This window comes from Narcine bancroftii, unplaced genomic scaffold (genome assembly GCF_036971445.1).
Source record: "Narcine bancroftii isolate sNarBan1 unplaced genomic scaffold, sNarBan1.hap1 Scaffold_111, whole genome shotgun sequence".
Taxonomy (NCBI): Eukaryota; Metazoa; Chordata; class Chondrichthyes; order Torpediniformes; family Narcinidae; genus Narcine; species Narcine bancroftii.
In genome coordinates, this window is record NW_027211844.1 from 766,654 (window position 1) to 838,742 (window position 72,089).

Consider the following 72,089-nt stretch of genomic DNA (forward strand, 5'->3'; position numbering starts at 1 on the left):
AGATCAAATGATCCAGGGGAGTTGTATTAATTCACTTCAACGCAGCATTTTGGATCTATTGACCAGAGTTCCACACTGCAGCAGTGAAGAAGGAATTCACAACTAGTTTATTTTCTACATTTACTTCTTACACCAGTGAAATTGAATAGAATAAAATCAGAATTATCAGATCAATGTTTTAGGTGTGGTTAAGATGTCACAACTTTCTTGCATTCATCTTATCTTTGTCCTAATGCAAGATGTTTTTGGGGAGAATTACAATATTTATGGAACAAGTTATAGGACATGTTTTTCCACAGAATCTGACCTTATTTTTCATATGAAATATTGAAGGAACAAGGCCCAAATTAAATCTATTAATATATCAATTGAAATTTGTTAAATTAACGTTAGTGGTGATGAGGACATGTATTGCACTTACTTGGAAATCAGATATATATATATTTTTAGGGATGCCAAGATGACATGCAAAAATTCAACGATATATTCCTTTGGAAAAAATTACATATAGCTTGAGAAACATCTACTCTTTACTTTTGCAAATTTGGCACCTGAATATACAAATATCAGGCTTCAATTTGTAATAATGCCCCTTCCATCCCTCTAGACATGTGAGATTCTCCTCTTAGTTAATTTTTTAAAATTTAGATTTGTTAGGTTTCCTCGCCACCGTGAATTCTGCGGAAGCGGTCGACTAGTGCAGGGCACCAGAAAACAGAAAGACCACACTCCACCAACATCTCAGAAGCAGAGGATTCAATCCACGGGTCAGTGACCAAGGAAGCCGACCAGTGAGGGGATCTGCAGCTGAAACACCCACATAGGTGGCAGGCTGTTGGTGACTTGAGGAGAGAAACCCACGCACGCTGCAGGCTTCTGGACAAAGCAGTCAAGGAACCCACACCAGGCTGTGGATTGCTAGAGACTGGGTCAAAACTGGCTAAAAGGGTGTCAGGTATCAGACCTGGGATACGAGTGAGTGCTAAATGGTTCCTAATTATGTCAGAGGTTCAAAACTGGAGCTCACATTGCCAATGACTTGGATTGGTCTGTGAGCATTGAAAGAGAATCCACAGACCCTCAGTGACTTAGCCCAGGGTTTGGGGTGGTGGGGGTGGGGGGGAGCACTCAGTCTTTCTCTGACTGCAAGAGGCATTTCAGGCAATATCTGCCAGAGTGGGGAGAGTCTGTTTGTCTTACAGCAGAAAAAAAACAATTTTGTGTGATATGACACTTTTTAATTACATGACAGTAAATTGTCTCCTGAAATAGAGATAGAGGTTCAAGTTTCAAACTATTACAAACTCCACTCAACAGATTATACCTCTTCCCACTTTTTTTTCGCAAGGACACCATTGATTTGATCACAACTCCTCTGCTGCATCTGTCCTGTGACAGATTATTTATTTTACATTGTACATAGACATGTTTTTGAAAGAGATGGATTATAGGAGTTGTGTAGGTTACAAACAAACATATACACTTCACAAACAGCTCTTATTTAAAATGCAAGAGCTTTGCTGAGAGTGAGTCATTCAGGCGCCGAGAGCCTTTGCAAAGACGAAACAAGGAGACTGTTTTGCTAAAGAATTTCAAAAGCAGGTGTAAATGGATTATTGTTTTTAAAGCAACAGATGAATGGACTCAGAAGTTTGGGTCTGGTGGAGTAATCTGGCTGGTTCCAGTTTGCTTTTCTAAGAAGGTCATGTGGTTTTTCAAGCAGAGAGGAGAGACCAAATAGGCTTTTTCTAACACAGAGAGAGAGAGAGAGAGAGAGAGAGAGAGAGAGAGAGAGAGAGAGAGAGAGAGAGAGAGAGAGAGAGAGAGAGAGAGAGAGAGAGAGAGAGAGGGCAAGCTGGCATCTTGTTTTGAAGACGAGTTGCGAGTTCTCAGTTCAGCCTGTTGAAGAACTTTGTTGTCCATACAAGAGGAAATGGCTTGCGAGAAATTATGTTTTACCTGAAATAAGGGAAACAAAAGGAAATCAATGGTGACCTGCAGAAGAGGTTATCATTTGGAAAACCCTGATGGGTCAAGTTTCTTTGGCAAGACCCCAAGGTGGCTGATCAGAGGGAATCAGTTTATGTGTGTCCAATGAGCAGGAAATCCCTCTCTGAAACCAACAAGAATCTTCCTGGAGGGTAAACATTTACTTTTAATCACCAGAGCTTATCATTCATATTCAAATTCATAAATGTTGAATTCTATGCACAGTATAAGAATTGATAGACACCGGTGAACTTGGAGTTGTGTCAAAGAACTTTATGCACATTAAATACACCAGCACTTTGAATTAGAAGGGGGTAATGGAAGGCTGTTAATAGTGATAATTTAAAGTTTGATCCCGCTTTTTTTTTAAAAAGGAAATTAAAAACAATGTTTGTTTAAGAATGAATGGTGTTATTGTTTAAAATCTGCCTGTGATGGAAAGTATTCTTGGACTGAATAGACATCTGGGCCAAATGGCTATTTAAGGACAATCTGTACATGATTGTACATCCTAAAGTACAATGACTACTTCTATCCACTAAAGATTGTTAAAGAGCAAGAATAGACAATACAATCACATAAAATTCCCATCCATACAGCACACGTATTAATACACAGAACGATCACACCTCCTTATCGGTCAGGAAGGGCCTACACTTCCCAAGGAGCCTGAGAAAGTCAAGGCTAATGGCTCTCATCATGAGATTTTACAGGAGCGCAGTTGAGTCTCGACCTTTGGATGGTCTAGTTGCTGTATAGCATCAGACAGGAATGATGCAGAGTAGTGAGGATCACTGGGGTCTCCCTTTTTCTGTAGATGACATTTACTGGGAGTGTTGTTCAAATTGGGCTCAAGGAATAGTACAAAGGCCATTTTGATCTAGTGAACAGCATCTTTAACCACGTCCATCATCAAAATCAGGACTTACATGCTGGGGAATAGCATCTTCCCACAGGCTGTGAGATGGATGAAAAGAATCCTGTAAGTGTGATCATCCTCCCAAATATTTATATATGTAGCGTCTACTTCGATAGAGCTACTAAAGCAACACACACACACACACACACACACACACACACACACACACACACACACACACACACACACACACATATACACACACACACACACACACACACATACCAGGTTAGTCAACAGAAGATTGCTTTATTCATTATTTACAAGCTTCTTCTATTTACAGCGTGTCCCGGGCTCCATGGGTCAAGGTGTGACATCATTTGTGAGTTTGCTGCAGATCCACGGGACCACAGGTTTAAATTAAGCCCTGTGAGTGTCCTGTACCTTCCGGCAGGGGAAATCACAGATCAACGTGCCATTCTTCGACACGCAGGACCACGTCCATGCGGTCAATTAAATGGATGAGTTTCCATCTGTCTGCCTAATGATTTTATGTGCCCGCCAAAGAATCTTGCCCTCTCGGCCCGCTACACAGCTGATACACCCCCCCCCAGAACCGTCGCCAGAAAGTAAAACACCAGCTGCATGCAGCTTAGGTGGACACCCTCATCGTCTGGGCTGGGGGCACTGAATGGGTGAAGCGGGATCCACATGGGCAGGCTTTTGTCTGTTCCAACTAAACAGCTGTGAATGTCCCCCAATGTGCAAAGTATACTCAAACCCATCCTTCTTCACCATGCGGAAAAGGCCCTCATGCGGTCGTTGTAACAGCACTCCTGGGTCCTGTCTGCGCACAAATATAAAATCAGTGTCCAGGAGTGGTGGGACACATTCTGTTAAGGGGATCCAAGCCAATGGGTAGGAAAAGCTTTGCTAATTACGATACCATGTCGAAGCTGTGGAAGGATGTTCAGATCATAGTTGGTTGTGAAATGAATGTCCTATGAAACTGTAAGGACTGTACCATAAACCATCTCTGCAGACAATGCAGACATATCTTACTTTGGAGCTGTGCGCACTCCCAAAAGAACGCATGGTAACTCATCAATCTAATTGAGGATGGAGCAGAGACAACGCTGGTGGAAGCATTCTAGGAGATAAAACACAGTTACATAATTCCAAGAAAGTGGTGTCACATGACGGCAAGGTTCTAAAGACAGCTTTTGTCATCTTGGCCTTCATTAATTAACATACTGAAAATAGGATTTGAGAAGTTATGGTGAGGTTGTATCAGATGTTGGTGAGCCCACATTTGGAGTATTGTGTGCAGTTCTGGTCGCCTAGCTACAGGAAGGGTATTAGTAAGATTGAAAGAGTGCAGAGAAGATTTACTAGGAAGCTGCCAGGTCTTCAGGAGTTGAGCTACAGGGAAAGGTTGAACAGGTTGGGACTTTATTCCTTGGAGTGTTGAAAAATGAGTAAGAGATTGCTTAAAGTGGCATATGAATGGGAAAAAAGGCTGAGAAAGACTGCAGTCGACCCAATTGTGAAGGAAAATTTTGCTTGAGAAAAATTGTCATTGGCCCATTTCCTCTGGAGTTATGAAACCACTCACAGAACAAGTCAATGACGTACGATTAAAACAGAGGTTTTCAAACTTTTTCTTTCCAATCTTAAGTAATCCCTTACTAATAGAGCACTTCTGACACAAGGATTAAGTGGAAAATGATCCGGGGGGTGGGGGTGGGGGTGTGGAGGAGGAGTTTGAAAATCACTGCTCCAGATGAAAAGGTTTCTCCATCTCCTTTTTAAGCAGACATCCTTTTATTCTGAGGTTGTGCCAGCTGGTCATAAACTCTCCCAGTACTGGCAAAATCCTCTCTATCCAGCCCTTTCACTATTCATCAGATTTCAATGAGGTCCTGCCTCATCCTTCTAAACTCAGGCGAGTCCAGGCCCAGAACCATCAAATGCTCCTCAAACATTATTCCTCTCATCCCCAGGATCATTCTTGTAAACCACCTCTGGGCCATCACATCCTCTCTTAGAAATGGGGCCTAAAATTGCTTACAACACTAACAAGATCAGGACAACCAGAAGGTGGTAATGTGAGGGGAAGCCAGCTGCAGGACTGCCTCGAGTCCCTGGATTGGATGGGGTTCAAGGATTCAGCTGAGGGGAGGTGGAGGGGGGGGGGGTCGTGGAAAGATGGCATCGGAAAATGACGTGAGAAGACACCTCTCCCTGACTGAACTGTTCAATACTCGAACTGTAGTGACTTTTTTGACTTTATCAATGTTTTGAACAGTAATTTACTACAGTAGGATTCTGGAAATGAAGAAAGGAAAAAAGCAGTGTTGGGCATGACCAGTTGGCCCAATAATCACAGAGACAAAGACTGAGGTGAACGATAGGCTTTATTACACACAAGACTGGAGGCCCGCGCCCAAGCTAGGTAACTGAAGGGATGGAAGAGGTGGCTCAACCTTTATGGCCCAGGTTCAAGTGAGGGAAGTGAAGGCCAGGGTCACAGGGGAGGAGTCCAGGGAGGTGTCTCGGAGAGGATGTCATCAGGAGGGTGGGCCAGCCCATGCCTGTACTGGTCAGTTCATACAATACCATTTCATTACCAGCAACTTAGAAAAAACCTAGGTTTTCAACCTGTGAAAAGTGCAGAAGAAGCAAGGCCGACCTTCCAGAAGGAACCTCAGGAGCAGTTATAGATAGATCCAAATCCTCAACGTGGAACTCAAGAGAAGATGGAAGAAACGTCCGCATTCTCTGCGCCTCCAGGGATGCAAGATGTCACCAAGGTCTTTGGTCTGGCGGCGGGCCAGGAGGACCGCGAGCATGGAATCCGACCCAAGCCTGGCTTGACTAAGGAGAGCGGGGTGTGGGTGCCCGAATGTGAGCGCGAGTTCGCAGGAAGGCGAATGACTGTATGCAGCGGCCCATCTGGAGATGCTCCTCTGGTGCTACTGAGCTTCTCAGCATGGATGGATGTTCTCACACGCAGGAAATCTATAATAGGGCTGCCAGGTATGAGGTGGAGGAGGACAACTCAGAAATTCGAGAAGAAGAGCAAGAATGACTATTTGCTGCAGTTGGACTCACTGAAGGAAGCCCTTAAGCTTTAAGAACATCTCCTTCTCCAATGAAAGCTGTTGTTTAACCACAGACACCTTCCCCAGTCTTCAAGGCCCCTGTAACAGGGATGGAAGTCAACTTCATGTCTACAGAACTGATCCAACCAAATGAAAAGATGATGTCTTCTATGACCTAAAATTTTGAAACTTTAAATGATCAATTTGCTGGTATGAAGGAAATAATGGCTGGTATGTGTGAAGAAATTACATTTATTCAAGTTGATATTAATAAGAGTTTAACAGCAGTGGACACTGGACAAGATCAATTTAAGAAGATAGAAGATGTTTTTATTGACTCTAAGGACAGTGAGGACCATTATGCAGAGAGGATGGATCATTATTGAGGATTTGTTTACAGGCTGGGATGTCCAGAAGAGAGATTTGTTAAAAAACATTGATTCGTTAGAAAATCAAAGTTGTCGTAATAATATTAAGATAGTTGGTCTGCCGGAAGATATTGATGGTTCAGATCCTGTAAATTTATTTCTGGAAATGGATTCCAGAGATGTTGGGAGTTGAGTCTTTTTAGATTGGCCTTATAGGGCGTTAAGGAGAAAACTTTTTCCGGGTCAAATGCCAAGAGCGGTTCTTTTAAGATGCTTGTGATATCAGGATAGAGAAATTATATTGTGGCTTGCGGATCAGAAAGCTCGCCTTGATCAAAGCCCTACGATGGTTCAAGGCAATAGGGTTTTATTTTATGCTGATTTAAGTCAGGAGATTATTAAGTGACAGAAAGAGTTTAATCTGCTCAAAGCAGTGCTGTGGAAGAAAGGGTATAAGTTTACTTTTCGACATCTTACGATATTTAAGGTGAATTATGGACTAGATCAGTCTCAATGTTTTGAGAGTCCTTATGGTGCATTATCTTTTGCAAATTCCTTCCCAGATTTTAAGGAATTGATAGGGAAAATGCCCGAGATTAAAATTGAGAAGGGAACAGGGAAAAGAATTGGAATCAGAATTGGTGAGTGATGTTGAAGTTGAAGCTCAAGCTCAATGTGGGTGTTATCACTGGGATGACTGATGGGTTTTAATGTTCGGTTGGGGGGTGGTGGTTGACTATACTACTTCTAAAGTCATCTGTCAAATGTGGTATTAACTGCAGCTGGACCACAGAGGGGGGTCCTAGGCTCTTAGGTTTTTACATTTTTTACAGAGGTTTCTTATTGTTTGAAAGGGGGGTTTGGGTGTTATAAAATATGTAATTGCTGTGTGAAGTGTCAATCTCAAGAGGAAATTAAGTTATGGCTCATTTAAATTTTGTGACCTTCAATGTTAAAGGACTTAATAATCTGATGAAAAGGAAAGGGAATATTGGCATATATAAAGAAAATGAAGGTTGATGTTGCCTTTTTGCAAGAAACTCATTTGTCTGAGAAAGAACATATGAAATTGATGATAGATTGTGTAGGACATGTTTTTGCATCTGCATTTAATTTGAAAGCTAGAGGTGAGTTGCAACTTTGGTTCATAAGAAGATACCGTTTCAGTTGGAATCATTCTCTGCCACATCGGGTCGAGAGCTGTCGGTGAATTGTAAAATTTTTGCTGAAGCATGGACTTTGATGAATGTTTATCCACCCAATGAAAATAATGAAGATATTATTTCTGAAACTTTTTTGAATCTGGGTCAAGCTAATGAAAATATTTTGGTTGGTGGGGATTTTAATTATGTGTTGGATAAATTTCCAAAAACTGTACAAAGAACCAAAATGGCAAAATGGATTTTAGACTCAATGAAAGATTTGAATTTGGTGGAAATGTGGAGGATGTTAATTCTGACAGAAAAAGACTTTTCTTTTTATTCACCCAGACATGATCCTTTTTTGAGTATCGACTTTTGCTTCACATCAGCACAATTACAGGGTAGATTTATACATGCAGAGTATAAGAGTAGGATTTTATCGGATCATTCCTCATTGTTAAGTAGAAGTACACAATGCTTTTTCGAGACATCTAAAATCCGGAAAGCTCCCAACATCAGCAATTGGGGAGAGAGATGGCAGCGCGAGTCAGGCAGGTGAGATGTGGGGTGGGGGGGGGAATGGCAGTGTGACTGGAAGGGAGTAGGGGTGGATACAGCAGCATAATTTGTGTGGGCTTAAATCTGGCTTTCCGAAATCCAGAAAAATCTGAAATTTGGAACACAGTGACCCACCCCCAAGGGTTCTGGATAAAGGATTGTGCACCTGCACATGTTCTGGTTTGCATAATGTAGAGACCCCTTATCGGTGAAGATTTAATGGGATGTTATTGAAGCAACCAAAGTTTCTAAGTTATATCAAAGTCCATATTCAGTCTTATTTGCCAATTAATACATATTCAGTACAAAGTAAATTTGTTTTGTGGGATGCTTGAAAAGCTTATTTAAGAGGTCTGATAATCAATTATTCTGCAAGAATTAAGACACAGCATTTGGCAGAGAGGCAAAATTTGGAGAAGGAAATAACAATGTTAGAAAAGAAATTCCAATGAAATTCGACTGTGGATAAAAGACTTTTTTGATTCAGTTGAAACTGTTATAATATAATGCAAACATATTAATATGAAAAATTAATACAATGATCCAAATAGCATTACTATGAGTAAGGAGAAAGAGCGCATAAGGTTTTAGCTCAGCAATTAAAGACTGAACAGGCATCAGGGACAATAAATGCGATAAGAAATAATTCAGGAATCACTTTTAAACCTCAGGAAATGAATGATGAATTTCACTCATTTTACCAGAATTTATATTCTTTTGAAGTAAGTCAGGATGAGGAACGTGTTAAGTCTTTTTTAGGTCGTTTGGACTTATCGGTTTTGGACGATAAAGATAGGGCAGAAATTCCTTTCAGTGATTTAGAAATTGAAGAAGCTATATTGAATATCACCTGGAGAAGATGGGTTTACAGGAGGGTTTTAGAAAGAATTTTATGAAGTCTTGTCTCCTGTTTTGATGGATGTTCTTAAACAAGCTACAGAAGAGCAAAACCATTTCCAGAAACCTTTTCTAGACCTAGACTTAGTTATTGCAAAAAAGAAAGAGCCCCAATGAAAGTTGCCTCATATCGACCAATATCTTTATAAGATGTAGTTTATAAGATAGTAGCTAAGGTATTGGCCAATAGACTTGCGAAGTATTTATCATGTTTAATACATGTTTATCAAGCAGGTTTTATTAAGAATAGATTTTCTTCTGAAAATATTGTTCGACTGTGACGTTGATTAATGGATCAAGATATTGTTTGAATCAATCAATGATAGCGGCATTAGATGCGGGAAAAGCCTTTGATCGAGTTGAAAGGTACTTTTTATTTAAATACTTGAAAGATTTAGTTTGGACCTTTTTTACCTGGTTGGGTTAAAGACTTGTATAAAATTCCCTTGGCGAGGATGGTGATGAATGGACAAATTTCAGATACGTTTAATTTAACACGCTCCACAAGGCAAGGTTGTCCTTTGTCACCATTGGTGATAGAACCGCTGGCCCAAGCTATAAGACAAAATGATAAAATTAGTGGGATTAAAATAAATGAAAAGAATATAAAATTCATTTGTTTGCAGATGACGTACTAGTATATTTAACAAATCCTCAGTAATTGTTATGACATCTGCAAACCTGTTTGGATCAATATGGAGAAATGTCTGGTTATCAGGTTAATCGGGATAAGAGGAACATATTACCAATTACACAGGAAGATTATACTGCTTGTAAACAGATCACACAGCTTAGATGGACGAAGAATATTAAATATTTAGAGGTCATGGTTGATGCGGATTATCAACATTTGTGTAAGTTGAACTATGTTTCTCTATTGATAAAATTAAAGCTGATTTAATTAAATGGAAAAATCTTCCTTTGACATAAATGGCACATGTAAATTGTGTTGAAATGAATATTTTTCCTTGTATTCAATATCTTTTTCAATCAATTCCATGTTCGCTTCCAAAGATATTTTTTAAAGAGATATGCAGCCATCAGAATATTTTTATAAAAAGGTATTTTGGCTAGAGTATTGTTGCAAACATTGACATGGAAATATGCATTAGCATCTACAATGTCCTTATTTTCAGAATTATTCATTAAATTATTAGTTAATTATCAGTTAAAATTTATGAATATGATGTTCAAAATTAATCAACCTCCTCACTTGTCTAAAGTGGAATTAGCACAGATTTCTCATTCTATTATACATCAATGTATATTTTGATGGATTCCTCATCTTTTGCATTATTATAATTTGCCAGTATTATGACATTTATGTGATATTTGGTATAAAAGAAATCAGGCAATAGGAACTGGAGATAAGGTTTCATTTCAAATTCCATTATATCAGGATAAGTTCATATCCTTCTTGATGAATGATCTCAGTATTTAAAGATTTGCCAAATGAAAGGTATTCAAGTGTTAGCAGATTGTTTTAAAATGGGATAACTCTTTCTTTTGATAGGCTTGGGGAAAAAAATTGAGGTACCGTTAAATTCTTTGCTTGCATATTTTCAAGTACGTGCTCCAGTAGTGAAGAATTTTGGGTGGCAATTTAAGATACCTAAGTTAACTAAATTTAAAAATGTAATTGAAAATGGGGCAGAAAGGGATTTATTTCAGAAATGTATTCTTTGTTGCAAGAGAAAATGGCCAAACTGGATTTAGATAAATCAAATATTAAATGGGAGAAAGATTTATCCTTAGAATTATCCCAAGAAGAATGGACTACTATGTGTGAAGATAGTATGACTAAATTTAGTGAACTATAATTTTATACATCAGTTGTATTAAACACCAGAAAAGTTAAAAAGATATGGATTTACTCATTTGGATTTATGCTTCCTGAGATTTTACAGGAGCACAGTTGAGTCTCCTGTCTGGCTACGTCATTGGACGCTCCAGTAGCTGTAAAGCATCAGACAGGAATGATGCAGAGTTGTGAGGATCACTGGGGTCTCACTTTCTTCTGCAGATGACATTTACTGGGAATGTTCAAATAGGGCTCAAGGAACTGTAAAAAGACCATTTCCATCCAGTGCACAGCATCTTTCACCACATCCATCATCAAAATCAGGACTGCCAGGCTGGGGAATAGCTTCTTCCCACAGGCTGTGAGATGGATGAAAAGTATCCTTTAAATGGGATAGTTACCCTAAATATTTATATATGTCGTCAACACAAGACTGCTTTATTCAGCCTTTGCAGGCTTCTTTTATTTACCGTGTGTCCTGGGCTCCATGGGAGAAGGTGGGACATCATTATGAGTTTGCTACTGATCCACAGAACCACAGGTTTAAATTAAGCCCTGTGAGTGTCCTGCGCCTTGTCAGGAGAATCCACAGATCAACGTGTCGATCCTTGACACGCAGAACCACGCGCGTGTGGTCTATTAAATGGACAGCTGTCTGAGTTATGCTTTCATGCACCCGCCAAAGAACTGTGCCCATTCAGCCCACTACACAGCTGTTACCCTCCCCCCCCCCACCAAGAACTGTCACCAGAAACTAAAGCACCAGCTGCATCGACCTTAGGTGGACCACCTCATCATCTGTGCTGGGGGCACTGAAAGTGTGAAGCGGGATCCACATGGGCAGGCTTGCATCTGTCCACACTAAACAGCTGTGAATGCCCCCCAATGTCCAAAGTATACACAACCCCATCCTTCTTCATCACGCGGAAAGGGCCCTTATACGGTCATTGTAATGGTGCTCCTGGGACCTGTCTGTGCACAAAAACATAATCAGTGTCCAGGGGTTTTGGGGGCACATTCTGTTTAGAGGAACCATGCCAGTGGGTAGGAAAAGATTTGCTGATCACAACACCATGTCGAAGCTGCTGAAGGACGTTCAGATCAGAGTTGGTGTGAAATGAATGTCCCATGAAACTGTAAGGACTGTACCATAAACCATCTCTGCGGACAATGCAGACATCTTCCTTTGGAGCCGTGCACACTCCCAATAGAACCCATGGCAATTCATCGACTAAATTGAGACCGGTGAGTAGGGCCTTCATTTGCCGATGGAAACATTCCACAAGGCCGTTGGACTGTGGGTGAATTGTGGTGCGTGGTCTGATGCAATGTGGGTCGGGAAACCAAATCTAGCCATCCAATTAATGATGAATGCTATGGCCCTTGTTTCAGTGTCACTAGATGGAAACGAGATGGCCCCTGACCAGAGTGTGAAACGTTCTACGACTGTTAGAATGTATCTCATGTTTTGAGATTTTGGCAATGGTCCGAGCAGATCCACATGCACATGTTCCAACCGTGTGTGTACCATCGGGAAAGGTTGAATAAGTGCCTTAGTGTGCCGTTGAATTTTGGCAGTCTGGCATGAGGTACATGTGCAGACCAATTGCGCGACGTCTCGTGTACTGGTTTTCTGCCAGGGGATTAGCAACAAATTCTCTTCTTCGACATGCTTTAGCAGCATCCAATGCACCTACTATGTACCAGAATTTCATGTCCTCTGCCATTATGACACAAGACAAAACTAAGTTTCAGCCTTGGTTGATGGGTCTGGAAAGGAGGCAAGTGAAGTCCTAACATCGATTGGGAAACACAGTCAGTGAGAGGTCAGGATGGCTTAGAGTTTAGACAACGTGTTCAGGACTGTTTTTTGCAGCAGTATGTGGAGATGCCCATGAGATGGAGGGCAGTGTTTGATCTGTGGTTAGGGAATGAAATGGGGCAGGTGGCGGAGGTGAGCATTGGGAAGAACTTCAGATCCAGTGATCATGGGTTAATTAGATTTAGCTTAATTATGGAAAGGGATAGGTCAGGTCTGAAGTCGAAGGTCTTCGAGTGGGGGAAGGCCAGATTTGCAGAGAGTTGTGTGGGCTGATCTTTTAGCCGGAAATGATGAAGAGGAAAATTGGAGGGTATTTAAAGGTGAGATTTTGAGAGTATAGGATCATTATGTTCCAGATCGGCAGAAATGCAAGACTAGAAGTTCAAGGGAGCTGTGGATTTCTAGAAAAATTATGAATGACTCAGGATAAGAGGGAGGCCCATGCTCAATATAAGAAACAAAAGATTGATGAGATATATGATCCTTACTTATATTGAAGAAAGAACCTAAAAAGGGAAATTAGAAAGGCAAAAAGAAGATATGAAGTATCCATAGCTAATAAGGTGAAAGTGAGTCCTTCGGGTTTTTACAGATACGTGAACAGTCAAAGAGGGTTAAGGATAGAGTACGTCCACTGGAAAATGGGAACGTGTAAGTGAGAAGCTGTATGAGATGGGGGAGATATTGAACAATTTTTTTTCTTTTCTGTATTCACGAGCGAAAGGGACACTGGACTATGTGAGAAAAATGAGGTGAATAGCTTAGTTACGGAAAGGATAGGGATTAGTAAAGAGAGGGATTTGGAGCTTCTAGGATCAATAGAGTTGGATGTCTCCTGGTCCTGATGGGATTTTCCCAAGGACATTAAGGGAGGTCAGGGAGCAAATAGCCGGGGCTCTGACAATGGTGTTTCAAACATCACTGGAGGAGGGTGTGGTGTCGCGGGATTGGAGGGTTGCAAATGTTATTCCACTGTTTAAAAAAAGCAGAAGGTGCAGGCCAAGTAATTATCGGTCAGTAAGTTTTATTTTGGTGGTGGCAAAAGTTATGGAGGGTATTCTTAGAGATAGTATGTACAAATATCTGGATAGGCAGGGAATGATCAGGGGCACCCAGAATGGGTTTATGAAGAGAAAATCATTTTAATGAATCTTGTTGAATGTTTTGAAGATGTGACAAGGAAAGTGGCTGAAGGTAGGGCGGCTGACGATATCTATTTGAATTTTTGTAAGGCTTTTGATAAAGTTCCGCATGTAAAGTTAGTTAGGAAGGTTCAGTCACTAGGGATTAATAGATAGTGAGATGGGTTCAGAGGTGGCTGTAAAACAGACAGCAGAGACTCATGGTGGACAACTGTCTGTGAGGATAGAAGCCTGTGACGAGCGGTGTGACTCAGGGATTGGTGCTGGGTCCCCTGATGTTTATCATTTATTTTCATGATTTCCATGAGGCAGTGGTTAACTGGGTAATCAAATATGCAGACGATACAAAAATAGGGGGACTGGTGGAATGTGAGGAAGGTTTTCTTGGATTACAGGATTTGGTTTGTTTGGAAAAGTGGACTGAAAGATGGCAGATGTAATTTAATGTTGACAAGTGTGAGGTGCTGCATTCTGGAAAAAATAATCTTAATATTTACATATGCAGTCAGGGATGGGCATTGAGGAAGGCAGAGGAACAGAGGGACCTTGAGTTATGGTACAGATTTCCTTGAAGGTGGTTTCCCATGTAGACAGGGTAGTTAAGAAGGCATGTGACATGCTGGCCTTCATAAATCATAGCATAGACTTTCTTTGGCTTGGCTTCGCGGACGAAGATTTATGGAGGGGGTAAATGTCCACGTCAGCTGCAGGCTCGTTTGTGGCTGACAAGTCCGATGTGGGACAGGCAGACACGGTTGCAGCGGTTGCGGGGGAAAATTGGTTGGTTGGGGTTGGGTGTTGGGTTTTTCCTCCTTTGTCTTTTGTCAGTGAGGTGGGGCATAGACTAGAGTATAGCTGTTTAAGGCATTGGTGAGGCCATGTGCAGAGAAGATTTACAAAAATGTTGCCTGACTTACAACATCTAGAGTGCAGAAGAAGATGAAGGAGACAGCGACTTTATTCATTGGAACGTAGACGGTTGAAGGGGGTTATGATAGAGGTATTTAAAATTAGGAAGGGAATAGATAGGCAAGACATGAGTAGACTCTTTCCACTGAGGGCAGGGGAGGCTGGAACAAGAGGACATGAGTTAGGGGTAAGGGGGAAAAACTTCAGGAGAAATGTTAGAGGATACTTCTTCACTCAGAGAGTGGTGGCAGAATGGAATGATCTTCCAGAAGAGATAGTTGCGGCAGGGTCCTTTCTGTCATTGAAGAGAATGTTGGATGTGTACATGGATATGAGGGGGTTGGAGGATATGGGCAGAGTGTGGAAAAGGGCTGGGGAATGGTTAGGGAGTGGAGTGGTTCATGTGAAATGGCATGCACTCGAAAGGCTGATATGGCCTGTTTCCATGCTGTAAATTGTCATATGGTTATATGTGCCGGGCTCCACGAGACAAGGTGGGACATATTGAAGTGTTTGCTGCCGGCAGGTTTAAATTAAGTCCCGTGAGTATCCCACACTTTCTGGCAGGAGTCTCCACAGATCAACGTGCCATTCCTCGGCCCGCTGCACCATGTGCGGTCCATTAAATGGGTGAGAACACAGCTGTCTGTCTTATGTTTTCGTGCACCCACTGAACAACTCTTATTCTGCCTTGTCTCAGTGACGAGCATCCAGTCCAGAGACCTCCATTCCCCTCATATCCCTGAACTTGTCCAAATTCTTCAATGCTAATATTGAGCTCATATTTCCTCATGCAGCTGGCAGCTTGTTCCACTCTCCCACCACCTTGTGTGGAGAAGCTCCCCCTCATGTTTCATCTAAACTTTTCCTCCTTCATCCCTGGCCCATGTATTAAGGACTTTTCCAAGAGGCGGAGTCTGAAGAAAACAACCTCTATCCTCAAGGACCCTCACCACCCAGGCCAGGCTTTCTTCACCCTGCTATCACCAGGGAAACAGGTCCAGGAGCCTGAAGACGAACACCCAATGGTACAAACACAGCTTCTCCCCCTCTGCCATCAGATTTCTCAATGGACAAGGAACCACAGTCACTCTCTCACTTACTCTTCATTTTGCACAAATAGATTTCTTTTTTAAAAATGTAATTTCTAGCAATATTTGCACCTGTATTGTTGCCACAAAATGACAAATATTGTGACATGTTCATCATAATAAATTTTTAATTCTGAACACTGCGTGTACATCAGAAAACGGTCATAGCTCAGAAATCAATTTGAAAAGATGAATTAACTATTTCCATGCACCCTTCCCTTTTACGTCTATTTTTCTAAATCCACTCCATAATCGAGACATCTCCACTTAACCCAACCGACATTTCTTCAACTATTTAAAGCACTCAGTAATACAGCAAGGCAGTAAAATAAAAATTCAACGCTGGAAATACTCGGCAGGCCATCTACTGGAAAAATAATCGGCCTTAAAACCCTCAGGTTGATAACCTTTCACTGGGATTCAAAAAGATGATCAAACAAACCTGATTCTCTTTGCTGAGAAAAAGAGGAGAGATAACAAACTGAACAAGTGGAATGAAAAGCCCGAGCAGCAGAATTGGCTGCTGGATGAGTGAAGTCGACTCATTGATCAACACATCTGTCTGGATGGAGGGGTAAAGGATAAACAAGACAACATGATGCCGTCACTGTGAGGTACAATACGACAGCTGAAGGAATGGTGAAAATACTTGTTTTTGGATCAATGTGACAAAATTTGACCTGACAAAAGAAAACAAAATTCCTTTGCTCTGCCAGATCAAGGGACACAATAAAATAATCCAAAAGCCAACGATATGAAATTGAACAGCCAATTTATAGAAATTGGTAGCAAGAGATAAAACACAGTTACATAATTCCATGAAAGTGGTGTCACAGGAAGAGAGGGTTCTAAAGACAGCTTTTGTCATCTTGGCCTTCATTAATTAAAATGTTAAAAATAGGAGTTGGGAAGTTATGGTGAGGTTGTATAAGATGTTGGTGAGGCCAAATTTGGAGTATTGTGTGCAGTTCTGGTCACCTAGCTACAGGAAGGGTATTAGTAAGATTGATAGAGTGCAGAGAAGATTTACTTGCACGCTGCCAGGTCTTCCTGAGTTAAGCTCCAGGGAAAGGTTGAACAGGATTGGACTTTATTCCTTGGAGTCTCGAAAAATAAGTAAGAGATTGCTTAAAGTGGCACTTGAATGGGAAAATAGGGTGAGAAAGACTGCCGAAGACCCAATTGTGAAAGAAAGATTTTGCTTGAGATAAATTGTCATTGGCCCATTTCCTCTGGAGTTATGAAACCACGCACAGAACAAGTCAATGTCATACGATTAAAACAGTGGTTTTCAAACTTTTTTTCCCCAATCACATAGCTCATTAAGTAATTCCTTACTAACAGAGCACTTCTGGCAAAGAGATTAAGTGGAATATGATCCAGGCGGTGGGGGTGTGGAGGAGGAGTTTGAAAATCACTGCTCTAGATGAAAAGATTTCTCCATCTCCGTTTTAAGCAGACATCCTTTTATTCTGAGGTTGTGCCCACTGGTCCTAAACTCTCCCAGTACTGGCAAAATCCTCTCTATCCAGCCCTTTCACTATTCATCAGATTTCAATGAGGTCCTGCCTCATCCTTATCAACTCGGGCGAGTCCAGGCCCAGAACCATCAAATGCTCCTCAAACATTATTCCTCTCATCCCCAGGGTCATTCTTGTAAAACAAGTCTGGGCCATCACATCCTCTCTTAGAAATGGGGCCTAAAATTGCTCACAACCCTTACGAGATCAGGACAACCAGAAGGTGGTCACGTGAGGGGGAAGACAGCTGCGGGTCTGCCTAGAGTCCATGGATTGGATGGTGTTCAAGGAGTCAGCTGAGGTGGGGTGGGGGTCTCGTGGCAAGATGGCGTAGGAAAAAGAAGTTCGAAGACACCTCTCCCTGACTGAACTGTTCAATACTCGAACTGTAATGTCTTGTTTGACTTTATCAATGTTTTGAACAATAATTTTCTACTGTAGAATTCTGGAAATGAAGAAAGGAAAAAGAAACAGTGTTGGGCATGATCAGTTGCCCCAATTATCACAGAGACAATGACTGAGGGGAACGATAGGCTTTATTACACACAAGACTGCAGGCCCGGGTCCAAGTGAGGGAAGTGAAGGCCTGGATCACAGGGGAGGAGTCCAGGGAGGAGTCCAGGAGAGGATGTCATCAGGAGGAGGCGGGGTGCCAGCCCGTGCCTGTACTGGTCAGTACATACAATATCATTTCATTACAAGCAACTTAGAAAAAACCTAGGTTGTCAACCTGTGAAAAGTGCAGAAGAAGCAAGGACGACCTTCCAGAAGGAACCTCAGGACAAGTTAGACATGGATCTGAATCCTCAACGTGCAAGTCGGGAGCAGCTGGAAGAAATGTCTGAAACCTCCGCACATCCGGCGATGAAAGATGGCGCCAAGATTTTTGGCCGGGCCAGGAAGAGCGCAAGTAAGGAATTCGACACGAGCCGGGCTTGACTAAGGAGAGTGGGGGGTGAATGCCCGAATGTGAGCTCTAGATACCGGGAAGGGGACTGCCTGTATGCAGCGGAGCATCTGGAGATGTTCTCACTTGCAGGAAATTCTGGATCCGATCTACAGTCCGGCTGCCAGGTATGATGTGGAAGAGAAGAGGTGGAGGAGGACAACTCAGAGGTTCAAGAAGAAGAAGAGCAAGAATTACTAATTGCTGCAGTTGGACTCAATGAAGGGAGGCCTAAGGCTTGAAGAACATCTCCTTCTCCAATGAAAGCTGTTGTTTCACCAGATACCTTCCCCAGACTTCAAGGCCCCTCTACAGAACTGATCCATCAAAATGAAAATATGATGTCTTTTGTGAACAAAGGTTTTGAAACTTTAAATGATCAATTTGCTGGTATGAAGGAAAAAAATGGCAGGTATGTGTGAAGAAATTACATCTATTGAAGTTGATATTAATAAGAGTTTAACAGCAGTGGACACTGGACAAGATCAATTTAAGAGGATAGAGGAAGTTTTTATTGACTGTAAGGACCGTGTGGACCATTATGCAGAGAGAATGGATCATATTGAGGATTTATTTACAGGCTGGGATGTCCAGAAGAGAGATTTGTTACAAAACATTGATTCGTTGGAAAATCAAAGTTGACGTAATAATATTAAGATAGTTGGTCTGCTGGAAGATATTGAAGATTCAGATCCTGTAAAATTATTTTTGGAAATGGATTCCAGAAATGTTGGGAGTTGAGTTTTTTTAGATCGGGCTCAGAGGGCGTTAAGGAGAAAATCTTTTCCGGGTCAAATGCCAAGTGCGGTTCTTTTAAGATGTTTGCGATATCAGGATAGAGAAATTATATTGTGGCTTGCAGATCAGAAAGTCGCCTTGATCAAAGCCCTACGATGGTTCAAGGCAATATGGTTTTATTTTACGCTGATTTAAGTCAGGAGATTATTAAGTGACGGAAAGAGATTAATCTGGTCAAAGCAGTGCTATGGAAGAAAGGGTATAAGTTTACTTTACTTTATGGGCCAGATCAGTCTCAGTGTTTTGAGAGTCCTTATGGTGCATTAACTTTTGCAAATTCCTTCCCAGATTTGAAGGAATCAATGGGGAAAATGTCCGAGGATAAGATTGAGATGGGTATGGGGAAAAGAAGTTGGAATCAGAATTGGTGAGTGATGTTGAAGATGAAGCTCAAGCTCAATGTGGGTGTTATCACTGGGATGACTGATGGGTTTTAATGTTCGGTTGGGGGGGGGAGGTGATGATTGACTCTAATACTTTTAAAGTCATCTTCCACTTGTGGTATTAGCTGCACCTAGTCCACAGAGGAGGATCCGACTCTTATACTCGTAGGTTTTTTTTACAGGATTTTCTTCTTTGAAAAGAGGGGTTTGGGTTTTTTTATATATATATATAATTGTAATTGCTGTGTTAAGTGTCAATCTCAGGAGCAAATTAAGTTTCGGCTCATTTCAATTTTGTGATCTTTAATGTTAAAGGACAATAATCCGATTGAAAGGAAGGAAATATTAAAGAAAATGAAGGTTCATCTTGCTTTTTTGCAACAAACTCATATGGCTGAGAAAGAACATATGAAATTGAAAAGAGATTGGGTGGGACATGTTTTTGCATCTCCATTTAATTCGAAAGCTCGAGGTGTTGTACTTTGGTTCATAAGAAGTTACCGTTTCAGTTGGAATCATTCTCTGCCACATCATTTTCTCGAAGACAATCAAGATAACTGACCTGTTCATGGAGCACTGTGTCTGGACTCAGATTCACAAACTCACCTGGCAAGGTCAGCATACAGCCATAGACTAGCTCTACCACTAAACATCCATGATCTGCCCTAACAGCAGTAGGCATGTGAAGGAGAACCATGGGCAAATGTTTGCTCCATGTAGATGCATCGCCAACTGCTTTCAATCGTCAATGAAAATGCTCAAAGAAGCTGTTGGCCCTGAAATGCTCAGCGATAATTCAGGTCGTGCCCAGAGGATCAGTGAGAGCTCGGACCAATGCTGACTCGAACTGAGACCCTCGATCTGTTGTAATAGTTTGCCCAGAACATCTAAAGATGGAATCCAATGATCCACAAAAGTCCAAGCAATTGTCTCTACAGAGATGCCGATGTTAGGAATTTCATCCTTCCACCTGGTCGTCCAGTCCTAACCTGTGAGCAGATAAGTACATTGTCGAGATGGCGGAAGTGGACCTTCCAAGCACAAGGTGTACGTGCTGGAAATGGGAATCCAAAACAACAAAATCCCCCAGCTTGAATTTCATGTGCCTGGAGACTTTAGGGTGTTGACCCAGCAAGCGAGTCCTTGCCCATAATCCAACATTCTGTTTAACATGAAACCAGGTCAAATCTTCCTTAACCAGTTTGATTGATGCTCTTCTACCAGGAAGAGATAGATTGTGAAGAGAAAATCTCCTGCCTCATAACTGCCACACAAACGGCAGAGTCCTTCCTGTTGGGGGAAAAAAAATCACAAGCCAACTTTTCACCCAATTCATCCAGGGTCACATCTTGAAGATCGAGACCAGAGTTGATCTGGTTTCACCTGATGAAATTGGCATCAGTGTGCCGTGCATGAGCCATGGCAGTGAAATCGATGGCAATTGTTGGATGTAATGTCGCGCCTGGATAGGGCACCAGCCACAGCATTCGCTTTTCCTCAGATATGCTGTGTGTCCGATGAAAATTGTAGGATGAACTCCAAGTGCCAAATCTCTCTGCGCAAATAGAGATGTGTGCTTCTACTTTCAGTATGCAGAAGAGGCTGGTGGTCTGTACAAATTGTGTAAGAATGACCTTCCAATAAAAAGCTGAAATATTGAATTGGACATTTGGATTCAAATAAATTTATTTCAAAATTGTATCTACTATTTCAAGAGGAATCTCCAAACCCAGACTTGAATAAATCAAAAGAAAGATGGGAATTGCATTTGGGAACTGAAATTGACCCTTTTTGCTGGTCTGACATTTGTTGAGACAGTAATTAATGTTTTTGATAGATTAGTTAATTACAAATTTATTCATCAATTATATTTAATGCTATATCAATTAATTTATTGCAATTTTTTTCAAATTTATGTCTTAGATGTGGCACAGAAATTCGTACGTTGATACATTCTCTCTGGTCATGTCTCAAGGTGACATCATTTTGGAAAGATGTGGGCAAGTTTTTGGAACAAATTATAATAATGTTTACCATCAACACCTGAGCTTTTACTTTTGGGAAATGTATATGATTTGGAAGCCTTATTCAACTTCTCAAAAAAATTTTATAAGTTGCATTAGCAGTGGCCAGGAGATGTATAGCAATTCCATGGAAATCTGAATCCCATCTTAAAATTGATCGTGGGGAAATGCAAAATTGTATTCCCTTAGCAAAGGTGACGTATAATATTAACTGGGTATGATACATTATTCAAAATATGGAAACCATATTTAGATATGGGTTTGGATATCTAATGTATTCACTTCTCCACCCCACCACCACTTTTCATTAATCTTAATGGTTGAACCTTCTCATGTTGGTTTAATTCTAATATTTTTTTAATATCCTGCCTTTCATTTTGGGAGGGAATAGTTATCACAGGAGCTTTGAACCTAGATCTGTTTTTTTTTTCATTATACTTTTCTTCTCTTCTCACTTTTACGGACAGTACAACCATTTATTTGTTATTCTATTTTGACCAATGTATCATTTGGATACGATTCTTGTATTATATTGTACTGTATACAAAACTATAAATTAAAAAAAAAACTGAAATGTTTCACTGCGCGATAGATAGCTAAGAGTTCTTGCCCAAATGTACTATACTTTGCCTGAGCCGGTGACCGCTTGGCTGAAAAAAAACACCGGAGGTTCCAATTGCCCACAGACTCGTTGTTAGAACACTGCTCCCACAGCACATGCATCTGTGGTAAGAGAGCAAGATTTTGAGCATTTGATGTACAACCTTAGTGACATTTGTCAGAACAGTGTTCACATCATGGAAAGCATAAACAGGATGGTCTCCCAAAGATAATGTCTTTTTGAAGCAGACATCAGATCCTTTGAGTCATTCAGCAAGTGGTAATAGAGATGCTGTGGCATTCACCAGGAAACAGCAATAAAAATTCCTCATACCTAAAAACCATCACAACTGGCCAAACATAACGGAGGGAGGAAATTCTCAAATTTTATGCACTTTCCATTCATCAGGCAAAATACCATGTTGTATAAATCTAGGTCCCAAAAATACAAGAGCAGCAGAACCAGAAACACTTTCCTGGGATTGATCACGAGGCCACATTCCTCAAGCCTCCGTAACAATGAGATAAGGTGGCTCTTGTGCTCCTCTTCATTCACACTTACAACCAGAATCTCCTCGATGAACACAAGCACCAAACAAACCCAAGGCCAGTGAGTTCGTGGTCCATGAACCACTGGAATGTCTGAGCTGCATTCCATAGACCGAATGGTTTTCTCAAAAACACAAACATGCCAAACGAGAGCATCACTGCTGTATTTGTGACATCCAAAAACTCAAATGGAATCTAATAGTAAGCACGTTCTAGATTTATTTTGGCAAATGCAGATTTGCCGTGGAGGTTTGCTGAGAAGTCTTGTAAATTTGGAATATTGTATCAGTCAGGCATGGTGGAATTGTTCAGGGGACGATCATCTCTGCAAGGCCGCCAATCTCTAGTTTTTTCAGAACCACATACAATCGTGAAGCCCAGCAGCTGTCAGATCTGTGGGCTAGGCACAATTCTTGCCATTCCAATTTTGAAATTTTAAGATAATCCGGGGTATTACAAGCCTGCGTCTCATAGACCCTGCCTTTATATGGTGGCTTATTGCATGTATGCATACCATTATGATGGGGACACGAGGCGAGGAAAAGACTTGAGGAAGGCTTGGAAAGGGCAGGAGCCAGGTTGAAGGCTTGTCAGGCAGCAGATGGCATTGGAAGGACAATAAATGTAGCTCACTTGCATTCAAGAGCTGCAGTCCACACAACGGCATTTTGTCAAATACATCACTGAAAAATGTGAAAAGAAATCCTCTCCCAAAGTGGAATTGGCCACATTTACAACTGAAAACCCACCCAAAACGATGTGAAGTTAAAATGAAATGCGAGTGACCTCTGGGCATATTTGAATAAGAGAATCATTTGTAGCTGAAAGAACACATGACATATTAGCAAATCTATGTTCCTCAGGAGTTGAAGGGACAGGCACCGCACCAAAGTGACAGATAGTTTTGGAGTTTTACATAGAGATGCCAAACTAATAACCTATTCTAACAACTGCCTAGAATTGTTCCATTTTTCTCAGTTGCCTTCGATAATCTCTCCCAAATGAGAACAAGATCACAGACAAAGGAACAGAACCAGGCCACCAGGCCCATCGAATCTGCTCCGTAAACTGACACAAAACTATTTCTTGATTTAATACTCAGTGATCTGGCTTCCACTACTGTATGTGGCAGCGGTTCCACAGATCCACGACCCTCTGGCGAAACAAGTTCTTCCTAATCTCTGTTTTATAGGATAACCTCTAATTTTCATGTCCTCAATTCACCCACCAAGGGAACCATCTTACCCGCATCCACCCTATCTAAACCTTTCAATATACGAAATGCCTTCATGAGATAACTTCTTTAATTTCCTGTACTCCAATGAATACAACCCAAGAGCTGTCAAACATTCCTTGTACGTTATCCTTTGCATTTTGGGAATCATCCTAGTCATTCTCCTCTGCACCCTCTTCAACAACATCACATCCTTTCTCAGATAGGGGGCCCAAAACTGCACACAGTACTCGAAATGAGGTCTCACCAGTGCCCCATAGAGCTTCATCAACACCTCTTTACTCTTGTACACCATTCCTCTTGAAATGAATGCCAACATAGCATTCGATTTCTTCATGACCAATTTCACCTGGTCATTAACTTTTAGGTTTCCTTGCACAAGGACACCCAGGTCCCAATGCACATCCAAGGTCTGAATTTTCTTCCCATCCAAATAGTATGCTTCCTGTTTATTTCCACTGCCAAAATGTACAACTGTACATTTCTCGATGTTAAATCTCATCTGCCATCATTTTGCCCAGTTTCCTAATCAGTTTATATCCTTCTGCAACTTTACGGTTTCTACATTTCCTACTCTGTCCCCTATCTTGGTGACCTCCGCAAATTTGGCCACAAAATCATTTAAACCACAATCCAAATCATTAATTTCTTTTTCCTTGGAATATATCTATCCTGCATTCCTTTTATTACTGCCACATACCATTCTAGAATCAATCATTACTGAACCTGAACATGTTCTTTGTGATAAACATCTTCAAATAAATGTTCTGGATTTAATTTTTTAAATTAATGTGTGATTCCTCTTCATCAACTCTTTGGAAGCTGAATTCACAAAATTTTCCAAATATTTTTTCAGCAATAATTCTGTGGTACAGAGGATTACTAATCTTTCCTAGAGGTTAAAAGTTGCATTTTGATTTTCTTGTCTCAACTGAACATTGTACAAGGTGAAGGCTGATTAAAATGGATTCAGTAACGATGGCCTTCAAATTTTGCATTATTGCTGTGGCTACACAGCTTGAATGATAAACTGCTGTTTCTACAGGGAATTAACTCATGGAAATGTTCTAAATACATTCATTGGAGATAGACCTCTGTGAAAAGTTTACTGCCCATCGGCAACAATCCTTGAAAAGAGATGAATCATCACCCAACAGAGCAGCCCAGGAATAGGCAATTTGGTGAACAATGTCTGTGGTGACCATGATGCTCATTTAAATTAATCCCATCTGTCAGCATATGGTCCATACACATCACCCATTCCCTCTTGTTCATGTGCCGAACCAAATGCCTCTTAAATCGTGGTGAGTTCACCACTATCCTGGCAGCGTGGGCCAGACCCCCAGCGCACTGTGCAAAAATCTGCCTCACTTCTCTCCTTTTCCCCTCTCATGTTCAATATAGGCATCGTAGTATTTTTACATTTCCTACGGGGGGGGGGGGGGAAGAAGACATCAACCTTCTCCAGGACTACAATAATTGGATAAATTTCAACCAGGTCATCTCTCAGCCTCCAAAGCTCCAGAGAAAACTATCTACATTGCCACTTTCAAGGAGCTCGCGCTTGCACCCCAAGATCCCTCATTGCAACTACTACAAGTCCTCTCAAAGTGCAAGACACTTGTCCAGATTAAACTCCATCTGCCATTTCTCTGCCCACATTAATAAGTCATCTGGTTTGGAAGGGATAATATGAGGGGAACTGGGTGGATCAACAGGACAGAGAGAAAAACATGGGGGGTGTGGGCAGGTTACATGAACTTGGAAAATTCCATATTCATACCATCGATTCACAAATGCAATAAGAGATGGATCCTCTGTATTTGACCTCACCCAGACAATGAAGGAGGCAGAAGACAAAGGTCAGCGTGGGAATGGAATGGAACTTAAAACAGCTTGTGACCATGAGCCAAGATGGCCATTGTGATCAAAGTGGAGGTTCTCAGCCAATTTGTCATTTACTCTGCATTGGGTTTCCTGCCACAGAGGGCATGGACATGGTTGGAGTAGGTGACTTCGAAACTTTACCCTGGATGGTGTTAACTGATGTAGATTGCAGGAGAAAATGCCCGAGGATGGGGAGGAATTAGGAGTCTGTAATTATTTGAAAGATCTTACTGCAAGATTCATCACCAACGAGGAGGAAAGCAGCTTCAGTCTATTCTCCCTCTAAGAAAGTTTATGTAATAAACAAAACAATCTTTCAGTACAGCCAGAGGCAAAAGGGCTCTTAATTTAGTCTTACAATCAACAGACTTTGAAGTTACCCACCGTAAATGACTCAAAATTCAATTCGAGATTCACTTCTGGTGGAAATATAAAAGCCAGTGGCTTGCTTAATCAGATTAGCCTTATTCTGAGTTTCCATTTCTACTTTCACACCATCAAATGCAAGCCTCAGTTGTTGATCCCCAACTATTTTCTATCCTTACCCACTTTGCAACTACACCTACCTGCAATTGGAACAAACAACAGCTAATTTTTCCATGTATAAATCATATACAAAATAATTTACCCACATTTTCACATCACTGTAGACACTGATTGATAAGTTGTGCCCATCAGAAAATTGCACCAGCCACTACAGGGTGCTATTTACCTTGGTGTTACTGACTCTTTTCCAGTGTTACTTGCAGACATAATGTCATATTCAACATGCACAATATTTATTTTCTTACTGACCAGAACTATAAAGCATTGTGTAAAAAAGAGAAAAGCTCAAGTCAACCAGGAGATACTGACTGCAATGTTGCTGTGCACATTTGCTACATTATTGAAGTCTCACAGAGCTGACAAGAGATATTCAAAGTCAGGCAATAACAGAAATAACAGAATATTACAGCACGGTACAAGCTCTTTGGCCCACGATATTGTGTTGATCTTGATATTTCTAACAAAAAAATAATACCCTGTAGCAGCTACTGCGGTAGATGCTACTCAATTAAGGCAAACACACACAAAGGTAGTCAACTCAAGACTGGTTTATTGCAGACATACACAGACCTTTTATTCCCTGCCTGTCAATGAGAATATTAGTGAAAACTTTCTGGTCCACAGGACCAGCTGGTTAACGCTACTAGCCAATAGCGCCCCGTGCCTTTCAGCAGGGGCTTCATCTTATCCACTCACTGTACTTTGGTGCCCAGCACTGTTAGCCTGTGATGTGTCAGGTAAGTCTGTGAACTGATGGTGGAGGTTCATAATACCGCGCTATGCGTCCACTACAACCCTGTTTTTCTTTCACCCATGTATGCCTGTCTCAGAGTCTCTTAAATGCTTCTTTCGTGATATTGTAATAGATAAATATATTTGGAGAATTTGGTAATATTTGGGATTTTGGTAAGGTTTTGAGTAGGTTGCATACATATACACACATACATTTTAAAACAGATCTTATTTGAAAGACTGAAGAAATATTGAAGATCTCAGGAGAATGTTATTCACATTCACAAGTAGGTGTTAATCGAACTGATGTCATAAAATGAATGACCATTGTTTGGAAATGGAGCCAGGATGGCTACAAGTACCTTTCTGCAGGCTGCTTACAGGAAAGTTATACCTAGGTTTTGTTTATCTAACAATAGCTTGAGCAGAAGAAAGAACTCCTGTAGTTTCAAATAAGAGGAATAGAACTCTGCAGTAGCTTTGAGAAAGAAGTTACCATCTGGAAAACCCTAACGGGGCAAAGTTCATCAGTGAGACATTGAGGTGACTAATGGTGGTACCTCAGTTGTGGAAATACTGGAACAACAAATCTCTCTCTAAAAACCCGACAAGAACAATCCTGAGCAGTAAACATTTACCTTTCGAGCACCAAAACCTTGTGAAATTTAGACACGTTCAGTTCTGTGCACAGCAGAAAAATTACCTGCACCAGAGAACTTGGAAGAAGGAGAAGTGAGATTGAACTGTGAACCAAAGAACTTTTCTTAAATTTATACACTTTAAAAACATGTTCGTTTAGAATTAGAAAGGGGTTAATTTGGGTTAGTTAAGTATAGAGTTAAGTTAAATTTTCATTCTATTTTCATGATTAAATTTGATTAAAAATAACTTCTGTTTTTAAAACCAATTGTTTTGGTGAATGACTATTGCTTCTAGGTTTTGGAATCCTTTGGGCTTGTAACAATATCTTCTTGGATAATGGCATTGGGCCTGTTTAAAGTAGGAAATAGCTTCTACCAGCAGGAGTTTCTATTTGAGGAAAATATTGATAGGTGGCTGGCCACATACGTTTCCTAAAAATGAATACCCTCTCCCTCCCTAAACCACATTCAGCCCAGTGACATCTTTCTGCATTGTCTTCCTGGGACCACCAAGGACCTGATCCATTTTCCATCACTCCTTGCAATGCCAATATGGCAGTTGCCATTAAGAACTGACAAATCACTTTTTAATTAAGCAAGCAAGATGAAAATCATCCTGACATCCCGCTTAAAAAAAAAAGAGTTAACAAACCTTCCTAATTATATCACTTCATTTTTATTTTGATTCCCATGGGGCATTAGTAAAAAATGTCGCATCCATTTGCTCATCAAATTATGAGTAAAATCATGATCCCTCTTCATAAAAACCCATAACCTTCAATGTTACACAGATAATCAAGGAAGAATTCTGTAATAAAGGTGAATGAAACATTGAAAGAATTTCCCCCTTTAAAACATTGAGATTGTAGCGTACCAAGTGACGGGGCGAGGAAAAAAAGCCAAATCACTGCAACACTTGGACAGTACAAGATGGCATGGACTCCCCTTCACTACCGAGAAGGACCCCATGCCTAGCACCATGTATGGGCTTAGGAGCCCTACACTTCTGCGTAGCTGCCAGCTGGCCAGAGAGTAATGCAACAACGTTACTGCTGGAAGTCAGGGGTACGTCACCAGAAGTGGCCGGGCCAGCGAGCAGACGTAGGGAATTTAAAACAGTAAAGCCAGTCTTTGTTTTACACTCACCTTGTGTGGACGTCTCTTTATTTGGTAGCGCTGCCGCAGCGGACGCTACATGTCGATAACTTCTTACTTGCTGCAACCAAACAGGCCTGCAAGATACACCAACCTAAATAGAAAACATGACCAGAAATCCCAGAGATCATAAATTCAAAAGGATTGGTGAAATCTTGACTCTGTGTTGTTAACACCAAAGTCCCTATATTTTTCAAGGCATTTGGACAAGTAACTGAGAAACATTACATTTTAGACACATGGTACGTCAGGATCATAAGGGTTGGAGCATTATTGTTCAAGTGACACAACTTAAAAAAAATAACATCTAACTTGATGAAGAATGTGATGCTGCAACAGGAAAAACGGATGGAATCAGACACATTCTATGAGCATTGGGAAGCAAAGAAAAATGGATTGGTTTTCCATCCCTTCCTAAGCGACCCAATGACCCCGACAGGTCCTCCCCGACTTGCGACCGTAATGGAGTCAGATCCCACAATGGACGCAAGTCGGAGTTTTTCCCCCGTGCGAGGAGACCTGAAGTCTTAGAGCCTATTTTTAAAATCAAATGATTTGACAAACGAGAACAGAGACACAGGGCACAAAAGACCCAAAATGTGCGGATTGACTCAGCGCCTCGGGGTCCATCGGCTGGGGGCAGCCATCTTAATTTCTGTGCGCATGCGCTTGCGCAAAGGGTTCGCTTAGTTGCCCTGTCGGCACATCAAAATCTGCCGCGCATGCGCCAAGCAGACTTGCCACGCTCCTGCCCCCGCCCCCTCCCTCTGCAAGTTACCTCGCGGCCTCCGGCCTCGCCCTGTCGGCGCTATCAGGCCTCGCACCGACGCCTCGGCTCCACTCAAACACCTCGCCGGTACCGGCCACTCCTGGGTGGGGCCCAGCGGGCTGCTGGTCGCCCGTTTTCCCTGGACCGCGCGACTGAGGATGATCCCGGCGCCGTCGCCAACTTCTCTTTAGCGCCCGCGGCGACGCGATGAATCCCGAGCAGACACAACGCCCCCAACGACCCGCCTCCCCTCTGCACGAGCCAATCAGCCCTCGAACCTGCCCATCAATCCAACCCGACTTTAGCGTCCAATCAAATAGCAGCCCCTCCGAATCATCCCATTGGCTGGCGTAACTGAAGGAACCAATCAGTGTGGGAGCGAACACACAAGTGCACCCAATCAGCTTCGCAAGACACAAGAGAGGCAGTCGAAGGAGCAGGAGTCCCTTCAGCCCATCCATTTACAACTACCCCAACAACAATCAAAACCTTAGATTTCATAAGATCACTTTGTCCTGGCTCCAGGATTCCTCTGATCTGAAGAAATACAAGGGAGACTATTTATTCTCAATCTTTCCTTCAAATTTATTACCGCTTCCAATTTAATGTCTGTTACTTTTTTCAAAGTATCTGCATCTAAGTTCGATGCATCTGATCCCTCTACGAATGTGTATGACAGTAAACACATCACATGTCCATGGATCCCAATTTCAAATGAACCTTCAACAGGGTAGAGAATTCCAAGGATATTACACTTTCATTGAAGACATTTCTTAAAGTCCAAGCAGCTGATCGGTTATTGGGAAATTGTGACACTTGGTGTTCAGCTCCTTTGCATTATCCTCCCTCAATCCGTGCTGCTGTGTCCCCTCATAATGTTGCAATGCCATCTTCCTTTTTTCCAATGAGAAAGAGATCCATATTCAAACTTTCTTTCTATCACCCAGTTAAAACATCCCAGAAACAAATCTGATAATATTTGTGCACTTCTCATTCTTCAGATAAGGAAACTGGACACATGACTCCCAATGTAAGATGAGCAAGACCATTCGATGTGAAATTGGAGTGTGCGCGCTACTGTGAAGGGTGGAAAGAAGGACACACACTCAAGAAATCAAAGTTAAAGACTCCTTTATTACACTCGCAGCTCTACTTCTATTCTCTCCCCGCTGCTGTCGACTGGAGTTATGTCGTATCAGCGCCGGCCTCCAATTAGTCAGTATTCCTGTCCTTGTTGATTACTGTTGTGCGGGTTGTCCCCTGGGTCGAAAGTTGTTGGTCCCTGTTGACTCTGCGTGGTCATCAGGTTCGTCAGTCATCTTGTGTACAGGGGGGATCCCAGTTAGCATGATCCCCCACCTCCCCAGAACCAGTGATTGGAGTGCTGTTCGCTGCGTTCAGTCGCCTATATCTGCGTCGTGGGGGCTGAGTGGAGACCAATTTGCTGGCTTCAGGTGGTCGATGGTGAAAGTCTCTTGCTTCGCACCAATATCCAGCACACTTACCGTGAAGTGTGGAATGAACGATACACACCCAAGAAGTCGAAGTCGAATACTGGTTTGTTGAACTGGCAGCTCTGCTTATATACTCTCCCACTGCTGAGGACAGGTCTTTTGAGACGGCAGAGCCAGCCTCGGATTGGTGGGTGTTCCTGCCATTGCTCATTGCTTCCCGCCGTGCAGGATGTCACCTGGGACGAAGGTTGTTGGTTCTCGAGGGATCTGCTCAGTCACCGTGTTTGTGAGCCGCAACAATCATATATTGTGGAAGAATATGGAGCCCATATTTACAAAGGGTGGGTGTGAATATTTAAATGAAACTCTGACATTCCCTTTCTCCTTAAGGCCTCAGTTTATGAAAAGGAACATTAAAGTAATCGGCGCTCCTATTTGGGGGGTCCCTTGTCCTCATTTTTCTTCTTTTTTCTTTTAGCACGGGGATAGAGGGGGGATGGGGTGGTTTATGGGGGGGATTTCTTTATTCTTTCTTTTAACATGTATTTATATTTGATTTGTATTATTATTAATTGTGTGAATTCTTTGTGGATTTATAAATATATTTTTTTAAATGATCAGAGGTCATTCCACAGGACCTAAAGTGGCCTAGAGCAACACTGGGGACACCCTCATGCCCCCCACCACCCCCAAATATCAATGTGATCCTCTACGATCATTGACAAAATCATCGAGGACCCCTTCACCTGGCCAACAGCATCATCCAGCTATTCCTGTCGGGAAAGAGATCCAGGAATTTCAGAGCCGGTACCTCCAGGCCCAGAAACAGCTGCTTCCTCCAAACAGGGAGAACGTGGAACGATTGATGAGCTGCTCATACAAATACTCCTCCACTCTGCTATTTATTCAACAATATGGAGTTATTTTTCTGGACCTGCTCCACATGTATCATTTGTCTGTTGTGTGAGGGCTTGGTTGTGTGTTTGCGTGTGTTTACCCCAAGAACGCTGTTTCATCAGGTCGTTCTTTTGCTATCCAAGAGTAATAAATTTGTCCTTGTACTTTGGAGTGGGTGCAGAAGAGATGTCCTGCATCAGAGAAAGTATCTCATGAAGTAAAGTTGACTGAGTAGGGCTTTTCTCATCCCACTACCACCCGCCTCCCTCCACTCAGCAAAATTGACTTTATTCACAAATTATTTCCAAAGAGGAAGGCTCTTCCAAGTCTTTTCTCCTCCTCCTGTTGTATCCAGATATTCCCTTCACTGCACATTGCTGCATACGTCTCTGTTTACCTTCATTGCAACCACTTTGATACCATGTGGTTACTGCCCCCCTCTGCTGTTGGAGGCGTTCCCCTTGGTCTCAGCCTCTCAATGCCCGGTAATGAGAGGGTTATGATCCATCCCCATAGTGCCTTCGTTTTGGATGTGCCAAGTCTCCATCCATCCCTCAGCATGTACTCCTGCAGCCTGGAATGTGCCAGTCGGCAGCGTTCCCTCCCCAACATCTCCGCGTGCTGAAAGACCGACAGGTTTAACATAGAACACGAGAGCACAGTACAAGCACTTCAGCCCTCGATGTTGTGCCGACCGATGTATTCCAACCAAAATAAAAATAACTAACCCCTTCCTCCCTCATAACCCTTCATTCTTCTTTCATCCATGTGACTCAGAGACTCTTAAATGCCCCGAAGGTTTCAGCCTTCACCACCACCCCAGTTCTTGGGCTCGTCCTATGTCCCTGACCTGGTAGGCATACACTGTATTCCCTCCCCTTGTCACCCTCCTGCTGCCCCCACCCCGAGCCAGAGGTGAAGGTGGTTTCTCAGCCAGGGAGCAGATCTGGGAGATGATCCTCAACTGCATCGTATTCAGTTTCCCACAGATCAAAGCAGGTCCATGGGCCAAGGTGAGTGACCCGATGGTGAACCAGAGATCCAGGGGTGGTCTCCGTCCTCTGGGTCCATCCCCAATACTGTCCCCTGTCACCCACCAGGCCCATCCCCAAAGCCCCCATCTCCCACCAGGCCCATCCCCAAACCCCTCCCCCTGCTTAGATCGTCCCCAAACCCCTCCCCCTGCTGAGATCGTCCCCAAAACCCTGTTCACCACCGGTCCTGACAATAAAGTCCCCATCCCCCTCCGGTCGTGTCCCCAAAGCCTCTGTCCCCCACTGGGCCTGTCCCCAATGCTCTGCCCATTGCTTGGACTGACCCCAGACCTTCTGACTCCCACCAGGGCCTTAAACAAGCCACTGTCCCCCAACATGCCCAGCCCATCCCCACACCCCCACCCCAATTGGTCTGCAACCAAAGGCCCATCCCCCATCAGGTCTGTCCTCCCACCAGACCTGTTCCCTCACTGGGACCCTCTCCAATCGATCACCCATCACAACTACCCCACCCCAGTTCTTGAACCTCCCCCTTCCCCACCGACAGCCCTTGGAATCTGAGCTGCTCCTGGGACACCCAGACAGTGGAGATGTGGGGAGGGCAGTGGTCCATCTCCTTCCTGGTGGCAGCATTCCATACCTTCACCAAATTGGGGAATCCCCTGACCCTTGGCACTGGGTCAATTGACCCAGCTGAGCCAGGCCTCTCTCTCCCCCCACCCTAGACAATGTGGCCCAGTTCAGTTGGCTGCTACAGTACACACTGCCCTTCATCTCTTCTCCCAGGACTCCTGCTCCCACTTGTCCTTCAATGAGCTGCCCACTCCTCATTACCCTTGACCCTGTGGGTGAGTGGGTGGGACATGACGAGGGGGTTGTAGGTCATGGAATTGGGGTAAGAACGTTTGGGTGAAACCTGGGAAAGAGAGCGGTGATCAGCCGGCTGTGATCATCCGGTCAAGAATGTGTCAGGCATTGAAGACGGAGTCAATGCAGTCCCCTGCCGGATCCATCCCCCACTGGGTCCATCTCCAAAACTCTCCTCCACCAGGTCGATCCTCAATATTATCCCTCGCCGGGACCATCCCCAATCATGTCTGCACTGGGTCCAACCCCAATACAGTCCCCTGCCGGATCTGTCCCAAATACCGTTCCCTGCCGGGTCCATCCCCAATCCTGTCCCCGCTGGGTCCATCCAAAATCCCGTCACCCGACAAGTCCGTCCCCAATCCATTCCCCTACTGCATCCATCCCTAATCTCTTCCCCCACTGGGTCCAACCCCAATACCCTCCACCGCCGGATCAGTCCCCAATACCATCCCCCATTGGATCCGTTCACAATCGCATCACCACCGGGTCCATACAAAATCCAATCACCCGCCGAGTCCGTCCACAATACCATTCCCAACTCGGTCTGTCACTAATTCTTTTGACCAACAGGTCCTCCCACAAACGCTATTCCCCACTTGTTCTGCCCCAAAGCCCCTGATCCCCGCCAGGTCCATTCCCAAAGCCATTGTCCCTCACTGGCTGGTCCCCAAAGCCCCATCCTCCCCACAAGACTAGTCCTGAAGCCCCAGCTCTCACTTGGGCCTGTCCCAAAGGCCCATTCCCCATCATGTCTGTCCACCCACTGCACTGATACTCTCACTTGGCCCATCTCAAATCGATCACGCATCAGAACTGCCTCACCCCTGTTCCTGAACCTCCCCCTTCCCCCACCGACAGGCCTTGGAACCTGTGCTGCCCTTGGGACCCCAGACGGTGGAGATGTGGAGAGGGCAGTGGTCCAATCTCCTTGCCGGTGGCAGCATCCCAGACCTTCACTGAGCTGGGGAGTTCCCTGACCCTTTGCACCAGGACATCTGTCCCATCTGAGCCAGTCCTCTCTCTCTCCCCACACCCTGGAGACTGTGCCCCTATACAGCTGGGTGCTACAGTACACACTGCTCTTCACCTCTTGCCTCAGGACTCCTGCTCTCACTTGTCCTTCGACAAGCTATGTGACTACAGCCTGGACCTGCCCCCACCTCGTTACACTTGGTCCTGTGGGTAAGTGGGTGGAACATGACAAGGGAGTTGTAGGTGGTGGAATTGGGGTGAGAAAGTTTGGGTGAGAGAGTTTGGAAAGAGAGTGATGATCATCCGGCCAGTGAGAGACATTGGGGACAGAGTCACTGGGGAGGGGTCAGAGCCTCAGGGAAACAAGGGAACTGGAATTGGAAGCAATCACAGCTCATGGAAAGTAGGAGGAAGAACCCTGGGAATCATTGAGAGTGGTGAGGTTAGTGCCGCGGTTAGAACAACGCTGTTAAGGGGCCAGCGAGTCGAGTTCAAATTTGACACTGTCTCTGAGGAGTTGTACGTTCTTCCTGTGTCTGCGTGCATTTCCACCAGTTGCTCCTGGTCCTTCCACCATTTAAAATGTACCAGGGGTTGTAGGTCATTGTTGTAATTGAGTGGTTGTGGCTCATAGGCTGAAAGGGCCTGTTCCCGGGCTGCATGTGTCAATCTAAAATCTCCATCTAAAATGATAGTCCAGCCTGTCATGAATTATTTAAGGATTCAACTCAAAAGAGTGGTGCAGATAGACAACTCCGAAACTGTCCTTTCAGCCCGTCTTTTCTGCTGGTCAAGCTGCTTGCAAACAGTCCTTATGCTTCTTAACCTTTTCATTCCACGGACCCATTCAACTCACATTACATTGTCAATCTCACGGCCTGTGGGAAGAAGTTATTTCCCTGTCTGGCAGTCTGATTTTGTTCCTCCATATCTCCTTCCTGATGGTACTGGGTCAAAGATGCTGTGTGCTGGATGTCTGCGGGTCTATTTACAAGCCCCATCCCTGGACCATCAGATACCCCTTGTCTCAAAGTCCCATCCATGTGGCCTCTCACTCATCAATCCCTCGTCAGAACACAACTACCCCCTCCTTACCTACCTCTACCAGCCCTTAGTATCCTCATGACAGTACCAGGCACCTGTTATGTCAACCTTTGATGCCCTGCGCAAGCTCTAATTTGGACCCTGGCCTCACCTAAATCATTGGAATAACCAGCGCCTTCTACCCTCGAGAGTCCGAGGGAATCTGCACCCTCAGCCGTGTCCTGCTGGTGCACCATCAAATGTCCTCCATCCCCGCCCTTCCACAGGTCCCTGCTGTTATCAGGCTCCTGGATGGACCCCACCCTGGCAAAACTACCCATATTTTCACTGATCCCTCTGTACCTCAACATTCCGTCCAGGGGTCAGTGTTGTATTGTGGGACTGGTGGAGAACAAAGCACCAATATCAGGAGACAGGGAGCAGTGTAGAGACCCCCAGATCTGCAAGATGGGGACAGTGCAGAGACTCCCAACTCCAGGAGACAGTGACCAGCACAGAGACCCCCAGTCTGGGAGACCGGCTGAGTTGTACACAAGTCTGGAAGTGGCTGGGCCAGGAAGTATACAAATCTATGTTCCCAGGTAAACTGGAACAAAAGCGAGGAATGCACTTTGGTAAATCAGTCCGCTGTCCTCTTCACAGTCAGATCTGACTACCTGAAGGTGTCGGGGATCTGGCTTGGAGGGGCCGAGGCATGCAACAAAAAAATGGTCAGAGCCGATTGTACAGGTCCATCAGAAATTGGGTCTGTGGGAATGACATTCCCTCTCAGTAATGGGGAAGAACCTGCTCATCAGGTGCAAGGTGCTCTCGGTACTGCTGCGTGTGATGCAGGCGTGGCCCATCCCACACACCTCTGCCCTGGCTATTACCAGAGCAGTTTCCCTCTTCATGTGGGATCCAAAATGGATGGAGTGGGAAGGAGGTCCATGTACGTCACCAGACTATGGTGTTATGATCCCAAAGGATCCCAAAACCCAGCAGCAATAGACATTCACCAAGACAAGTCGTTATTTAAAAATAAGTTGTTTTATTTATCTTTTAATATGAAAACAGAATGAAACTTTAACTTATCTCTATTAACTTAACTAACCTTCATCCTCTTCTTAGTGTAAGCGCATGAGAATGATGTGTATGTAAATTTAAGAAAAGTTATTTGGTTCACAATTCAATCTTACTTCTCATTCTTCCAAGTTCATTGGTTGTAGGCAATTCTGATACTGTGCACAGAATTGAACATGTATAAAGTTCATCAGGCTTTGCAACTCAAGAAAGTTCTGAAGGGTTTGCAGAGAGAGATTTGTTGTTCCAGGATTTCCACAACTGAGCTACCACCATTAGTCACCTCAATGTCTCGCTGATAAAACTTGGCCCATCAGGGTTTTCCAAATGATAACCTCTTTCTTTCAGGCTAGCACTGTGTTCCTTCCTGTTGCACTTATTCCGAGAGAAACATCATACAGATAGCACTTCCAGCCATCCGCCACTCTTGAGATTTCTGTTTCCTACAATCTTCTCCTGGCTTGCACTGTTCCACTGCTTTCAGTGCCATGCACACTCTGGCTGAGAGAGCTTGTTTCACCCCTTTCTCTCTCTCTCACTCCAACTGAGACTGCATGTGACTCTCTCACTTGCAAATCACCCCCCCACCCTTTTTCAGAAAACAACAGAAGTTATTCTTCTTGGTTAAGCTGTTGTCTTAGCTAAACAAAACCCAGGGTTGACCTTTCTGTCAGCACTTTGTAGATATTCAACCAGCCAGCCTGTCTCCAAACCAAAACAATGGTCTAGTTATTTCATGACCTCATTTCAATTAGCAGCTACTTGTGAAATGTGCATAGCATTCTCCATAGTTTCTGTGATGTAACTGAATATGAATTCTTCAGTATTTCAAATCAGATATGTTTTAAAATGTGTGTATGTCTTTAACCTACTCTAATTTTACCAGATTCTCCCAAATATATATTCCATGACAATGGGGTTAAGGGCGTAACCAATGTGGCCTTCATCGTGTGAGGTTGCATCAGACTGAGCATGGAAACTAAGTACAAGGGCACCAAGTGCCGCTATGAACCAAGGATCTCCCTGTCTCAGGTGTTCTGAAAGATTGGTGCAATGTTCCAGTCAGCTGGACTTTGCCACATCACCTTTGTGGAAAAGTTTTCATAGACAAACAATTTGACCACAAAACCATCAGGTAGTGGTCAGCACAGAATTCCTGCTGACACAGAGAGACCAGGACTTGATGGATAATGCGGGGTGGTCCTCTGAGCAGAGAATCCAGAGACAGACAACCAGACCTCCCTCTGGTTAAGGAGAGTGAGGCCATCACGGACAAGGATTGTGCCCTGAAGGACCAGGTCAAGGAACATGAGCTGCAGCTCGATATCCTTACTCTGGTTAGGGAGAATGAGGCTATCGTAGACAAGAGCTACAGGCAGGTGGTCGCACAGGGGCTCACGGGACGAGGGGCAGTGGGTTACCATTAGGAGGAGGAAAGGAAGGGGGCAAATTCATGTGCAAGCACCCGAGTCTGTAATCTTCAGAAATCAGTAGTCCACCTTGAATACTGAGGAGAGGGATCGTTGGATCATGGTGGGCAGAGGTGTGGTGTCAACCTCTGTAGGGAAAAAAGAAAAAGGGCAAGAGTTATAGGGTGAGGGTTAGTAGGATAAGGAAAGGGACAAGTTTAAATAATTTGAGGGAGGAAAAGCAGGAAGTCGTAAACAGATGTTGCAGTGAAAATTGTGAGAATAGTAGAAAGGAGGATATTCAGAAGGTAGGATGTAGGAGATCCCTGAGTTGTATTTATTTTAATGTGAGGAGCGTAGTAAGGAAGCTGGATGAGCTAAAGGTGTGGATTGACATGTGGCATTATGATGTTGTGGCCATTAGCGAGACGTGGTTGAAAGAAAGTGGTGACTGGCAGTTGAATGTTCCAGGATTTCACTGCTTGAGATGTGACAGAGTTGGTGGATTAAGAGGGGGAGGTGTGGCAATAAATGTCAGGGAGGATATTACAGCAATGCTGAGGCAAGATAGACTGGAGGGCTCGTCAAGAGAGGCAGTGTGGGTAGAGCTGAAAAATAAGAAGGGTGAAGTTACTATTATGGGGTATATTATAGGCCTCCAAATGGGGAAAGGGAGCTAGGAGAGCAAATGTGCAAATAGGTGAGATATGCAAGTGAAATAGGGTGGTGTTGGTTGGGGATTTCAATTTTCCAAACATCGATTGGGAAACGCAGTCAGTAAAAGGGCAGGATGGCTCAGTATTTATGCATTGTGTTCAGGATTGCTTTCTGCAGCAATATGTTGAGACGCCAATTAGAGTGGGAGCAGTGTTCGATCTGTTGTTTAGGAATGCAATGAGGCAGGTGACAGAGGTGAGCGTTAGGGAGAACTTCGGATCCAGTGATCATGGGTCCATTAGCTTTAGCTTAATGATGGAAAGGGATAAGTCGGGTCCGAGGTTGAAGGTCTTCGAGTGGGGGAAGGCCAGATTTGGAGAAATGAGAAGGGATTTGCAGAGAGTTGTGTGGGCTGAACTTTTTCCTGGAAATGATGTAGAGAAAATTTGGGGGACATTTAGTGGTGAGAATTTGAGAGTACAGGATCTTTATGTTCCAATCAGGCCAAAGGGGAAGACTAAAGGTTCGAGGGAGCCGTAGTTTTCTGGTGAAATTAAGAAGTTGGTTTGGGAAAAGAGGGAGACCTACACCAAATATAAAAAAACATGGGATTGAGGAGATCAGGCAAAAAGAAGGGATGAGGTGTCCATAGCTAATCAGGCGAAGGTGAATCCTCAGGGTTTTTTCAGATATGTGAACAGTAAACGGAAGGTTAAACATAGAATAGGTCGACTGGATGATGGGACCAGTGAACTATGTCAGGAACCGTATGAGATGGAGAAATATTGAACAAATTTTTCTCATCTGTATTCACGAGGGAAGCAGACATTGGGCTATACAAGATAAGAGAGGCAAATGGTTTAGTTATGGAAAGGATAGGGAATAATAAAGCGAGAGTTTTGGAGCTTCTGGGGTCAATTAAGGTGGATAAGTCTCCTGGTGCTGATGGGATATTTCGCAGGACTTTAAGGGAGGTCAGGGAACAAATAGTGGGGGCACTAACAGCGATTTTTCAAAGATCACTGGAGGAGGGTGTGGTGACGCGGGATTGGAGGGTTGCAAATGTAGTTCTGTTGTTCAAAAAAGGCAGTAGGTGCAGGCCAAGTAATTATTGGCCAGTAAGTTTGACTTTGGTGGTGGGGATGGTTATGGAGGGTATACTTCGAGATAGTATGTACAAATATCTGGATAGGCAGTGATTGATCAGGGGCACCCAGCATGGGTTAGTGAAGGGAAAGTCATGTTTGACGAATCTTTTTGAGTTTTTTTGAATAGGTGACAAGAAAACTGGATGAAGGTAGGACAGTTGACGAGATCTATTTAAATTTTAGTAAAGCTTTTGATAAGGTACTGCATGTAAGGTTAGTTAGGAAGGTTCATCACTAGGGATTAATAGATAGTGAGATGGGTTCAGAGGTGGCTGGGAGATAGACAGCAGAGAGTTATGGTGGCCAACTATATGTCAGGATGGAAGCCTATGACTAGTAGTGTGCCTCAGGGATCGGTATTGGGCCCCCTGTTGTTTATCATTTATATTCATGATTTGGATGATGGTGTGGTTAACTGGGAAAGCAAATATGCAGACGATACGAAAGTAGGGGGAGTGGTGGATGGTGAGGAAGGTTTTCTTGGATTACAGCATTTGGTTTGTTTTGAAAAGTGGACTGAAAGATGCCAGATGGAATTTAATGTTGACAAGTTTGAGGAGCTGCATTCCGGAAACAATTACCAAACTAGGACCTATGCAGTTAAGGAGAGGGTGTCGAGGAATGGAGAGGAACAGAGGGTTCTTGGAGTTATGGTACAGAGTTCACTGAAGGTGGATTCCCAGGTAGATAGGGTGGTTAAGAAGACACATCGTCTGCTGGCCTTCATAAATCATAGTGTACAGTGCAGGAGCTGGGAGGTGATGCTGCAGCTGTTAAAGGCATTGGTAAGGCCAGGTTTGGAGTACTGTAAGCTCACACCAAGACACAAGAGCAACTTGTCCGTGAACTACTCTTTGCAGATGATGCCGCTTTAGTTGCCCATTCAGAGCCAGCTCTTCAGCGCTTGACGTCCTGTTTTGCGGAAACTGCCAAAATGTTTGGCCTGGAAGTCAGCCTGAAGAAAACTGAGGTCCTCCATCAGCCAGCTCCCCACCATGACTACCAGCCCCCCCACATCTCCATCGGCCACACAAAACTCAAAATGGTCAACCAGTTTACCTATCTCGGCTGCACCATTTCATCGGATGCAAGGATCGACAACAAGATAGACAACGGACTCGCCAAGGCAAATAGCGCCTTTGGAAGACTACACAAAAGAGTCTGGAAAAACAACCAACTGAATAACCTCACAAAGATTAGCATATACAGAGCCGTTGTCATCCCACACCCCCGTTCGGCTCCGAATCATGGGTCCTCTACCGGAATCACTTACAGCTCCTAGAACGCTTCCACCAGCATTGTCTCCGCTCCATCCTCAATATTCATTGGAGCAACTTCATCTCCAACATCGAAGTACTCGAGATGGCAGAGGCCGACAGCATCGAATCCACGCTGCTGAAAATCCAACTGCGCTGGGTAGGTCACGTCTCCAGAAAGGAGGAACATCGCCTTCCCAAGATCGTGTTATATGGCGAGCTCTCCACTGGGCATTGAGACAGAGGTGCACCAAAGAAGAGGTACAAGGACTGCCCAAAGAAACCTCTTGGTGCCTGCCACATTGACCACCGCCAGTGGGCTGATATCGCCTCAAATCGTGCATCTTGGTGCCTCACAGTTCGGTGGGCAGCAACCTCCTTTGAAGATTACCGCAGAGCCCACCTCACTAACAAAAGACAAAGGAGGAAAAACCCAACATCCAACCCCAACCAACCAATTTTCCCTTGCAACTGCTGCAACCATGTCTGCCTGTCCCGCTTCGAACTTGTCAGCCACAAACGAGCCTGCAGCTGACGTGGACATTACCCTGCATAAATCTTCATCTGCGAAGCCAAGCCAAAGAAAGAGTGCAGGAGCTGGGAAGTGATGCTGCAGCTGTTAAAGGCATTGGTGAGGCCAGGTTTGGAGTACTGTGCTCAGTTCTAGTCTCCAAACTATAGGAAGGATATAGATAAGGTGGAGAGTGTGCAGAGAAGATTTACAAGGATGTTGCCTGGTTTACAGCATCTGGATTACAGGGAGAGATTAAGGAGACTGGGACTTTATTCATTGGAATGTCGACGACTGAGAGGGGACTTGATGGAGGTATTTAAAATTATGAAAGGAATAGATAAACGAGACATTAACAGACTCATTCCCCCGAGGAAAGGGAAGGTTGGAACAAGAGGCCATGAGTTAAAGGTAAGATGTCAAAACATTAGGAGAAATATTAGAGGATGCTTCTTCACTCAGAGAGTTGTGGCAGAATGGAATGTTCTTCCGAATGAGATAGTTGCAGCAGGGTCCCTTCTGTCATTTAAGAGAAGGTTGGATGTGTACATGGAGGTGAGGGAGTTGGTGGGATATTGGCGGAGAGTGGGAGGATTGAGCTAGTGGAGTTGTTCTAGTGAATCGGTGCGAACTCGAAAGGCTGACATGGCCTGTTTCTGCTCTGTAAATGGTTATGTGGTTACATGGTGACACAGTTTTGCATTTCAATGTCCCATCCCTCGTTACAGAACTCTCTGCTCTCCACGTTAGTGCTACACATTGCTTCACTGCTGCTATTGCTAGACTCAGAAAGTTTGTTTGATATTTATTCAACTTCAGTTTTGTATCTGCTTCATAAAGTTGACCAAGCACAAATATTCTCACGTCTTTTTGATTTTTTATCTTCATAATTTGTCCTAATAATATACTGAAATCCTTCCAAAATTCTTCCACTTTTACAAAGGTCCAAACCGAATGGGAAAAAAAGTCTCAATCACCTTATTACATTGAAAATATTTCTCGTAATAATTGGAGATAAGTCCATTTAATTTATATGGAGTAGAGCAGATTGATGTAGACAATTGTACTTTTATAACTGGCATAAATCATATTTGTAACACTCTTGAAACATTCTTGACCCTATTTCTTTGTGAATTTGTATATTTCAATCTTCTTTCCAATTTTGTTTCGATTTATATAAATCCTTTTCCCCATATTATATTTGATGTCTATAAAATCTCCTTCCCACAAATTTAATATTCTATTCGCTCTGTTCATAGGCAATAACACATTTTTACACACTGGTGCTTTTCTTGAGATCCCTACCTTTTTTCCCTAAACATACATTAATTTCTTGCCACATTCTGATCAGATCTATCTGTCTTTTTTTCTAGTGATTTGACTCTCCATTTATTGATAAAATACTTTGCTTCCCCTCCTCCATTGTTGTCGGGTTCGTGTGGGTCCCAAAGGTTAAGTATCAGACCAAAGCGGAGGTACAAAGCACACTTTTATTTCGGGGATGGAAACATGACAACAGGGTCGATATGTTAGGCAAACCTCTATACACAGAGTACGCAGGGAGTAAATATACACTTCTAATTAGGAGGGAGAAACCGACAGAGCTTGGGGAAAATTACATAAACTTACACATTGAACATTCAGGATCAAGGTGATACTGGGAGCTCCCACCCCTTGACCGATATGGACACGGCTCTTCCTAGCTGACCTCGAGACTCACCCCAACCCAGTGTGGAAGGTGCTACTTCCTTGCCACGATGAGTTAAAAGAGGCAGAACAAATGGGGACATGGTTCTTTATAATTCTGGGGGACCGTGCTGGGAGGGCCAATCACTCGGGGAAGGCTGGACCCCGTTGACTGCTGTGGCCAATGCTCGAAGCCATGTGCAGGGGCTCAGCAGTGGTCAGTCGAGGTGATTCACCTGGGCCAATTGGGTGAAGGATTGGGCTGAGTCTGGCCAGGCTGCCTGGACTGCAGCTCCTGGTGGTTTAGGTGGGTCAATTGGGTGAAGGTCAGGGCTGAGTCTAGCCGGGCTGCATGAACTGCAGCTCCTGGTGATTTAGGTGGGCCAATCGCAAGGGTCACTTTGATGGCTTGGAGTGAGTCTTTGACCTGGATTGACAGGTAGTATGTCCACCGAACAGGAGTACAGCAGCGCCACCAGGTAGTGGACACTGCCTCTCCATGACAATCCACCCCTTTGGAAGACACACTGATTGCCAATAAAGTACAACAAGTAATAAGAAGGTCTAACGGGGCAATGCAAAGGTGCATAAAAATTGATAATCACATCATGGAATAACTATACCAATGATAACAAAAATAAGTGCAATCCCCCAGTGAATGATAGTCACCCAAATGCCCCTCGTGGAGCCAAATGGCCCCCAGGGTCCCCATGAGGTGGTGATGCTGGTGGATCTGGTCCCAGGATTTTTGAATTTTGGCCACCGAGTCCCGAATGTGGTCAGTCAGGTGGGTGATGTTAGAGGATTCCTTGGGAATGTAGCTGCAGCCCTCCTGGCCAATGACAGCACAGCCGCCAGCAGGTAGTCCAGGGCCATCCAATTTGGCATTGCCACTATACATCTCTCCTTCAGCTCCACAACTCTTCATGTCATGGTGTCCTTTGTTTGGTGCAGGGACACTGCTGTCTCGTTGGCCAACATCTCCTGGGGGGTGGCCATCCGGGTCATTTCATTGGAGAGCCATGCGGTGCTATATTTGGGGAAGGCGATCATCGAAAACAGTTCACCTGCAGTCAACGCCCTTTTGTTGCAGTGGTCGCCAATGGCTGGGTACTCCCCTAGGTCATCGAGAGAGTAGATGTAGGGCACCTCGAATGTGGGGAAATGGCAGCCCAACCAGGTGGTAGGAAGCCAGGGGTAGGCACTGTGGCCGCCTACCCAGTGGGTGCCATTCAAGGTCCAGGGGCCCCCCAGCTTGGTGACATCAGTGGAGGTGGTGAGTGCTGAGCCCGGGTACCCTCTTTTTTTTTAAACTTTATTTAAGATTTTATAACATGAATAAAATAAAAAGTTACAGTAAAAGATTAAACATAAGATAATAAAAATGACAATACTACATCGGCAGTCTAAATAAACTAAACTCCCCCCCAAATTAGTACACAACATTAATGACCAAGCTTAAAGTTAGTCTAACCCCCCCAAAATAAAGAGTGAAAGAGTGAAGAGTTAATAAAATGCACAATAATTATATTAAAAAAACCCTTACACAAAAAAGATAAAACATAACAAATAAAGATACTAACATCAAAAAAAATTTAAAAAAATTAAAAAAAATTATCAATACTAAAATATCAAACTTAAAAACATATTTAAATCAAACTTAAATGCATATATTTAGCAAACGGAGTCCACTTCAACCTATAAAAAGACATCCTATCCTGAACTGAAAAAGATCTCCTTTCCATTGTCAAACAGAACTTCATCTCCAAATACCACCTATCTAAAGTGAATATATTTCTATCTTTCCAAGTAAGAGCTATACATTTCTTGGCCACAGCTAAAGCTAAATAGATAAAAGAAATCTGATAATCTTGTAGGCCCAAATCAATTAATGATTGCAGATTCCCTAATAAAAATATACCAGGATCTAATACAAGACAAATATTATATAAACTATTAAATATAGATTGAATACCCTTCCAAATTGTTGCAATCGATCACAAAACCAAACAGCATGCAAAAAAGTATTAACTGTCTGGTCACAACGAAAACAGCAATCCGACTTAGCAATCCAAACTCTTTTAGTTTCTCCAGTGTTAAATATAACTGATGTATAAAATTGTAATTAATCATCACTAATCTAGCATTAACCAATTTCCGAATACTATTCTGACAAATTTCCATCCAAGCTTCTTCAGCTATTATAAAACCTAAATCTTTTTTTCCCATTTCAACTTATCCTTATCCCAATCTTTTTTACTATCAATTTCTTGTAAAATACAATACAAATCAGATATATATCCCTTTTGTGGTATTGAAAGAACATATTCCTCAAAATTAGAATCAGGCAATAAAATCATATGTCGACCATATATCTGTTTTACAAAAGATCTTAATTGATAATACACAAATACAGAGTTTCCACTAATACCGAATTTCCTTTGTAAGTCATCAAAAGTACAAAAACATCCCACAGAAAAACAATCGGATAAATTTTTTATTCCCTTCCTTTCCCATTGTTTCAAAGTAATCTTGGAGACTGTAAAAGGAACAAATTGATTGTTATATAATGGCAATCGTCCAGACCATTTATTTTTGAGCCCCAATTTATTAAGTTTACTTGTCCATAAATTTAATAAATGCTTCAATATTGGGACATCATAAGTTCGTAATAAATTTTTATTCCATCGAAACAAAAACTTATGAGAAAATTTTTCTGAATTAACCGCCATTTCTATCTTTGCTCAACTGGGCGGATCATCCATATTCATTAATGCACTAAGAAATTTAAATTGAGCTGCTTCATAATAATGATGAAAATTCGGTAATCTTAAACCTCCAAATTGAAAATCCCACATCAGCTTTCTCATCGCTACCCTCGGAAATTTTCCCTTCCATAAAAAGTCTCTAATTGCTTTATATAGATCCTTAAAAAAACTTTTATTTAAAAAATAAGGAATTGATTGAAACAAATATTGTATTCAGGGAAAATTATTCCTTTTTATATTATTAATCCTCCCTAATAGACCCAAAGGCAAATCCTTCCACCTAGTCAAATCTAATTTAATCCTTTTTATTAAAGGAAGATAATTAATTAACATTAATTCCTAAATATTTAATTTGTGTAGTGCACTTCAAATTTGTAATACTTTTATACATTGAATAATCATTTTTACAAATTGTTAAAATTTCACTTTTGGTCCAATTTACTTTATAACCAGATAATTGACCATAAATTTCTAAACATGCTTGAATTGCTGGTAAAGAAATTCCCAAATCCACCAAATATAATAAAACATCATCAGCAAATAGTTTAATCTTATATTCCTCATTCAAAACTCTCATGCATTTAACATTTTCATTTTGATGTATTAATTGTGCCAAAGGCTCAATAACTATAGCAAATAAAGCAGGTGATAATGGGCATCCTTGTCTAGTAGACCTTGTTAAATTAAAAGATTCTGAAATCTGCCCATTGACAGCAATTCTGCCTTCGGACTATTATATAAAGCCTTTATCAATCCAATAAATGAAGAACCAAAACAAAATTTCTCAAGTACTTTAAACAAAAACTTCCATTCCACTTTATCAAAAGCCTTTTCTGCATCCAGCGAAACCACTATTGGATAATTCATCAGAGATTTAGATTTATTTATCAAAGTTATTAAACGCAAAATATTATCTGATGCATATCTATTTTTTATAAATCCCGTTTGATCACTATGTATTGTTTTAGGCAAATATTGAGCTAATCGATTAGTCATAGCTTTTGTTACAATTTTAAAATCTACATTTAACAACGATATTGGTCTATAAGGCGAAACCTGTAAAGGAACTTTATCTTTTTTTTGGTATAACTGTAATTATTGCATTGGAACAAGACTCGGGTAATTGAAAAGTGTCATAAATTTGTTGTAAAACATCCTTATATATAGGAAATACATCAGCATAAAAAGTTTTATAAAACTCTATCTAAAACCCATCTTCACCAGTGCCTTTCCATTTGGCATATCTCTTATCGCCGTTTCTATTTCCTTTTCTGTAAAGGATTTATCTAACTCGTGTCTATCTTCTTGATTCAATTGTGGCAATTTAATATTTTTAAAAAAAGAATCTATAGCATCCTCAGTTACATCTTTACATTCCGAAGTATATAATTTTTAAATAAAAATTACAAAATTCCTCATTAATTTCCTTTTGACTAAAAGTAATACCCGATTTCTTTCTAATTACTGGTATAATTTTAGATAATTGTTCCTTTTTTAACTGCCATGACAGAACTTTATGAGCTTTCTCACCCCATTCATAAAATTTATGTTTAGTTCGGTTCATTAAATATTCAAACTGATAAGTTTGTAATTCATTATATTTAAATTTTAAATTAGTTAACTGATTCTTTTGTGTTTCAGTAGCATTTTTTAAAATTATTTTTCAGTAACAGTTATCTTTTTCTCGAAATCTTCAATCTCTTTAATTCTCTCTTTCTTTACTTTAGAAGCATAACTAATAATTTCACCTTGTAATAAAGCTTTCATTGCATCCCATAAAACAAATTGACTAGAAACAGAATTATTATTATTACTAATAAAAACCTCAATTTGTTGTTTTAATTAACTAATAAATTCTATTTTTTGCAGTAACATAGTATTGACTCTCCATCTTGGAGCTCTCTGAACATCCTGTCAACTCTGATATTCTAATAATAATGAATGGTCCGAAACCAGTCTTGCCTTATAATCCACAGATGTAACCCTATCCTGCAAATGTGCTGAAATTAAAAAATAATCAATTCTAGAAAAAGAATTATGTCGTGACAAATAAAAAGAAAAATCTTTCTCTGTAGGATTAAATCTTCGCCAAATATCAACTAAATTCAAATCTGACATCATATTAGTTACTTGAACTGCCATCTTCGATTTCTTAATTACTCTTGGATACTTGTCCAATAAAGGCTCCAATACCACATTCAAATCTCCCCCATTCATCACATTAGAATTTGATTGTCCAAGTAATAAAGACATATCGACAACAAAAGCTGTATCCTCAACATTCGGAGCATAAACATCAAGCAAAGTCCAAGTTTCATTAAAAATTGTACAGTTCAATTTTAATAATCTTCCACCATTTTTCTGTTCATTTTGTAAATGAAATGGTAAATTCTTGTGCACCAAAATTGCCACTCCTTTTGCTTTTGAATTAAATGAAGAATAAAAAACTTGTCCAACCCATTCACGTTTGAGTTTCAAATGTTCCTTATCTGACAAATGAGTTTCCTGTAAAAAAGCCACATCAACTTTTAATTTTTTTAAGTAAGCAAGTACTTTCTTATGCTTAATGGGATTATTTAAACCCTGGTCATTAAAAGAAGCAAACTTCAATTTAGACATTCCTTACAACAACTTAACCCAAGAAAAAAGAAGAAAGAAAAAGAAGAAAAGAAAAAAAAGAAAAGAAACCCCCCAAAAGAAAAAGAACCCTTCCTCTTATTCCCTCTTAAAACTACAATCAAAAACAAATTAAAAAAAAGAAAAAAAATTATTTAAAAAAAAGTAATAAAAAAACTTCACTCCTTAACCCAAAAATTAAGAAAAAAAACAGGCAGGAGGTTACTACTACCCCCTCCTGTTTAAACTGCACAATGCGGTAACTCCCACAAAATACTGGGTGTGAGATAACTCACACATAGCTGACGACTTCTGGAAAATAGTGCCCACCCAGTTCCCTCTCCCAACTCCCATTTCATATTAAACTATCATTAATGACTAAGATCTTCCAAAAAAAAAGATGTATTTGTTTTAATCAATTTTATCACTTCGACCACCATTGTTTCCATTTCTTCTTGCAATCTGATTCCCATCTTGTGTCTCCACTCTCTTTGGAGACCGAGGAGGACTACGTCGTTCTTGAAATTGCGTGATCAGTAAAGATTGAGCAAAGTCCATAGCTTCTTTAGGATTATCAAAACACTTTGGCTGATATCCATCCTGAAAAATCTTCAATACTGCGGGGTACCTAAAAGTTGCCTTGTATCCTTTTTTCCACAACAACTCTTTCACAGAATTAAATTCACGTTGTTGAAACATAATTTCTTGACTCAAATCCGGATTAAAAAAAACACGATTATTCTGGACCATCAAAGGAGATCTATTTTGCTGAGCGTTTCTAATAGCCACACGTAAAATTGTCTCTCTATCACAATAATTTAAACAACGGACCAGAACAGGTCTCGGATTCTGTCCTGAAAAAGGTTTCCTTCTTAAAGCTCTGTGAGCACGTTCCAATATTAAACCTTCAGGGAACTTATCTTGCCCTAACACTCGTGGAATCCATTTGGTAAAGAATTTTCTTAGATCTGGCCCTTCTATATCTTCTGGCAAACCAACAATTTTTACATTGTTCCGTCTAGATTGGTTCTCCAAATAATCAACTTTTTTTGCTAGATTTTTATTCTGAATCTGCAATGTTTCAATTGTTTTGTTTACATCTTGCAGTTGGTCTTGTACATCAACTAAACCTTGATCACACATATCAAGTCTTTCAGTGGTTTCAAGTTTAAATGCTCCATAGTTGAGTATTGACATTCACCAATTCATTAAGCTTAGAATAGACCTGGGACATAGAGCTACCGAGCTGTTTCATTGAAGAATACATCTTAAATTCAAGATTCTTAACAATCATGTCAGCAAAAGTAGATTCAGACATGGTAGGATCCTGCTGTTTCTGAGAAACCAAAGGGTCTTCTGTCCCTTCCCTTGGTTCAGCAGCCTTTCTTGCAGTATGGCTCCGTGTAGAAACTCCTGCCACAGCCCCCTCAGCAATATCAGGAGGCTGATAATCAGGGTTATCCTTATCCTTAAGCCATATGTCATCAAAAGCCTCCATTATATCCATACCTGGGGAAAATGTCATGACTGGTGGTGCATTTCGCAGCGCCACCGCTATATCAATCGGAGGTCGGCTCTTTAACTCTCCAGCTGGCGGCGCCCCAGATGATTCAGCTGTCAAAGTCTCGGTGACAGCGCTCACAGCGGGCGTTGTTTGAAATACACGCACCCGGCCAGCCCTTTGTTCTAAAGGCTGCCGAGTGCCATCTTTAGAGAGCCCTACCGGTACAGAGCGGAGCTCCAGTGTCGAATCCTGCACTTCTTCTCCTGGATCCATTCCACGCTGAGTCCTGGCTTCTTGTAAACAGGTAGGCTCAGATAATTTCGGGAAATGTAATTTTTTAACAATCTGTTGGTGTTTTCTTTTACTTTTATTTAACAAATGTACCATTAAATATTATTTCAACATCTCTTACTATTTTAAATCATTTTAAAGAATTTTAACAGGCACTTAGAAACAAAACAATAAATCAGAGTCAGGAGAAGACTGGAAGGCACGTCTGTTCCTTACACCATCTTGCCACGCCCCCCGGTTGGCAGGATATTTGTACTTACCAGCGTCGTCTTGAAGATACAATAGGCCAGTCGGTACTTGTGCCAGATGTCGAGGCCCCAACTGGCAGCCGTTCTTTTCATTTCCTGCCTTTTTTTCTAATAGATAAATGGCGGGACACATCTATGTGCTTTTTTCCCCATTGGTGATGGTAGAAACACCATTCTCACCGCCTGTCAGTGCACTCATCCTTCTTTAACTGAACTGCAGATATAGGAGGCTTGTAGGACACGGGAGATGGATCTACTGATCAAAGAGGCTGTTTGTGAGCAGACACATGCGTTGGAGAATGATCGAGCCTGTCAGCCTCCCACGCTACATCATGGGGATGGCAGAAATCCATGTTAACGATTGGTATTGCGAAACGACCCGGGAGTTTGGACAGGAATAGAATCTCAAAAAGTAAACAATAAGAATGGCCATCTGCTAATACGAGCATCTCATTCATTAGATCAGATGGATCCCTGTCACCCAGGCCCTCCATATTTAAATGCTCATGTCTAGTCAATTCCAGGAGAAATAGGCAGAACCTGGTTTAACTGCAGCCGTGGTGGCAGCAGGTGCAGTCGTTGTGTCCATGATCACTGGAGATTCAAGCTTCGGCTGAATCTTGCATTCGGGGCTCACCATTTCTGGCAGCAACTTCAATACAGCTACTAAAGTCATATACATACCCACGTTAGTCAACACAAGACTGCTTTATTCAAACTTTACAGACTTCTTTTATATACCGCATTACTTGTCAGGGAAGATATTACAGCGGTGCTCAGGCAAGAGACTGGAAGGCTCATCGAGGGAGGCTGTGTGGGCAAAACTAAAAAATAAGAGGGATGTTGTACTATTATAGGGGTACATTATAGTCTGGCAAATGGGAAGGGAGAACTAGAAGAGCAAATGTGCAAGAAATTAGCTGACATCTGCAGTAGGAATAGGGTGGTGTTGGTTGGGGATTTCAATTTTCCTAACATCGATTGGGAAACACAGTCAGTGAGAGGGCAGGATGGCTTAGAGTTTGTACAATGTGTTCAGGACTGCTTTTTGCAGCAGTATGTGGAGATGCCCACTACAGGGGGGGCAATGTTCGATCTGTGGTTGGGGAATGAAATGGGATGGTTAACTGAGTTAGCAAATATGCAGATGTTATGAAAATAGGGGGAGTGGTGGATGGTGAGGAAGGTTTTCTTAGATTACAGGATTTGGTTTGTTTGGAAAAGTGGACTGAAAGATGGCAGAAGGAATTTAATGTTGACAAGTGTGAGTTGCTGCATTCCAGAAAAATATAACCAAAATAAGACCTATGCAGTTAAGGGGAGGGCATCGAGGAATGCAGAGGAACAGAGGGATCTTGGAGTTACGGTACAGAATTCCTTGAAGGTGGATTGCCAGGTAGCATAAAGTACAGCTGGAAAATGATGCTGCGACTGTTGAAGGCATTGGTGAGGCCAGGTTTGGAGTATTGTGTTCAGTTCTGGACTCATTTGTCAAAGGAAGGATATAGATAGATGGAGAGAGTGCAGAGAAGATTTACAAAAATGTTTCTTGGCTTACAACAGCTAGAATCCAGAGAAAGATAAAGGAGGGCTCATCGAGGGAGGCAGTGTGGGTAAAATGAAAAAATAAGAAGGATGAGGGTACTATTATTGGGGTATATTATAGGCTGCCAAATGAGACATGGTGAGACATTATTAAGAGTTTGCTATCGATCCATGGAACAAGCAGGTTTAAATTAAGCCCTGTGAATGTCCTGTACCTACCCGTAGAAGACACCATAGATCAACGTGCCGTTCCTCAGCATGCAGCACCGTGCACGTGTGGTCCATTAAATGGGTGAGTGCCCAGTGGTCTGTTTTATGGTATTGCGCGACGTCGGAGAACCGCGTCACCGACGGTTCACAACGTGGGCTGTGTGCCCTCTTGGCCCTCTACATATATTTATTTAGTTTATTCATTTGATCATTACATGCTGCATATTGTGTGCTTTTGTGCAGGCACCATGGTAGTTTTGTCGGGTTGTAGATGTACGACCCAGTGCATCACTCCATGGATTCACAGAATATAACAGCACCGATACAGGCCCTTCAGCTTTTCTAGTCTGTGCCAAACTCTTATTCTGCCATGTCCCACTGACCAGCAACCAGTCCATCACCCTCCATCTCCCTCGTATCCCTGAACTTGTCCAAACTCTTCATTGCTAACATTGAGCTCACATTTCCTCATGCAGCTGGCAGCTTGTTCCACTTTCCCACCACCTTGTGTGGAGAAGCTCCCCCTCATGTTTCCACTAAACTTTTCCCCTTTCATCCTTCGCCCATGTATTAAGGATTTCTCCAAGAGGCAGAGTCTCAAGAAAACAACCTCTATCCTCAAGGACCCTCACCACCCAGACCAGGCGTACTTCACACTGTGATCACCAGGGAAACAGGTCCAGGAGCATGAAGACGAACACCCAATGGTACAAACACAGCTTCTCCCCCTCTGCCATCAGATTTTTGAATGGACAAGGAACCACAGTCACTCCCTCACTTACTCTTCATTTTGCACAAATGGATTTCTTTTTTTAAAATGTAATTTAGATCAATATTTGCATCTGTATTGTTGCCACAAAACGACAAATTTTCTGACATGTTCATCACAATAAATTTTTAATTCTGAACACTGCGCGTACATCAGAAAACAATCATAGCTCAAAAAACAATTTCAAAAGATGAATTAACTATTTCCATGCACCCTCCCCTTTTATGTCTATTTTTCTAAATCCACTCCATGATCGAGACTTCTCCACTTAAACCCAACCCACATTTCTTCTCCCATTCAAAGTACTCAGTAATACACCAAGAAAGTAAAATAAAATCTCAATGCTGGAAATACTCAGCAGGTCATCTACTGGAAAAATAATCGGAGTTAAAACCTTCAGGTCGATAACCTTTCACTGGGATTCAGAAAGATGATCAAACAAACCTGATTCTCTTTGCTGAGAAAAAGAAGAGGGGAAATAACAAACTGAATATGTGGGATGAAAAGCCCGAGCAGCAGAAATGGCAGTGGTGCTGGATTAGTGGAGTCCACTCATTGATCAACACATCTGTCTGGATGGAGGGGTAAAGGATAAACAAGACAAACATGATGCCGTCACTGTGAGGTACAATACCACAGCTGCAGAGAATCTGAAATGAAGGAATGGTGAAAATACTTGTTTTTGGATCAATGTGACAAAATTTGACCTGACAAAAGAAAACAAAATTGTTTTGCCCTGCCAGTACTCTCTAGATCAGGGGTGTCAAACTCATATTCACAGAAGGCCAAAATTAAAAACTTGGACTAAGTCGAGGGCCGAACTAAATATTTATTGAAAATTTTCAACAACATCTGTATCTTTTCTCTTCTTTCAACATATGTAATGCTGTGTCCATTTTGGCCTGCATCAGGACTCAGCATTTCCTGCTCACTCCTCAGGCTCTAGGCCTCTATTCACCCTCGACCCACCATCCCTCTACCTAACCAGTCATTTACCCAACCTCTACTCACCCCTCACTCCACTCGCTCTGCCTCTACCTACCCCATCCTTTACACGCCCCTCTACTGCTTCTCCCCTCAACCTGTTCCTCCCTCTACCCGTCTCTCACCCTCTAATCACCCCTCCCCTACTCGCCCTGCCCCTTCCCTTTTACCTCTTCCCTATCCACCCCTCCTTCTACTCATCCCTCCCTCTAACTGCCCCTCGCACCACCATAACTTCCCCTGCCCATTACTCCTCACCTACACCCTCTGCCTACCCCTGCTTACCCACCCACTCAGGCCCAGTGCGGTGCTGATCAGCCTTTGCGGACAGCCACCATCTCTCTCTTCATGTGCAGGGCCGAACCAGCCGTCCCTGGGGTCCGCGCGGGTGCAAGCGCTGAAGGCCGTGGCGACCGGGAGAAGTGCGCTTGTGCTGTGGAAGTGTTGTCCGGTGCCAGTCGCGCGGGGCTCGCGCTTCCCAGGGGCCATACGCAGCCTGCCATGCCCTTCGCGCCGACAGGAAATCACAGGCACTCGCCAATCCGCCACACCGCTCGACAGGTGGGAGAAGTGACTGGTTGTGCGCGGAGCGTTCCAACCGGCTTGCCGGCTGATGACATCGACAGACTTCTCGTGTTACAATTTCTCGTGTTACAATGGGGAAGGATGTGCAATGAAGGTGGAGGATGGTGGGGGTGACATTACCAAAAAACAGCATCGGTGGGCCACCTCTAATACATTTTTGAAATGATCTTGCGGGCCAAATATAATTATATCGCGGGCCACATTTGGCCCGCTTGCCAGAGTTTGACATGTGTGCTCGAGATCAAGGGCACAATAAAATAGTCCAGAAGCCAACATTATGAAATTGAACAGAGAAGTTATACCAATCGGCAGCAAGAGATAAAACACAGTTACATGATTCCATGAAAGTGGTGTCACAAGAAGACAGGGTTCTAAAGACAGCTTTTGTCATCTTGGCCTTCATTAATTAACATATTGAAAATAAGAGTTGGAAAGTTATGGTGAGATGGCATAAGATGTTGGTGAGGCCACATTTGGAATATTGTGCGCAGTTCTGATCGCCTAGCTAAAGGAAGGGTATTAGTAAGATTGAAAGAGTGCAGAGAAGATTTACTAGGAAGCTGCCAGATCTTCAGGAGTTGAGCTACAGGGAAAGGTTGAACAGGTTGGGACTTTATTCCTTGGAGTGTAGAAAAATTGAGTAAGAGATTGCTTAAAGTGGCATATGAATGGGAAAAAAGGCTGAGAAAGACTGCGAAGACCCAATTAATAAGGAAAAATTTTCCTTGAGAAAAGTTGTCATTGGCCCATTTCCTCGGGAGTTATGAAACCACGCACAGAACAAGTCAATGAGGTACAATTAAAACAGTGGTTTGCAAACTTTCTTTCCACTCACCTCCCACTTTAAGTAATCCCTTACTAACAGAGCACTTCTGGCATAAGGATTAAGTAGAATATGGTCCGGGGGGTGGGGGTGGGGGTGGGGGTGGGGTGGAGAAGGAGTTTGAAAATCACTGCTCTAGATGAAAAGGTTTCTCCATCTCAGTTTTAAACAGACATCCTTTTATTCTGAGGTTGTGCCCACTGATCCTAAACTCTCCCACGAATGGCAACATCCTCTCCATCCAGCCCTTTCACTATTCATCAGATTTCAATGAGGTCCTGTCTCATTGTTCTAAACTCGGGCGAGTCCAGGCCCAGAACCATCAAATGCTCCTCAAACATTATTCCTCTCATCACCAGGATCATTCTTGTAAACCACCTCTGGGCCATCACATCCTCTCTTAGAAATGGGGCCTAAAATTGCTCACAACACTTATTAGATCAGGACAACCAGAAGGTGGTCACGGGAGGGGAAGCCAGCTGCAGGGCTGCCTCGAGACCCTGGTTTGGATCGTGTTCAAGAACTCACCTGAGGAACTGAATGACTGCACCAGGACCATAGCGAACTTTATCAAAACAGCTGTGGACAAGGGTGTCCCCACCAAATTGTTCAGGGAGTTTTCTCAACCAGAAATCCTGGATGAACAACAATATCCAGAAATTGCTGAGAGCCAAATCACAGTTTGGAGATACAGATACACAAGGAGCCAATACGAACCATGGAAAGCCATCTCGCAGGTAGTGGAGATTCAGCATGAGAATGGAAACAACAAAGGATACCCGTCAGCTGTGACAGGGGCCTAAATGACATAAAGTGCTACAAAAACAAATCTGGTGCAGTGGGAGACGGCAAAGCCTCACTCCACATGAACTCAATGCCTTCAACACCTGATTTGACCACTAGTACAGGGAAGAACCATCGCAAATCCCCCTTCCCCCACTACATCTCTTGATGATCCGCTGCTATCAGTAACCAAAGATGACAATATGGGCTGCCTTCAGGAGAGTGAATCAAAGGAAAGGATCAAGCCTGGATGGAGAACCCAGCAGAGGACTGATAACCTGTGTTGACCAACTGGCCATGGATATCTTCAACATCTCACTCTGACAGGGTGTGGCACCCACCTGTTTCAAATAGGCATCAAACATACCAGTTCCAAAGAGTGGGGTAACCTACCTAAATGATGATTAACGAGTGACACTCACATCCAGTGATGAGGTGGATTGAGGGGATGGTGTTGAAGTACATCAACTCCTGTCCAAGGGGCGACATGGATCGATTCCAATTTACCAGACCTATGGCAGATGCCATCTTCACTGGCTCTGCCAAAACCCTGAAACATCCAGACGACAAAGGTGAATCCATCAGAATGCTCTTTATTGACTAGAGTCTGGCATTCCAAACCATCCTCCCATCAAAGCTGATGAGCAAATTCCAAAGTCCTGGGACTCCATAACATACTGTGCAATTGGATCCAGAATTTCTTCATCTCCAGGCCCAAATTAGTGTGGATTGTCAAGAACAACTCTTCCAAAATCTCCATCAGCTCCCAAACACCAGAGGGTTGCATATTTCACCCCTGCTCGACTCGCTTTACATCTATAGCTGCATGGCTTGGTATGACGACACCATCTACAAATTCACTGATGATAGCACAGTCATGAGCTGCATGAGGAGGGCAACGAGTCAGCATTCAGGAGGGAGATTGAAAGCAGGGTTCAATCATGGACCAACAACAACCTCGCACTCAATGCCACCAAAACCAAGGAGATGATTGTCGACTGTAGGAAGAAAAAAAGATGGACACTGCCTGAATTGCAATGGTTTTGGTTTTGATACACACACACACACACACACACACACACACACACATATTTGTGCAAAGTAGAGTTAGAGTGAAGTAAAAAGTGTTGTTATTAATCTTTACCAATGAAAATTATTGTTTGAAGATGCCATTGGATTATCATGGACCAATTTTTGCGAATATTAATCTTTAAAGTTACAATAGTTTATATATATTATCAAGTTATTTTGTGGGTTGGATTCAGGGTCACACACACAATCCTTTGAGACGCCAGAAGGCAAGCCATGTACGGAGATGAAACGTCTGCTCATTCAGCATCTGAAACCGAAAGAGGAAAACCTTCATGATGGTCCTTGAGATACTGGAGTGTTTGCTTTATTAAAAACGGAAGAATTTGTGTTGTCAGGAAAGACAGCTGATCAAATCAAGAGACCATCTGTTGATTATCTGTGTTCTTAAAATTGAAACTAAGTCAATAGAGTGCTGAGAGATGGCAGCTGTTCCAATAAGCGAGTTCTTGATTCAAGTACCTGCACAGACAGGCTGGAGTCCATTGGCTCATGATTCATACTTTTGAAGAGGCTGAATGGACTTCAAAGGCAGAAATGACGGCACGTGACATGGGATGAGCCATTATGGAGAAACATTACAAACGAGAAGCAGAAGTTGTTGTCCATGATGTGGGGAAGAGAGGATTGAAGATACAGTTGTCAGAGAAGGTACAGTTACATCGTCTTCTCCTTTGACCAGGAGTAACAAGTGGATTTTGAAGGAGGAAGACCATTTCTAACCGTCTCTTTGAGATCAAGAGAGCAGCCTCGTTGTGACCATGGAAATGGCCACTTTTGATGAATAAAGCCAAAGTAATCTTGCATTTGCAACATAACCATTTTTAAATGGTGACTTAGTTCAGCCCTTAACTGGGTTGATGAAATCTTGGTGGAAGAAAATAGCCACTCCACTGTCTCTTTGAAAAGAGAACAGATTCATCATGTGGAACAGATTCTGAAACCTCCATGCAAGAGAGGAAAATAAACTCTCGCAGAGTAAGTTTCAGAGCAATGTTTTTTCATCCAAGAAATTCAGACGAGTTTGAAAGAGGACCGATGACAAGGTTTCAAAATCCTTCTGTTGCATTTGAGCCACAATTAAAAGAAATCTACAGGGTGTCAAATGACTCAAATCCAGATACAACCCTTCACGAATTGAGCTCTTCCAGCTCTGTTGGGTTCAACCAGCGAAAGATGAGGGGGTAAAGCCTTAGGGTTAGAGAGAGTCAGCAGGTCAAACAGGCATAGAGCAAAGAGAAAGAGACATCAAACACATTGTGGGTTTGTCCCTTCATCAAGGAAAGATGAGGAAGAGAAGGTCAGAAATGGAACCATTAAATTGTGGGGGTGGAGGGCAGGAGGAAGCCAACGCACACAGAGAGGGGACGGGCACTCCCCTGCCCTTCTCCCCCGGCCCTTCTCCCCCGGCCCTTCTCCCCCGGCCCTTCTCCCCCGGCCCTTCTCCCCCGGCCCTTCTCCCCCGGCCCTTCTCCCCCGGCCCTTCTCCCCCGGCCCTTCTCCCCCGGCCCTTCTCCCCCTGCCCTTCTTCCCCTCCCCTCCCCTCACCCTGCTTGCCCAGCCTCCCCCTCGCCCTCCAACTCCCCCTTACCCCTCCCCTGGCCCCGCCCCCTCCCCTCCTTGACCTGCTCCGCCCCCTCCGGGCTCCCTCCCCTCCCATCCCCCTCCCTCTCCCTCATCCCCCTCCCCGCCCCCTGCACCGATGCCTCGGCTCCACCCAAACACCCCGCCGGTACCGGCCACTCCCAGGTGGGGCCCGGCGGGCTGCGGGTCGCCCGCTTTCCCTGGACCGTGTGGCTGAGGAAGATCCCGGCGCTGCTGGAAACTTCTTCCCTTTAGGCCCGCGGCGACGCGACGGACCCCGAGCAGATGACGCCGCCGCCAACGTCCCGCCTCCTCACAGCAAGAGCCAATCAGCCCGCGAACCCGCCCATCAATCCAACCCGACTTCAGCATCCAATCCAATAGCGACCTCACTGTATCAACCCATTGGCTCGCGCAACTGAAGCAACCAATCAGCGAGCGAGCGAACACACAGGTGAACCCAATCAGCATCGCAAGACAGAAAACAAAGGCAGTGGAAGAAACAGGAGACCTTTCGGCCCTTCCACTTACAACTACCCCACAACTCAATCAAATCCTTGGTAAACACAGGATCACTTTGTCTTGGCTCCAGGATTCCTCTGATCTTAAGAAATACATTGTACCCCAACTGCAAGGGAGACTATTTATTATCAAACTTTCCTTTATATTTATTATCGCTTCCAATTTAATGGAGGACACAAGTGGTTGTGTCAGTCAGCTGGACCGCCTCGGGGCACCTCATGGAGCAGGCAATCATGGTAAGAAGGTAACTCATCCCGTGGGAGGCCAGTAGTGACCCTACAATGTCATTGTAGATGTGGCTGAACCTATGTGGTGCTGGCTCGAATGTCTGGCATGGTGCCTTCACGTATGTCTGCATTTTGGTCATCTGGCAGAGTGTGCAGGCCTTGGCCCACTGACAACCTGTTTCTGGAGGCTCAGCAAGACCAACCTATTGACCACCATTTTGACAGTACTGATGGCCGGGTGCGTCATGTTGTGCACCTCATCATAAAACTGCCATCTCCATGCTGTCGGCACGATGAGGTGGGGTTTGCCATTGGAATGTGGTCTACTTACCAGGGTCGATGTTAACATCCTCCAGCCTGAGCCTGGACACTGCTGTCCTGCTGTCCCCTGCCGAGGGCTAAGTAGTCTATTCACTGGGACAGGGCCTTGATCGACTTGATTGCGGGGATGGGGCAGTGCGTCACCCATGATTTGTTGAATGTCTGTAGTGAACTCAGACTTATAGGAGAGGAGTCACTGCTGCTTGGCCGACCACAGGTCCAACACTTTATGGAAGGCAAAAGTTAATGGCTTCTGGTCCATGAAGACACTGAATTGTCTACCTTCCAAAAATACCTTAAGTGCCTGACTGCCAGGTACAGCACCAATTGCTCTCAGTCAAAGACGCTGTATTTGAGTTCAGGTGGCCAGAGGTGTCTGCTAAAGAAGGACAGGGGCTGCCATTCCCCTTTGATGAATTGCTCCAGTGCACCCGCAACTGCTGTGCTGGAAGCATCTACTGAGAGAGTGGTGGGTGTCTCTGGCCTGGTGTGTACCACAAGGGTTGTGTTGGCCAGTGCATCCTTGGCCTTCTGGAACGCCTCCAAATCCTCATTGTCCCAGGTAATGTCTTTACCTTTCTCCGCATGATGTGGGCCACGGGGGGCGTGGCAAGATGGCGTAAGGATCAGACGTGCCTTCCAGTTCTCTCCTGACTCTATCTTAATGTTTTGTCTAGAAATGCCCGTTAAAATTCTTTAAAAGTTTAGATAACTTCAGTGTTGTTAATTTAATTTCTGATAGTACAATTGGTGAAAAAGAGCAAAAAAAATGACAACAGATCATCAGAAAACTACATTTTCCAAAAGTTCAAGTTTTGGAGCCTACCTGTAGAAAAGACACTGGGACTCAGCGTGAAATGGATCCCAGGAGAGAGGTACAGTGTTCGGATGCAGAGCTCTAGGTTACATCGGTAGAGCCCCCTAAAGAGGGTGCCAAACAGCCTTTAGAACAAAGAGTTACTCAGGTTTGCACATGCGCAGTAGCATCTGACGGCATTGTTATGAATGAACCGCTTGTAGTATCATCAGCTGAAGTATTACTAGCTGAAACACCGGCTGGTGAAAGGCATCTGTCAACTGTAGCGGTGGCGCTGCAAACTGCACCTTTTGAGATAAAAGAACCTATACAACTTGATGTACTGGGAGAAATTAATACATTATGGACTGGGGAAAACCCCGGCTAGCGTCCTCCAGTCATTGCTGGAGAGGCTGTGGCTGGGGTTTCCACACGCAGCTATACTACAAGGAAGGCAACCAGAATGAAGGAAGCAACAGAAGACCCTTTGGTTATGCAGAAGAAGCAGGAATCTGTTGAGCCAAAATCTCTTCCAATTGAAAAGATTCTTGTGAATCTTGAATCTAAATAATCTTATACAATGCAGGGATTATCCAAGATTATGACTGAACTTGGTACTAGGTTTAATACTCTGTGGTGAAAATACATTCTCAACAGGTGGCTGAGTTTGGAGCTTTTAAGCTTGAAGTGAGAGATAAATTTAATTCGTGTGAAGAGGATATAGACGAAATACGAGATCATGTTTCAGATGTGACCAAAATGGTCAAAGACTTACAAACTCAAAATAAAAATTTGGTGAAAAAGATTGATTGTTTGGAAAACCAATCCAGACGGAACAATATAAAGATTATTGGTTTGCCGGAAGGAATGGAGGGACCAGACCAAAGAAAATGTTTTACTGAATGGATTCCGCAGGTGCTGGGTCAAGAACATTTCCCGGAAGGTATAATACTGGAACGTGCTCACAGAGCCTTGCGTAGAAGACCTATTTCAGGTCAAAGTCCAAGACCTGTTTTGGTTCGTTGCTTGAATTATTACGACAGAGAAATAATTTTACGAGTGGCTATTAGAAATGCACAACAGAGAAAATCACCCTTGATGATTCAAAATAATCGAGTTTTCTTCTATGCGGATTTGAGACAAGAAGTTATGTTCCAACGACGGGAATTCAACCCTGCTAAAGAGTTGTTGTGGAAGAAAGGTTATAAGGCAACCTTTAGATATCCAGCTGTTTTGAAGGTTTTTCAAGATGGTTGCCAACCAAAGTTCTTTGATTCTCCAAAGGAAGCTATAGCATTTGCTCAAGAGCTGCCAATGGCTCGGTTTCAACAGAGACGTAGTCGCCGCGATCTCTAAGGAGACAAGAGATGGAAGAAAAGAGCCGTGCTCCAAGAAGGAATGGTTGTAATGGTGACTCGGCAGTTGGAGCTGATTAAAAGAAGAGTTGTTCTTTTTTTTTAATGTTTTTTTTTAAAAAAAGGAATATTAAATAATGATGATGTTAGTTTAAGATGAAGTGAGAATTGGGGGAGAGAACTGGATGGGCACTATTTCCTGAAATTCATCTGCTACGTGTGAGTTATCTCACACCCATTTTTTTTGGGAGTTACCGCATTGCACGGTTTAGACGGCAGGGGGTATTTTTAACCTCCTACCTGTTTTTTTTTTCCTTTTTTTGTGTTATTAGATGAAAGAGTTAAGGGTTTTCTTTTGTGTTTATAAAAAAAAGCATAAGAAAATATTTGATTGTTTAAAAAACTAAAAATTGATGTGGTTTTTTTTGTAAAGTTTATTCAGTAGATAAGGAATATTTGAAATTTAAATGTGAATGGGATGGATACGTTTTTTTAAATATTTTTTCTTTAACTTTAAGGTGAAAGGAGTGGTAATTCTGGTGTATATTATTTTGCTATTTTAGTTATAGAACGAAGGGAATAATGGTGAAAGTTATAAATTGAATTGTACAATTCTTAATGAGGCTTGAATTTTGTTTGTGGTTTATGCTCCATTTGTTGAAGATATAGATTTCGTTGTAGATGTGTTTTTATTATTTGGATATCTGAATTTTAACGTAATGATTGGGGATATTTAAATGTGGTATTGGAGCTTTTATTGGATAATTATTCAAGGTTAAAATGGAAAAATGGTGGAAGAGTACCAAATTTGAATTGTACAATGTTTAATGAGGTTGGAATTTTGTTTTAAGATGGCAGTTTATGTGACTAATATGATGATAGATGTGAAGTTAGTTGATATTTGGTGAAGGTTTATCTCCATCGAGAAAGTTTTTTTTTCATCTTTTTTTTTCTCATGCTACAATTTTTTTTAAAGAATTGATTATTGTTTAAGAATTTTTGATAGACAATGTTACTAATTTTACTAATTTTTTATATTAAGTTTGAGTTAATTATAGGTTTCATCTTAACTCTGTTAAATATATGCATTTAAGTTTGATTTAAATATGTTTTTTAAGTCTGATATCTTAGTATTAATTACTTTTCTTTTTGTTAGTATTTTAATCGGTTATGTTTTTGTTTTTTTTTGTAAGTGGGTTTTTTTCTCACATATATTATTAACTTTATTAATTCTTCACTCTTTATTTTGGGGGGGAAGTGGGGGTTGGACTAATTTGAGTTGGGTTATTAATGTGTAATAATTATTGGGGAGGGTATACTTTATTTAGATTACTGATACTGTATTGTAATTTTATTATTTTGTTCATAATTTTTTTTAATGTAATTCTATATGTTATTCATGTTATAAAATCTGAAATAAAGTTTAAAAACAAAAAAATGATGTGGGCCACTACCGGTATGAATCGGTGATAAAAATTAATCGTACCAGTGAATTCTTGCAGCCCCTTCATTATGTGGGGTTTGAGGAAGCACTTAACAAACTCTACCTATTCAAGGAGGGTTTAGTTCCGTGCCTGTTGATTTGAGCCCCAAGGAAGTCGAACATTTCCAACCTGAACTAGCACTTAGCAAGGTTTATATAGTAATTCCAAATTCCTGCAGCCAGGCGCACAGTCACATTAGACGGTCTCTGTTTAGCTTCATTGCCACCACTTTGACATCTTGTGGTTACTGCCACCCTCTGCTGTTGGAGAATATCCTCCTTGGTCTCAGCCCCTCAATGTAACTAAGAACCCCTAAAATGCCCCTAATGTTTTGGCCTTCATCACTACTCCTGGCAAGGCATTCTTGACACCCACAACTCTGGGTAAAAGAAAATACCCCTGATATCTCCCCTAAATCTTCCTCCCTTTGCTTTGGACAGATGTCTTCTAGTGTTTGCTACTCCCATCTGGGTTTCAGGCAAACTGAAGGGCATCTTTCACCGAGTTTCTGGTTTTCCAGCAGTTCTGGATGTCTATCTCTGTATGCTCTGCTCCGTGGACCACCCCGCAGTATCCCATCAAGTCCTAGAGTCTCTGTGTCAGACATTCTCTGCTGACCACTGCCTGATGGCTTTGTGGTCAAATGTGTTTGTCTATGAAACCGTTCCCAGGAAGGTAAAGGGGCAAAGTCCTGCTGACTGGAACATTGTGCAGCACCAGGGCCAGGCCAATCTTTCGCAACACCTGAGCCAGGTAGAACCTCAGCACATAGCAGCATTTGGTGCCCTTGCACTTTGGTTGCAAGCACAGCCACACACAATCATGGCCATGCTGGTTACACCCTTGTCCCCATTGATTGATGATGTACATGGTCCTTCTCCAGACTCTATCCATTTTGGACCCCCACATGAATAGGAAATTTGTTTTGGGAATTGACAGGGTGGTGGTGTGGGGATGGGCCAAACCTGGCCCACGTGCAGCAGGACCGAAAGTTCCTTGCACATTGCACCTTATGATCAGTTTTTACCCGAATGACAGAGATGGGCATCTCTGTGGTTCTCCCTGTCTCCTGGACCTGGGGGTCTTTGTACTGCTCCCCATCTCCTTAAGTTGGTGCTTTGTTCTCCACCACCCTCACAAGAAATCCAAGACCCCTGGATGGAGGGCAGAGGCGCAGAGAGATCAGTGAGAACACGGGTAGTTTCAACAGGGTGGGGTCCATCCAGGCGCCTGATAACAGGAGGAACCAAGTGGGAAGGAGGATGCAGGGCATTCGATAGCAGGACATTGCGAGAGAGTGGATTCCTCGAACTCTTGAGGGGAGAAGGTGCTGGTCGATCCATCGGTTTAGGTGGGGCAGGGTATAGACATGGCAGCTGACTGGAATTGTCAGCGGGTTACTGAGACCTGGGAAAGGAGGGGAAGGAGAGTGCAGTAGTGTTCTGAGAGTGCTGAGGGAGAGGCAACATGGGGGCCACCTCAAGGCAACGGTCCCCTGATTGTTTGCAGGGATGGGCTCTGTTAATAGACTCATAGATATCCAGCTCAGAGCATCTTTGTCCCCCTGCCATCAGGAAGCAGATATGGAGGAATAAAAGCAGAGCAGCCAGGGAGGGAAATAGCTTCTTCCCACAGGCCATGCGATTGACAAGGCAACATGGGCTGGATGGCAGCTAAGAATGAAAAGGGTGAGAGGAATATGGACTGATTACAACAGCTCAGCTAGCAGGAGAGAGGGGCTGAAGGGCCTGTTTCTGTTTTGTCTATCTGGACCAGCCTTTTGAGTTCAAGCTTTAAAAAACCCAATCATTTATAAATTTAATATCAACGGTACAGAATGAATCAAGAGACAAGATGTCTGTCCAGCAGCAAGCGTCGAAGGCACTTCCTGAAACGGAGGCTCTGAAACCACAGGGAGGTTCTGGACGGAAAGAGGCCCAGCTTCTTCTGGAAGGAGGAGAGGAGAGGCAGGGGAAATGCGGGGGAAGGGAAGGGGAGGGGAGGGGCTAGGGATGCCGTCCACCGTTCACCTCCCCTTTCCTCTACCCCGTTCCCCTCCCCTTACCACTGCCCGTTCCCCTCCCACATCCCCTCCCCCCTTCCCTTCCCCAGTTCCCGTCCCCCGCTCGCCTCTCCCATTACCCTCCCCCTTCCCTTCCTCCTACTCCTAACCCTAACCCCTAACAAAATCCTAAAACTAACCTTAACACTACCGATACTCCCTACCACCACTCCACGTCCCCTAACTCTACCCCCACCCCGTCCACTAACCCTAACTTTATCCCTACGCCTATGCCGCCCCCTAACCCCAACCCTAATGCTACCCACAATCCCCTAACCCCAAACCTCACTCCTCCTCTACACCCCTGCTCCTACCCCCTTCCCCTATACCTAACACAAGCCCACTTCCCCGAACTATAAACCTAACCATAAACCAAGATATAGCCCTACCCCATGTCTCCTAACACTAACCCTAATGCTACCTCTACAATGCTCCTAACCCTAACCCTAACTCTACCCAACTTCCCCAACCCAAAACTAAACCCTACCCCTATCCCTTACAACCTACCCCCTTCCCCTAACCCTACCTCCTACCCCTTCCCCATACCCGCACCCCCTACAACTACCCCTTCCCCTAACCCTACCTCCTACCCCTTCCCCATACCCACACCCCCAACAACTACCCCCTACCCTATCCCTTACAACCTACCCCCTTCCCCTAACCCTACCTCCTACCCCTTCCCCATATCTGCACCCCCTACCACTACCCCTACCCTATCCCTTACAACCTACCCACTTACCCTAACCCTACCACCGACCCCTTCTCCATCCCCGCAACCCCTACCACTACCCCCTACCCTACCCCTTACCACAACCCCTACCCTTACCCCCTTCCACTACCCCCTTTCTCCTACCCCCTTCCCCTCCCCCTCCTTTCCTTAGGTTAGGGGTCGGAAGGGGAAAGGGAAGGGGGAGGGGAAGGGGAGGAGGAGAAGGGGAGGGGAAGGGGGAGGGTTAGGGGAGGGGGAGGGGAAGGGGAGGGGGTAAGGGGAAGGGAAGGGGAAAGGGGAAGGGAAGGGGAAAGGGGAAGGGGGAGGTGAAGGGTGGAGGGCTGGGGTTAGGGCATAGGTGTGAGGGCAGGAGAAGGGGAAGGTGAGTGGGAGGGGTTTGGGATGGAGGAGGGGTAGAGGAGAAGAGGGGAAGTGGGTGAAGGGACATGGAAGAGGCAGGGAATGGGGTTGGCAGGGCCAGAGGGAGAAGAATGGGAGGGGTTCAGGCCATCATGATGTTGTCCGTCCTCTGTTCAGCTGGGATGCGAGGTTCTTCTGGACTCGTGTCTTGTCTCTGAGATCGCTCCTTCTGGGAAGAGAAATACGAGTGATAGAGATGCTGTCTCCGAGGCCTGATCATAATGATTTTGGAGGGTCCCTACTCTTCCCCCATCACTGTCTTGGGTAAACTTATACCTCTCATTTTGTTCATTTAGATTGGTCACAGTGTTTGAGCTACCGAAAGAAAATAGACACACACACCGAGAGCAGTTCAGTTTATACAAATGTTTATTACTAATTCAAAAGCTGATTTCACACTACAATATGCAAGCCCTTCCCAACTATACTTATCAACGCTTGGACTGGTCCCAACTGCCGAAGCGAGGCAACGACTGCACACTTGTAGTAGGTTGTCAGGGCGCTGGTAGCAGCTTCTCCACCTCCCCCGACCGGGACGTTGCTCGGACTCTGGCTGTTCTTCCTTCTTGACAAGGGGTGTTCCCACCCCTCGGAGAGTCTAAACTTCAGCAGCAGGACCACAGGCTTATATACCCCAAAAACAATTAATCATGCGCCTACTCCTTCTAATATTTGTCAGTCAAAATCAAAACTGAACATTACATTCTACAATTTAGAAGATTAATTATTCTGGAACCAGGATGTTATAACTTCCTGGTTTATCTCGTAGATACAAAGACTTATTAAAACTTCTCGAGCAAGACAGGTTGTGACCAATTCGTCAATTTCAGAGTGTTGCATTTGACAACTGCTTTCCCTGGGCCTCACAGTGGAATTCCATTTCAAAGTGTATCTTCAGATAAGTCCCCATGGCTGAGTTTAATTACATCTGCTAGTTCTGAAAGTAAGGTGACCTGCGTGTGGACCCAGTGTCGTCAGTTCCACATAAGCAAAAAGCATCTGGGTACATGGTTTTAATCCTCCATTACATTCCACCCCTTGGTCACAATCTGTCATTTGCGAGGCCTAACCAGTATTTGAGTACAGAGGGAGCGAAAGAAGAGAAATCAAAACAACAATTACAAAGATAAGCAATGATGCGAGCAACCAACGGAGGATAGTGTGGCCCACTCCCCCAAATGTAGCAGTTAGCCATGAGAAAGGATTCCAACCAAGGCTCAAATTATCCTTGTTGGCCACAATACCCAGATACTGGAGCTCACGAACAGATTTTGAAACATGCTGAACAATAACATATTTATATAAGCTGCACTTGAGGCTGGTGACCGAGGACTTCCTTGGTGTAATGCATCGGACCGTGTTTCCCACGGGGAACTCCCTTGGAACGTCCTCGACATTACAAATCCAATTGCTGGCATCAAAGCAGCTGTTAAGCCAGATCACCAGGAGTGTAAAATGGAGAACCTGGAACAAAGAAGCCTGACACATGTCACTCACGATACCATAAGCGTTCAGTGTTTAAACAGACTAAATCATCCTGTCCCTCAATAGCTACCCACCGAGTGTTACCCTGGGCAGGTGTCACTATTTCCCCTTTTACAGGAGGGCCACTACCTGGTGGTGCCACCCATACCTTTTATCCAACATTCTCTAGTTCGGGGATGGGGGGCAATGACTGTTATTCCTCTGGAATAGGCTGTAATTCAGGAGCGTGAAGAAGTCGGTGGAAAGGTGTACCTCCTTTTAAAGGGCGATGATTCAAATTGTCGACTGCCTGCTGCAGCACATGGCACCATCCCTTCTGGGTCCCCAGTGATGTTAACAAACGAATTTGTTCCTTCAGCAAGCCGTTCATTTGTTCAACTAACCCGGCAGCCTGCGGGTAATAAGGAATATGGTGGACCCATAAAATACCGTTGTCATTTGCCCAATCACAGATTGCTTTCCCGGAGAAGTGCGAGCCATTATCAGAGTGAATCTCCTCTGGAACATCATAACGATAAATCAAATGGTTTAGTCCTTGGATAGTGCTAGCTTGGTCGGCCGTCTTGGTGGGAAAAGTAAAAACCAGGCCCGAAAAGGTGTCAACCATTACTAGGACGTAATATTTACCCATACAGTCTAGCATGGGGCCTATGTAATCAATTTGCCAGACCGCAGCTGAGTGAGCACCCCGTTTTATTTGGCCATGCGGACCAGGTGGAACGGTATGGAACTTCACAAGCCGACATTCTGGGCATGTACGTACGTTCATGCGGACATCATCCTGATGGACGGATAAAGCATGTGTACGGGACCACATAGCTGATCCCTTCTCCCCCAAATGACCACTCTGTTCATGTGCCCATTGAGCCAGGGGGACGGTATCAGCACAGCTGATAGTGGCAAGCTGATCTGCTACTGCATTATGTTGAGCCATGTTAGTCGCCATATTGGTATGGGCATCAACGTGATAAACGGTTATCTCACGATGGTGGGAAGCATCCCACAACAGCTGCCACAACTCTTTGCCCCATACTGGGCGGTCATGTATCATCCAGTTGTTCTTTTGCAAATCAGGCATCCATACCACAAGTCCATTAGCCAAAGCCCAGGAATCAGTAAACAGGCGAAGAGGGTGATCATGGGGATCTAGTGGTAAAGTGACTGCCTTCAACTCATCATACTGACTGGAGCCACCATCCCCCTCCTCCGATAACTGAGTTCCTGACCTGGGATGGTAAGCCACCTGTTCGTGTACGTGGCCCACCCCTTCAGGCCCTCTGGTCGCATGACTCTGAATATACCACTTCCATTTAACAATAGAAGACTGCTGAGCCCGCCCGATCTTTAGATTAGCATCATTAGCCAGGACCCAATTCATTATAGGAAGTGCAGGTCGCAATTGAACATCTGCATCACCTGTCATTCTTTCAGTCTCTAGCAGGGCCCAGTAACAGGCTAGGAACTGTTGTTCAAAAACAGAATAACGAGCGGCAGCCTCGGGCATGGTACGTGACCAGAATCCCAGCGGGACTCGGCGACCCTCTTGTTTCTGCCAGAGGCTCCAGGAGGCCACATCATCAATATAATGGTGAATTGAGAGGGAAGGCGATACTGGAAGGTGGGTGAAGGTATACTGGCGCCCCTTCCAGGTAAAGGCGAACTGATCCTGTGAGTCCTCAGCTATAAGAATACTGAAGAAGGCGTTAGCGAGATCAATGACAGCATACCATGTTCCTGAGTTCCCAGTAGCAATGTTTTCAATAAGGGTGACAATGTCCGGAACTGCTGAAGCAAGTGGTGGGGCATGTTTGTTCAAAAATCGATAATCAACTGTCATTCTCCAGGAGCCGTCCGGCTTCTGGACTGGCCAAACAGGGCTATTAAAGGGCGACGTTGCGGGCCTCACTACCCCTTCTTCTTGCAGAGCATCGATGGTGGCAGTAATCTCTTCCTGCCCCCCAGGGAGACGATATTGTGGAATGCACACTGGTTTCATGGGGGCTGGCACCATCACAGGATCCCACTTAGCCTGACCCACTACTAGTTTTTTTGTAATAGTTCGAATTCCAAATTCAAATCCCCCTTGGCTAATATTAAGGGCCATACCGGCCAACATATTAATACCCAGGATACACTCGTCAGTAGCAGCCACCAGGGCATGTAACCAGACAGGGGAAGGGCTATCACCCACCATGGCACAGACTTTTATTTCCTTTGCCAGGGTGACCGCTCCTCCCAACCCCTCTATTCGAAAGGCCGGTCCAGTCCAGAGGTCGGGATTACCAGGAATCACCGAGTGCTCTGCACCGGTGTCGACCAAAGCCAAGTATTGGCGATCATTACCCCCACCCCAGTGGATTGTTAACGGTATGTAGGGCTGTGGATCCCCGTGTGTGCGCCGTGTCTCGATGGGGTAGACACGGGAATCCTGCCCACAGCTTCAGGCTTCAGAAGGGTTCGGGGGCTTCCAGGACCACATGCTATTGTTATCTTTAAGAGCCTGTTTAACCCATTGTTTTACCTCATCATGAATAACTGAAGCAGGAGAAGCCAGCTCGATAGAAGCAGCAGTGGGAGCAGAAAGCACAGCTGGGCCAGGAGGACTCAGCAGCTGGGGATGATGTTCCCCTGCTTTTTGCCTAAATCGATCTCCAATGGCAGCCAGCTCTTTTACAGAGAAATCACGGATCATTGACTCCTTCCGACCCCTGTTCCCACTTTGGCTCACAGGGTCCTCCACCCAGTCTAGGGGAGGAGGTGGAGGCCATCCAACAGAGGGAGTAGGCCATAGAGCATAATCAGGGGTTTGGGTATTTTCCCCTGGGTCCACATGGGAAACCGGGGTATCTATCCCTTCCATCTCTACCCTTACATCATCCCCCCTTCTGTCTGTTTGGGAAATCTGCTGCCTTATAGGGCGGGCGTGAACAGCAGATGGAGAGGGTAGTATGTTAGACACATGCTGAGGAGTATCTGCATTATTACCATTGTCATTCCAGATATTCCCATCCCAATCCTCAATTACATCAGGATCGTCACCATTCCTTATCATGGCATGAATACGATATGGATCGGGTTCTACTTCATGCCTTTCCTTATCTGCACAGAGCTGCTGCCGGAGTTTAATATTACGGCAAATCATTTGGACATGCTTATCTTCCCATTCTTTGGCTCTGTCCTGACTGGTGCGAACAATCTCGCTCATCATGGAACAGCGTTGTCGCAGGACTTCTAGCTCCTCCTCTAATTGCTTTCTTTTGCACTGAGATTCTACTTCTCTTTGAATTAATTCTGCTTCACGCTGAACGGAGTGGCGTAATGCTGTGGCCAGCAGCCAAAAACCATTCGTTAGCGTTCCCTTTTTATCAGGAAATTTACTTTCTCGAAGGAGAGTGGCAACCCGCTCTCCCAGAGGTGCACTTGATGAGTCTAACTTCTCATCCCAACTAATGGGTGGTCCCAACAAAGACAGGGTATTAGCC

At 43.5% G+C, this 72,089-nt stretch overlaps 1 protein-coding gene across 1 annotated transcript; it reads right to left on the minus strand.

Annotated features, from left to right (window-relative positions):
• Positions 1–1,098: 1,098 nt before the first annotated feature.
• Positions 1,099–30,815, minus strand: LOC138750280 (uncharacterized). The gene is made up of 6 exons (XM_069912382.1): positions 30,709–30,815; positions 29,476–29,820; positions 28,689–28,774; positions 9,332–9,472; positions 3,911–3,998; positions 1,099–1,959 (listed from the first exon to the last, which is right to left on the minus strand). The coding sequence occupies exons 1-5, from the start codon at positions 30,813–30,815 to the stop codon at positions 3,958–3,960; spliced, it is 720 nt and encodes a 239-aa protein (XP_069768483.1). The 3' UTR covers positions 1,099–1,959; positions 3,911–3,957.
• Positions 30,816–72,089: the final 41,274 nt, after the last annotated feature.

Bases quoted from the DNA above. Each gene is read 5' to 3' on its own strand.
- LOC138750280 (XM_069912382.1), bottom strand. From the start codon at position 30,815: ATGCTAACTGGGATCCCCCCTGTACACAAGATGACTGACGAACCTGAT. The intron at 29,821-30,708 runs GTAATCAACAAG...TGGTTCCTTCAG, and splicing joins AGGGGACAACCCGCACAACA to TTACGCCAGCCAATGGGATG. The intron at 3,999-9,331 runs GTAAAAAAGGTC...TTTATCTCCTAG, and splicing joins CAAGTCTTTAACCCAACCAG to AATGCTTCCACCAGCGTTGT.